Source organism: Triturus cristatus, chromosome 7, assembly GCF_964204655.1.
Source record: "Triturus cristatus chromosome 7, aTriCri1.1, whole genome shotgun sequence".
Lineage (NCBI taxonomy): Eukaryota > Metazoa > Chordata > Amphibia > Caudata > Salamandridae > Triturus > Triturus cristatus.
In genome coordinates, this window is record NC_140590.1 from 1,865,983,982 (window position 1) to 1,866,056,070 (window position 72,089).

Sequence of the window (72,089 nt, forward strand, 5' to 3'; positions counted from 1 at the left end):
CGCACCACATAGACCGCTTGCCGATGATGCTCATCGCCAAGAACATTCGTCTGTACCTCCGCAACAACACGCTTCGACACGCATTCAGACAAGCACATCTGTTTCTACAGCTTTTCCCGCAACGACGGTTGCTGTCTCACCCTCAACAAATCCTTTCACGTCCAGCACCCCAGACGGTGCTACAGGAGGTACGACAGACATTTTTTCTACGCCACCTAGAGGAAATAAATTTTCCCTTAGAGAATTAGCACACCAACGTACGCCCAAACTAGCCACTCCCGACATGCTTAAGGAACTTCTAGTAGATTGTAGATATGATCCTGTGCCCGGTAAACGGGACGAAATGCTGCTGTCATCATTACGTATTAGACGAGCTGCAATATATTTAACGAAGTTACCAGGAATGAATACACATTTAGAAAATATATATCACTTTGTCCAGTCAGGGCGAGGCCCTGAAAGTATTAGCAGAGCCATGGAGTACCAGAAAGCGGAGGTACAGGGACAACTGTTACGTTTCCTCATAAACTGTGTAATTAGAAATCAAGACCGGCCTGGGGTAAATCCGGAAGAAATGCAAACACTTGTCACTTGGGGCCGGAATATATCAGAAGGAAGACATGATAAACAGTTATGTATAGTAGCTATGTACCGAAAGATCCGCAAAGAGGTAGAACGAATACACGAAGAAAGATTAGAGGTAGACGCCGCTGATCTAAACAGAGAGGAGGAGGAGCAAGAATCAGAGCAAGTAGACACGATAGCTTATGTAGGTAAAGGAAGACCCCATAATAATACCAGAGGTTTTAACGACCCAATACGTCCAATACGTCCAGAATATAATAGACATTTTCCAAACCCTATGCTAAATACAAAATCCCCTGAACACCTATTCCAAACCGCTGATAAATTACTCCGAGATCGAAGGGGGTACCACGTGCTCGATTCCATGGACGAACAAGAATTAGTCAGGTCAGCAGTACAATGGGCTGACAGTCCCGGCGAATACAATGATGATGTACTTACACACACGTTTCTGAATCTAGACCCATATGAACAGCGTTTAGCTAGTATATACATGATTCAACACCTCCTTATATTATATAAAAGCCAACACTCTGATCCAGGACCCTTACCTGACATATTGACAGAACTACTCACCAACATATGGAGAGGGTCAGGTACTGATTTGATTAAAGAAATACTAGAATCCCGAAACCAATATTTAAATTTCGTATGCCCAGAACACGTTCCAGTTCCCATAATGGGAAGAAAAATGTATCACATAGATAGACAGAACCCGTTACGCGAAGTGCACCCGATCAGAGGTGCCGGCGATAATTTCACACGCGTGTTTGTGTACACGCCTATAACTAAACTGGAATTATTAGAAATGAAGAAAGTAGTACCCAGTCATGACAAAGATCCAGCAGGTTTCCACCGTGAGATAAAAGACATGTTACTCATGGGAGAGTATACCTACCCCGATATTATGAAAATATTAAAAGTCCTATTACCCGCAGGTGTTTATGAAAAACTCAAAGAAAAAGAATGGGAAGTAGGAGACCAAAAGATAGATTGGACAGCATTAGAAAACGAAGAAAAGGCCCGAGCTGCAGGAGCAGGGCTTGGGGAAAAGACTACAGCATTAGCAGGATTACTAATACAGGTACTGCCACGTTTATTAACTACGAAAAAGGAAGACTGGGGTGCAATCTCAGCCTGTAAACAAAAACCAGATGAAGACACTAGTGATTTCTATTCCCGATTTGAAAAATGTTTCAGTATAAATAGTGGTATAAAAGCTAGTAGTGAGTCATATCCATATCTGTTTGTGACAAAATTAGTTGAAAATTCTCTGCTACAAGTCAAGAATAGAGTATTGAAATTCGAAAGTACCTGGCAAGGTAATACCCCATCACAGATGCTACAGATGTTACAATATCATCACAATAGAATTAGAGAAGAACAAGAACACGAACAAAGACGTATGAAAAATACGAAAATGAAAATGCTTGTTGCACAGTCAGTTCCAGCTGATAGTCATCAAAAGGGTGATTCCATAGGTCCTGCAAAAGGGACATGCAACTATTGTAAACAACCAGGTCATTATATACACGATTGTCCAGTCCTGAAACATAATATAGCCACAGGTAGAACACATGAGAGACCACGTCCACCCAGACAGGATCAGAATCAACAACAGACGCCTCAGCAGGCACAATCTAGGTTAGCTCCGCAACAATTAGCTCCGCAACAGGCAGCTCCACAACAGATCGTAGTACCACCACAAGCGCAGCCTACTGCTGCAACTCAAGCAACAACACAACAAATGTATCAGTATGCACAAACAGATTATCCCGATTATCAGCGATACTCATGAGATAGCCTAGAGAGGGAAGTTGGCTTACCCCTTATTGAGGTTCCTGTAGACCAAGAGGGACCTTATGTACATAGCGAATTATTAGGGGAAGACAGAAAGTTTTTACTTGATACAGGGGCAAGCAGAACAACTATAAGACGTAGTGAAGTTCCAGGGGCACCCCTCTCAGGCTCACAGAATATTTCCCTTGGATTCTCAGGAAAACCTATAATTAATGACGTAACACAACCTCTTGCACTCACAGTAGGTCCATTAACACGTACAACAGATTTGTTGCTTACTAAATCATGTCCGGAAAACTTGTTAGGTATAAAAACATTGAAAGCTCTAGGAGCCATAATATGTTGTTCTCCGGAAGGAGTACGACTATTTTTACGTGACTTTAAAGGTCACTACGTGTCCAGAGACATGGATCACCGACTGCAGAATTTACCTACACATTTATGGGCACAAGGCCCCACTGATGTTGGTTGCATGAACATTACACCATATCGAGTTACATTGAAAACAGGAATAGTACTACCACGAATGCGACAATACAAGTTACCACCAGATGCTGTAGTGGCTTTACTGCAAATCATTGACGAGCTCATTGCACAAGGAGTGGTTGTCGAAACTGACTCCAATGTATGTAATTCTCCGATAATTCCGATTCTTAAAAGAACGGATCCAAAAGCTCCACCAGTATATCGATTAGTTATTGATCTGCGCGAATTAAATAAATGTATTGTGCCACAATACCCCGTGGTCCCAGATATCTCTTCATTACTCACAGCTATTGACTCAGAAGCAACGTTTTTCACTGTAATTGATCTCAAGAATGCTTTCTTTAGTGTCCCAATAGATCCGGAAAGTCAATATTTGTTCGGATTCAGTTTGAATGGACGAAGTTTTAAATTCACACGCGCACCTCAAGGATTTACAGAAAGCCCCAGCATCTATAGCCAAGCACTGAAACGAGAACTTGACAGTATCCACATGCCAGTTAACACTGCCTTGCTTCAATATGTCGATGATCTGCTGATCACCGCCCGAAGCGAACCTGAATGTGAAAAAGCGTCACTGACGGTTTTAAAATTTTTGTCTGACAAGGGGCACAAGGTGTCCCCTTCTAAGCTGCAATTCTGTGTCCAGCGAGTTGTTTACCTTGGGCACTCGCTGTCCAAGGAGGGAAGGCAGCTTACATCCGACCGCATCCAGTTAATCGCTAACATGCCACCACCAAAGACACAAAAGGAGGTGCGGGCTTTTATAGGCCTCACTTCATACTGTAGGCAGTGGATCCCTCAATATGCATTTCTAGCAAAACCACTCATCCAGTTGACAGCACAGGAGGCAGCCACATCGACTGTCCTCCCTTGGACTCCAGAACATACACACGCCTTTGAAAGCTTAAAGAAAGCTTTATGCCAAGCACCAGTCCTAGCAACACCATGTTACAGTAAACAGTTTACACTCTTCGTTACAGAACGCGAAGGTACTGCTTTGTCAGTACTCACTCAGGAACAAGCAGGATCACATAAACCATGTGCTTATTTCTCTAGTACATTAGATCCAGTAGCTCAGGCACTTCCAGCGTGCCTGAAATCAGTGGCAGCAACAGCTTTAGCAATCAGACAAAGCGATGCCATAGTGTTAGGACACCAACTGACAGTACAAGTACCACACGCAGTAGAGGTTCTCTTGAACCGCACACAAACACAACACTTGACTATAGCGAGACTCACCGGTTACGAATTAACACTGTTTCAGCCACATATAGAAATCAGACGTTGTAATACGTTAAATCCTGCCACACTGTTACCAGTGAGCGGAACAGATCCATTGGCACATGATTGTGTCGAAGTCATTACTATCACGACGAAACCCAGACAAGACTTGACAGACATCCCTTTGTCAGATCCAGACTTGACATTGTATGTAGATGGGTCATGTATGAGAACAAATACAGGAGAGCTAGTGGCCGCTTACGCAGTCACAACAGACACTGAAGTCATTGAAACAAATTGTATTAACACTTTGTCAGCTCAAGCAGCAGAGCTCACCGCTCTGACACAAGCCTGTATTCAAGCCACAAATAAAAAAGTCAACATATACACAGATTCACGTTATGCCTTTGGAGTTGTCCATGACTTCGGCGTACTGTGGCGAGAGAGAGGTTATTTAACTTGTCACGGTGCCCACATTCAACACGGACCCCTCATTCAAGCCCTATTAGACGCGATTCATCTACCTACTGCAATATCGATTATGAAATGCAAAGCCCACACAAAAGTTACCGATATCATTTCTCAGGGTAATGACCTAGCTGACAGAACAGCTAAACAGACTGCTCAGAATCAGACTCACACAACTGACATGACAAAGACAATAGTTCCGACACCAACACATTGCATGACAGTTAAGGATCCCGCCCTTGATGTAATTGATATACAGACACACGCTACACCAGAAGAAATAAAGAAATGGACTGAATTAGGAGGGATCCAAACAGATCAGGGATGGATGACGAAGGAAAAATCTATATGGTTTCTTCCCGACTCAATGGTCCAAGTCATCATTAACACTATACATAGTCCAGCGCACCTAGGAGAAAAAGCTATGCTAGACAGCATTCAACACATTTGGTTCAACAAACATTTACGAGCCGCAGCTAAACAAAAAGTTCGTACCTGTATGATATGTTGTCAGTTTAATCCAGGTAAAAGCATCCCCGTAGAACAGGGTGGATTCCAAACTCCCGATCATGCTTTTGAAGTCCTCCAGATGGATTATATCCAGATGGAACGATGTCGAGGATTCAAATATGTTCTCGTAGTTGTCTGTGCTCTTTCCCGTTGGACAGAAGCATACCCGGTTTCAGATTACACTGCCCCGACTACTGCCAAACAGTTAGTTCGAGAATTCTTCCCACGGTACGGTTTACCACGTGTTGTCTATTCAGATAACGGCCAGCCGTTCTCATCCGAACTAATGAAACACGTTTCCCTTCTATTAGGCTATCAATGGAAATTTCACTGTGTCCGACATCCCGAGGCAGCAGGTCTCGTAGAACGCCATAATCAAACTCTGAAAATTAGATTGTCCAAAATATGTAGAGAAAAAGGAGTTGATTGGATAGTAGCCTTACCAGTTGCGCTCTTTTACATGAGAATGGTAGCACATTCTCGAACAGGGCTATCCCCGTATGAGGTGATCTTCGGTAGACCACCAAATATGTGGGGGACGCCTATACCTCGTAAAATCACTGACGTTGACTGTAATATGCTGACAGATTACCTGGCTTCCTTGATGTCTGCACTACAATCTTGTCGTTCACAGGTATCCGCAGCTTTTCCCGATAATACTGAGGTGAAGCCCCATGACGTGGTTCCTGGTGATCTGGTGCTGGTCAGGAACTTTGACCGGAAGACCCAACTGGATCCTAGGTGGAAGTCACCGAAGTTGGTTTTACTTACCACAAGGACAGCCGTGAAAATCGAGGGAAGAAAAGGGTGGGTGCACTCGAGTCATATCAAGAAATTTTATGGACTACCATCCAATGTAGAGACTCAACCCTGTATTTCCTCACAGACAGACTCAAAGCTCCCTTTGGTTGAGCAATCGAACTCAGAACTATATAAACTAAAATTGAGGTCCAGTAAGTCAGACAATTTGATTGTTTAAGTCCTCTCCAAGGTGAATCGGTTGAATTTGTCTCTGACATGTATCCCCTGGACCGGAATAGAGAAAGAAATAATCAAATGCTGCTCAAGAAGCAAGCGTATTGTAAATCATTTCGTAGTCATTGTACAGTAACATTATTAATTTTGTTTTTTCTAAGTCTTTTGATCATCATTGTCAGCATCCTATTGCACATGTATTACCCTATTCCTAAGCATGCTTATAATATAACTGCAGAACATTCTTTTAGTGAATTACCTCCACATGAATTGTCTTATAGATTTGCGCTGCGCAATAACACTTTCATTAGTATGCTACATCATTCCCATCAAACCAGCAATGCCACAAATTGTTGGATATGTGGCCGACTCCCTCCCTATCAGAACTATAAGGGAGTCTTGCCCCTCTTTCCCTATCCGTTTACACACAATGGCTCCTGTGGAGCATGGTTTAGTTTGATTAATTCCCTGGATTCAAATTCCGCGGTTTATCAAGACAACTGGGTATGGGGCAACCTGAACTTAGTTTTGCTTAAAGTCTGCTACCCTAACAAGGAGGGACTTCCCAAAAGAACAGGAACTGATCTAGAAAATGAAGTATATGGATTAGGTAACTTTACACTTAACCTCATGATCCTGAACGTTGAATCTGAAGCTACACCAATCTTGCCCGCCATGTCAGTATTCCCAGTAAAGGGGGAATTATGTATAAAAAAGAATGGCTCCATACACATGGGCCATAGTAAATGCACCACTGTAATAAAATTCAGTGATCAAGGCAAGTCTACATTTAGAGCTTCTCGTCATTCCTACTTTATATGTGGCCAGACCGCATATATACGTCTACCTTTAGATTGGGATGGTACCTGTTACATAGCATTCCTTCTACCACCTGTTTTCTTAGCTCCTCCTGATTATCATAGAAATACCCATTTAGTACACAATAGACAGCAGAGAGATCTCCCAATTGTCGATTACACTGAAACAGCATGGGAGAAATACACAGATTTCAATAAAGGTTTCTTTCCCTATATAGGTACAGTCACTAATAGTAAGCTGATACGTAGATTAACCAGAACCCTTGAAGCCGTAGTGAACGAAACTATTTCCGCCTTAGGCAATTTAACAGAAGAGCAGTCTGCTATGAGGATTGTTGTGCTTCAAAACCGTCTTGTCCTTGACGTCATCCTGGCCGATAGGGGCGGAGCTTGTAAGGTCATCGGATCAAGTTGTTGCATTTTCATACCAGAAAATTCGCCGTCAGTATATAAAGCCATAACTCGCCTTCATAAGATTGTAAGCCAGATACATCAGAATCCAGGCACCTGGACTTGGTCCGGTTGGTTCTGGAGCGTGTTGTCAGCCTGGGGATGGAGAATCCTATCCTTCCTAGGTATTGGCTTTCTCATACTATTCAGTTGCTGCTTATGTCTACAATGTGGGCCAGCGATTTGTGGTCTGTGTGCCACCTCGTGTATCCCACATCCAAGTATTCGTTCGAGATCCCGGAAGAAGAAAGAAGAACAAATGATACTATATGAACAGATCGATGGATTGATGAAGATCGATATCTCCTAAGGGTCCGAAGGGGACAAGGAGGGAATGAGGAAATATGAATTTTGTGATCAGTTATGTCCCCTATCGTAGACCCCAACGGCTCCATGTGCATGCTATAAGTACATGTATGTTCCCTCCTGCTCCAGTTTTGAAGACGCAAATATATGTGTGTCCACCGTCAACATGTCCTCTTTCAGATTCGCCATGAATGGGTCAGATATTCCATTCCTAAGTATGAAAGGCCACCGACTTTATATGGTTCACTTTCCACATTTTACAGATTCAGGCGAGTAGGCCCGAATTCTGTCATCAAGCCTTTTCCTGCCTTCTGCCTCTGAAAGCTCCAGTCTGAGCCCGCATCTGTGACCATGAACTTTGTCTTACTCCCTGCGCGGCTAACGGTGCCTGATCCAGCCTGTCGCATGCCAAAAACTGTATTTCACCTTCGAGATTATCTCCTTCGCTCCTCATCCGATGCATTCCTGTCTAGTAGTTTAGGTAAACATTCTTCCAGCTCCCGTGCAAAGGGCCAGGCCTCGCTGCCCTCATGCAAATAACTCATAGCCCCGTTACCATGGAATATTCCTACCCCCTCGCATCTAGTGTAGACACTTAGACGCTTGTACACGCACTAACAGTCAGTATAGTCAGTATAGAATAAGATTCTATCCTAAGAGACCTTTCCTTTTGGATAACACAGTTCTTTAAACATAGGATATTAGATATGATTTGGAATTAGGTTGACATAACCCCAGACTTCTGTCTCCACATGTAGAGCTAAATGTCAAGTCCCCTTCACCCTCTAGTTGCACGTCAATCACACGTCATGCGGCTGCGTGCGCATCCTTGCCAAGCATTTCTGCTGACATTGCAGGATTCTTTTATGGATCCACCCACTTGTGATATCATGTTTAGTGACGTTTATTAAATTACGCCCTCTATTAGCTACGTATGCACCTTTTATCAGCTGTTACGCCTCTTGCATCTGCTTTACTGTAATGTATTTTCTATAAAACTGCCTATCTGTCAATAATATAGGCTCCCTTCCTTCCTGAACTTTCGTGGTGATGGAACAGAAGGCCCACAATTCGAATTGTCTTCCTTTGTATAGGAATAAAGCCTTTTAAAACCTCTAATACCACGGATTCTGCCTCTTATATTTACTGAGTTATTCTTGATAGATTTTACCGCATAAAAAATAGTACCGGTAACGAAATATTTACCACACAGTAACCCTGTTATCTACACTATTGCGACCATCTCCTCTGTCAGAACCACTCATCCACCTAAACCCTCCCGAGCGCCCTCGTATAAGTTCAATATCCCCATCACCCCTCATAGCCCAAGTGCCCCCATCACCAAAACAGTCGCGACAGAGCTGCGCTGTATGCTCCACAACTGCAGATCTGCAATAAAACACAAACTTGAAATCTCCGATACCATCAACTTACACAATATTGACATGCTCTTCCTCACAGAGACCTGGTTCAATGATACCTCTCACTCTATGTTTGATCTCCTTGTACCCACAGGCTATTCTATACTTAGAAATGACAGAATTGACTAAGTTGGGGGAGGTGTTGCAGTCATCTTTAGAAACTCCCTTCAACTTAAGGCTCTTCCTAACAGCTCCTTCCACACTTTTGAATGCCTATCTCTTGAGCTTCAATTGCACCACCGCTCACCTCTCAGATTCCATGTTATCTACCACCCGCCTGGTAGCAGCCCTTCGTTTATGGAGGAACTCACGGACTGCATCAGTGACCAATACTCGCAAAGTGACAATCAGATCTTCGTGGGTGACTTCAATGTCCACTGGGGCTCGCCTCAAGAAACCTATGCGAATTTGCTGGCCACCTTCCTCTCTGCAAACGATCTTATCCAACACTGCACTGAAACAACACACTCTAAGAGCTCAACCCTGGACCTTGTTATTTCTAAAGCAGGCTTGCTGACCATCGCTACCCCTATTCATGTGGACTGGTCTGACCACCTCCTCATCCCATTCTCTCTTCACCTATCACACTCTATAACTCTTGACCAGCCTACGAGGGCTACTTCTTGGTTCCGTGACACTAAAAATATTGACCTCAGTACCCTCTGTGATTCTGCCTTGCTATCACTTCCAAGGCTAGACCCGGACCTAGATGTTAACGAACTCACCTCCCAATGCCTTACAGTCCTTGCAGTCGAAATCAATAATGTCGCTCCTCTCCAAAGCAAAAAGAAAAGGCCCACTCCCTCAGCACCTTGGTTCAACAAATCCCTCTATGAAGAAAGGAAGTACCTAAGAGTCCTTGAGAAACAATGGAGACAAGCGCCCTCCACCGAAAATTTGGCCACGCTTCGTTCAGCAAGATCCAAGTACCACAAGCACATCTTCCTTGGAAAAGCGTCGCACTTCAAATCCCTCCTTGACTCAGCCAAAAATAGACCCAAAAAACTATTCGACCTCATCAAGAACCCAAACAGCTCTCCCCCAACCTCCAAATTGGAGGATTCCATAAAGAAAGCAGCGGAATTCGCTATATTCTTTGACGAAAAGGTGAAATCACTTGTAGATCAGGTCATTCATCCTACCCCTACAGAGGAGCGCAAATCCTTAACCATTTGGCAAAACTTTGACCCCATCTCTGATGATGCCCTCCTTAAATGCATCCTCGATACAAAGCCCTCTAACCATTCTCTTGACCCAATCCCTAGTGCCATTGCCATTGACTTCTATACCCATTCTCTTTCCTATTGGACCACTCTGGTGAACCTCTCCCTCAGTCAAGGCTCCCTTCCTGTTTCCTTCAAAACCGGGCAGCTCACCCCTCTGCTTAAAAAACCCACTGCTGATGCGAACGACCTCAACAACTACCATCCCATCACTAACCTACCCTTTCTTGCGAAAATCACAGAAAAATGTGTAGCGAAACAACTCTCTCGCCATATCAAGGACAATGATCTTCTTGACAATTTCCAGTCCGGCTTCATTCAAAACTGCAGCACTGAAACAGCCCTGCTGCTAGTGATTGATGACGCGCTGTGGATACTCGATTCAGGGGAGTCTTGTCTTCTAATTCTTCTTGACCTTTCTGCAGCCTTTGACACTGTCAATCACAACACTCTCCTTAACACTCTTCAGCAGAGAATGGGCATGGAGGGCACTGTGCTCAAATGGTTTGCCTCCTTCCTCTCTGATAGATCCCAAATGATCAAAATAGCGAACAGTCTTTCATCTCCTTTGGCGGTCGGTCAAGGTGTCCCTCAAGGCTCTGTACTTGCATCCACACTGTTCAATCTCTATTTAGAACCGTTGGGAAATCTCCTGAGTAAATCCGGGATCCACTATCATCTATATGCGGACGACACTCAAATCTACCTTAAGGTGGCCTCCACTCACGATCTCTCCTTCCTAAGCTCTACTCTCGACTCCATTCAAAACTGGATGTTATCTCATCAACTGATCCTGAATCCCTCCAAAACTGAATTCCTCCTCCTCTCCTCCTCACTTTCTCCTCCCCCAGTGCAATCATGGATGGATCAGATTAATCTACTAAACAATAAACCCATCATTGTCGAGAGCGCAAAATCCCTTGGTGTCATACTCAACAAAAAACTCAATCTACTCTCCCACATCGATTCCATTGCAAAGTCTGCTCGATACCAACTGCGCCTTCTTTGGGGGATTTGTCGCTTCTTCCCGGAGCACGACCTTAAAACCCTGGTCCAATCGCTGGTTCTCTCCAGATTGGACTACTGCAATTCTCTTCTTACTGGCCTCCCCAAAACCCACCTGTCCCCCCTGAAGTCTGTTCTCCATTCAGCAGCTCGTTTCATTTATGGGGCCAAAAGAAGCGACCACATCACACCCATTTTATCCACCCTCCGTTGGCTTCCCATAGAGGCAAGATCTATCTACAAGACTGCCTGTATCACCCACAAAGCCTTGCACTCCTCCTCCCCTCGCTATCTGGCGAATAAACTGAAACTCTCTGGAGGCTCCAGACCATCACGTAATGCTGAAAATGTATTGCTTGCACCTCCCACTTTCAAGAAGAAAAGATCGATGGCCCAATCCTTTTCAGGCAACGCGGTGAGAATCTGGAACTCACTTTCGCCTCAGCTCCGGACCACCACCTCTTCCCAGGCCTTCAAAACTGACCTCAAAGCTCTCCTCCTTCATAGACACTTCCAAATTTAATTCACGCCCTCTATCTTCTGAAGGAAGTCCTTCCATTGTAGGAAATTCAGTTCTCCATGCCTATAGAAGTACCTTCCCAGTGTGTTTTTGTGTTTTGAGTGTCTGCCATTTAGTGCAGTATTATACCTCTACTTGTACTTTGTACTCTTTTGTAACATGCACACGTCACCTTTCCTTTTGTAACGTATCGTTTGCTACCTCTTGTATTTTGTTTGCTTTTGATACATGCACAACGGCCACCACTGCCTCATGTAACGTAACTTTTGTTTTAGTGTTTTGAGTGTCTGCCATTTATTGCAACTTTTTACCTCTACGTGTACTTTGTATGCTCTTGTAACCTGCACACGTCACTTTTTCCTTTTGTAACGAATCGTTTGATACCTCTTGCACTTTGTTTGCTCCTGATACTTGCACAATTGTCACTATTGCCTCATGTAACGTAACGTTTGATCTTGTAACATGCTCACTTGTAATTTTTCTCCTTATGTATCATTACTGCTCCTATTGTGAAGCGCTCTGACACCTCCGGGTAAAGTCCACGCTATATAAAAACACATTAAATAAAAATAAATAAACACCACCCCGCCTTCTTTGCGTTCACTGTCTCCTTGAGGTTCATATCTTGCTTCTGGGCATCCTCGGATGTCATCATCAGGCCGGACTGTGTTCACCGGCAGAGCTGTGTTCGAGCGGCCCCACAGTGATTAGTATTACACGCTCTGAGCACGCGCAGTATCTCTCTTGGGTCCGGGCGATGGGATCTTACCCTTTGAGGATGCGCAGTACGCAGGTGGTGTTGATGGTTATTTCACCGTCTGAGCATGCGTGGAAGGAGGTCGGAAGGTGCCTAGTTTTATCAAGTCCCTTTGATTAGTAGCTTATTTTCTGAGCATGCGCAGCGCTTTCCTCAGGCGGCGGTGTGTTCGGTCAGGTACCCCACATGCTCATCCTCTGACCGCGTGTAGTACTTTTCTTAGGCCCCGAGTGATCCTATCTCACCATCTGAGCATGCGCAGACGGAGGTCGAGAGTTGCTCAGCGTGAACTTGGAGTAGGAACTTCCTTCTTTGCATATAATCAGTAGAGGATCCCTGTGAGATCCCATGTCACTGGGCGGACACAGCAATTCTGATGTCACTGAGGACACACAGCATGGGATCCCTGTGAGACATGACGTCACTGAGTACACACAGCAGAGGATCCCTGTGAGATCTGACGTCCCTGGGGACACACAGCAGAGGAGCCCTGTGAGATCCGACATCACTGGGGATGCACAACAGAGGATCCCTGTGAGATCCGCTGTCACTAGGGACACACAGCAGAGCATCCCTGTGAGATCCGACGTCACTGGGGACACACAGCAGAGGATCCCTGTGAGATCCGACGTCACTGGAGACACACAGCAGAGGATCCCTGTGAGATCCGACGTCACTGGGGACACACAGCAGAGGATCCCTGTGAGATCCGACGTCACTGGGGACACACAGCAGAGGATCCCTGTGAGATTCGACGTCACTGGGGACACACAGCAGAGGATCCCTGTGAGATTCGACGTCACTGGGGACACACAGCAGAGGATCCCTGTGAGATCCGACGACACTGGGGACACCCAGCAGAAGATCCCTGTGAGATACAACGTCATTGGTGACACACAACAGAGGATCCCTGTGCGATTTCTCATCACTAGGGACACACAGCATAGGATCCCTGTGAGATCCGACATCACTGTGGACACACAGCAGGGGATCCCTGTGAGATCCGACGTCACTGGGGACACACAGCAGAGGATCCCTGTGAGATTCAATGTCACTGGGGACACCCACCAGAGGATCCCTGTGAGATCCGACATCACTGTGGACACACAGCAGAGGATCCCTGTGAGATTCGATGTCACTGGGGACACAGAGCAGATTCGATGTCACTGGGAACACACAGCAGAGGATCCCTGTGAGATTCGACGTCACTGGGGACACCCACCAGAGGATCCCTGTGAGATTCGACGTCACTGGGACACACAGCAGAGGATCCCTGTGAGATCCGACGTCACTGGGGACACCCAGCAGGGGATCCCTGTGAGATCCGACGTCACTGGGGACACACAGCAGAGGATCCCTGTGAGATTCAATGTCACTGGGGACACCCACCAGAGGATCCCTGTGAGATCCGATGTCACTGGGGAAACCCAGCAGAGGATCCCTGTGAGATCCGACGTCACTGGGGACACACAGCAGAGGATCCCTGTGAGATTCAATGTCACTGGGGACACCCACCAGAGGATCCCTGTGAGATCCGACATCACTGGGGACGCCCACCAGAAGATCCCTGTGAGATCCGACGTCACTGGGGACACCCAGCAGAGGATTCCTGTGAGATCCGACATCACTGGGGACACCCAGCAGAGGATCCCTGTGAGATCCGACGTCACTGGGGACACAGAGCACAGGATCCCTATGAGATTCTACGTCACTGGGGACACACAGCAGAGGATCCCTGTGAGATTTGACGTCACTGGGGACACACAGCAGAGGATCCCTGTAAGATACGACGTCACTGGGGACACACAGCAGAGGATCCCTGTGAGATCCGACGTCACTGGTACATACAGCAGAGGATCCCTGTGAGATCTGACATCACTGGGGACACCCAGCACAGGATCCCTGTGAGATCCGACATCACTGGGGGCGCACAACAGAGGATCCCTGTGAGATCCGACATCACTAGGGACATACAGCAGAGGATCCCATTGAGATCTGACGTCACTGGGGACACAGCAGAGGATCCCATTGAGATCCATCGTCACTGGGGACACACAGCAGAGGATCCCTGTGAGATTTCACATCACTGGGGACACACAGCAGAGCATCCCTGTGAGATCCGACGTCACTGGGGACACACAGCAGAGGATCCCTGTGAGATTCAACGTCACTGGGAACACACAGCAGAGGATCCCTGTGAGATACGACGTCACTGGGGACACACAGAAGAGGATCCCTGTGAGATTCAACATCACTGGGGACACACAGCAGAGGATCCCTGTGAGATACGACGTCACTGGGGACACACAGCAGAGGATCCCTGTGAGATCTGACATCACTGGGGAGACACAACAGAGGATCCCTGTGAGATCTGACATCACTAGGGACACACAGCATAGAATCCCTGTGAGGATCTGACATCACTAGGGACACACATCATAGGATCCCTGTGAGATCCGATGTCACTGGGACATACAGCAGAGGATCCCTGTGAGATCTGACATCACTGGGGACACCCAGCAGAGGATCCCTGTAAGATACGACGTCACTGGGGACAAACAGAAGAGGATCCTTGTGAGATTCGATGTCACTGGGGACAGACAGCAGAGGATCCCTGTGAGATCTGACATCACTAGGGACACACAGCATAGGATCCCTGTGAGATCTGACATCACTAGGGACACACATCATAGGATCCCTGTGAGATCCGATGTCACTGGGACACACAGCAGAGGATCCCTGTAAGATACGACGTCACTGGCGACACATGGTCCAGCAGGAGTCAGACGAGGCGGTGAGTCCTGGCAGTTTGAGTGCTTTACATGAGCACCTGGCACATTACATAAGGTTACCTTCATATGCATTTCTTTGGCACGGGTAGTTGAAGTGGTTTGCCCAGAATCACAGGATCTTGAGCTGACGCCGAGACTCGAGCGTGATACCTCAGGTCCAAAGCTGGCAGCTCTGGCCATTACACCACATCCCCTCCGCACTTTCTACATTGTTGCCATGGTGCTGTTAATACAAACAGGGTCTAAAACAACTCCTGTGGACAATGGATGCTGGCCTGTTCACACCCAACCCAAGGAGTGAACATTTTAATTTACCTCTTCTTTTTGTGTAAATGGCTTTTGCCAACGACATAACATCTGTGCTTTTCTTTACATTGTGACCTATGTTATTGTCCTTATTTCAGTGATTTTTTTGTACTGCAGTGTTATATTGACTTATATATATTAAAGTGCTATCACACCGTATACCGGGATGGGAAGCGCTTTATAAGAAAGCACAAATAAATGTAAATCTCTGAGGAGTAATGGGTAAAGTAATGGGTAAAGTACACACTCACAGTGGGCATTTTAAAGCTGTACTCGGGTAACAGCGCTAGGGTTTAGACAGTGGCAGCTGGTAATTTTAGGAGGGAGGGGGAAGACAGGACACACGCGCACATACACACTCACTCACACACACATCCATCCACAGCACTCATTACCAAATATTTAAACATACAAGCCTCAAACGTTAATTAAAAAAAAGATTAAAGACCTGCAGCTCTGACTCAGAGGTCCCAGGAGGGTTGGGACTGCGCCTTTCCTCACAATGAGGGAAGGCACAGTCCCAACCTGTCACAGAGTGGGATGGTGTCGGTAATACTGCTCACTCCACCCCACTGGGATGAAGTGTCACTGATTGATACTTGATCCTGGGCACTTTAGGGCTTAAAACTGAAGCGCCCAGGTCCAAGACAATGAGTGACCCTAGCCCGCGTTACCGAGGGGAAGGGCCTCACAGACCTTTGCTGAGCTGAGGAGGTCACGCCCACAGGAGCCGTGACATCCTCAGCCCAGCAAAGTTCAGCTCAGGCAGCCAGGAGCCTGCGCATTTAGCGCATGTCTACCTCCTGGCTGCCTGACCTGAAAATGAAGAGTGACAATCAGGCCGACCTTTACTCAGCCTGGCAGATACTGTACTTGATTGGGAAAGGTGAAGGGTCGTGTCGTGGCCCTCAGCTCCAATGGACCCGCCGCGGCTGGGTTTGGAAGGTGAACGTAATGATAGGGATCCCTTTTTCCCAGGATTCTTCATTATTTTTGTTAATACCATGATGATAATGATGGCATACTTGACCAAATCTTGTGGATTGTTTCTGTGATACCAAATGTTTGGGGCAGAGAAGCTCATAACAGTATTCTAATTGCCTTGGTATTGAAGATAAAATGCATTTTCTGTTCACGTGCAAGATAAGAAATCGGTGACTTAGGCTAACATTGAGTATGGAATAGACACCAGGAAGGGAGCACTCTGGATTTGCACAAGTGCAGAAAATATAAAAATTTAATTTGTGGAACATATTTCGAAGGAGGGCACAGAGAATACGTGTAACACGTATCTGTGCGCAGATAGCACATTAGTCTGAGAGTGACCCTTGACATTAGCTGAGATGAATCTTCTTTAATTCAAAAGGAAGGTATATATTGTTAGTAGACTTTTTGTATTTAATCCTTTCCATCTTTGTAAAATACTTGTTTTTTTACCTATTTGTTTTTTACATTTCATGACTGGACCGTTGTATCTGTTGTTTTTAATATGCATGTTTTTTCAGAAATAAATATTGAAATTGAGCAGAGGCCTGGCTTGCAGTGGTTGCAGGGGCAGCCATATGTTGTGTCTGCTCCAAGCTTTGATGGGAGTCGATTCTTATTGAAATGTAAGTTGAGCCTTACTTTTCCATGGCTGTGCCTTTTTCAAAATGAGTATTTTATGAAGTGCAGAGCCAAACTTTTATGAGCTTTAAGCAATATGTGATAAGGATTGGGTAATCGCGGGTTCTTTGACTTCCTTAGACAGTGTTTGTTAACTGCTGTAGTACTGGGCTGCTGTACACTCTCCCAATCAATCAATCAATCAATCAATCAATCAATCAATCAATCAATCAATCAATCAATCATTCAAATAATTTGTAAAGCACACTACTTACCCGCAAGGATTTCAAGGCGTTGAGGGTGGGGAGTGGGGTGGGGGTGCTGTTGCTACTGGTCGAACAGCCAGGTCTTGAGTCGTCTCCTGAAGGTTAGAAGGTCTTCGGTTTGTCGTAGGTTGAGGGGGAGGGTGTTCCAGGTCTTGGCGGCGCGGTGGGAGAAGGATCTGCCTCCGGCTGTGGTTCTACGGATGCGTGGGACGGTAGCCAGGGAGAGGGGTATTGGTTCATTTTATAATGTAGAGGTGACAAGAGAGCTGTGCAGATCTGCTTTCCAAGGTTATTTGGCATTCAGCCTTAGGCCTTTGTGTGCAAAAATTGAAATTTAATAACATAATTAATAGGAAGGGCAGACCCTTCACTCCAGACGATTTCTGAGACTATAATGTGGATTTTCTGGAGTGTTGAAAGCAAGTGGGAAAAATAAGTTCATAAAAGACAATGAAGTCAATCGAACCAGCAGTGAACCAGTTTCTTGACGCCTTTGGTCAGAAGACGCTCACTGTAACTCCCCACTAGGCACACAGAGCTTGTGGATGATCAAACACAGTCAAGCATGAGCCGTCCCCAAACCTTTCCATATTTTGATCACAAATGAGGTCAGAGAGCGTTCTCACATCAGTGTTTTATGGCACTAGGTACACTTGCTTGAACCTGTACCGCCGATGTGCGGTACTCCACCTAGTGTGCTCTCCAGGCCAGCTCCACAGCAGCTCAAAATGTTGTTGTGTTCATGAATATCCTTCACGGTGTGCCCTTGGCTGCTCATGTTGCTAGTTGATGATTCTTGTGAACCATGAGTACCTGGAGCTTTTGTCCGATTAATTCTGCGGTCCCAAGTTGCAGTCACAGGTCCGCTTTGAGGCGGCTATTTGAAAAGTAGTTCTCAACGCCCTCGCCCCTCCAAATAGCCTTGCGATGCTTCCTTCTGTAATACCACATGGATCATAATAAGTAAGTACATTCCTATTGTCCTCCCAGTGCAAGAACCTTTTCAGGGGTCCTCTACATTAACTACTTAATCCTGAGGATAGTCTCACATATTCACAAAAACAGGAGGCCGAAACGTCAACACACATTCCGCTACTTTTATTTGGATCAATTAACATTGGGACATACCGTACACTACAGGGGTACGCTCTATAGGAATGTTCCTTGTATTAAGAGTGGATTAAACACTTCTGTCTCAGTGAATCGATGGATGGAAATATGTTCAAGTAGCATGCTGGGTAGATATGTGTTTCTTGTTGTTCAAAGACCCTCTTGTCACCTCTTGCTTTAATACAGAACAATTCATTTATTGTCCTCTTCTCTGCATTAAAATTCAACACCAGACATTGGCGTGATTCCTGTACATTTTGTTGGGGGAGTTATAAATCTCTAAATACAAAAATATTTAATTGTAGTATATCTTTGTATAAATGATCCCCTTGCTGGCTGTTTTCTTTAGTTGAACCTGGGGATGTTGGCATTGCCCACTGACTGTACCTATAGGGGTTTTCTGGGGTTCCCCTGCAGCAGTAACTTAGCTTACCCTATGAGAACTGCATGCTTCCTGTGTAGAGTTTGAACTCGACTAAGGTACAGTGGCAGCATACTCATAGGGTACTAGGATGGTGCCTGCGAGCTATCTCACGGTTATCAGCACTGTTTTAAGTGTGTACTTAACCATGCTTTATTTATTCAGGTTTCGCTCCCATTATATGTACAATGGTGTGTGTTGGGAGGTCACTGTAGTGCTTGAATTGAAAATCCAGGAGCAGGCATGTAGAGTCTTTTTATCTCATTGAACTATGGTCTGAGGGCTGTGTGCATGAGTGTGTGGAGAAGTGGAAGCTGTTGTTTGCCCCCAGCTGTTGTGAGCTCGTGTGCAGGCCTAACTCCCTCTGCTATTTGAACTCAAAGTAAGTTTCTTGTGACTGCAACAACAAAAGGCTGAGCTATTATCAAATCCTAACAAAAGCTTGTGATATTTTATTTTTGGGTTACAGCTGTCATTAGTTACTGTGAATTATGTATTAACTTGTGCTTTACATGAAGCTATGCAACAAACAATGTAAATCAGGCCTCAAAAAATCTTCTCGCCCACTCCCAATAGAGAGTCAGATTTTAAGATGGCGAGCTATTTTTACTGATCTGTCCTGGTGTGTGAGTGGTGTGTGAGCTTGAGCTGGCACATGACAGCTGTTCTATTCATTTAGAAGGTGCATGAGCAATAACTAAGGGCTGATTCACAAAAGTAATCTGAGACAAATCCCTAACTTTACGACTTTCGGTATTCACAAAGCACAATTAGGAGTAGTAACGTTAGGATTTTGTCTCAGTTAAGCTTAGGTTTTGGTCTTAAGTTTAACTGAAGACCAAAACTTAAGTTTAACTGAGACAAAATGCTAACTTTACTACTCCTAAATGCCCTTTGTGAATCCCGAAAGTCGTAAAGTTAGAATTTTGTCTCAGATTACTTTTGTGAATCAGGCCCAATGTCTTTGAATCTGTTTTAACTAGTCACGTTTACTGTGTTCAAATGTAGAGGTCAAATGACAGCTTATGTCTTTTTGCAAAATTCTGCTTATTTGGTCTTAGAGATTGGTGGTTACTTTTCTTTCTCTGACTGCAAAGTTAAAGAATTCTGTTTAGTGAACTATCTGACAATTGACGTGAAACGAAAGGCTGTAGGATGTCAGTTTTTTTAAACACACAACAATTGAATAACTAATAAATGAACCGTACAAATATTTCAAAATATATCGGCAATAAGGAAAGCACATTTTTATGTAACTCAGAAGTGTGAGGGAAAAAAAGATTTTAATGGGCACAAATTAGAAATCAGAACTCTTTACTTGGTGAGGTGCAGATGATAAATATATGCAGAACTCCGATTTTCAGACATTATTGCTTGTGCATTATATAGTTTTAGCACTAAAACTGTGTCTCATTGGTACATTTTGTGGCCATTTTGATGGAAAATATGCTGACTGTAAATGTGCTCTACCATATCATAGTTTAGTTATATATTTATTAAAAGTGAGAGTTTTAAGACATGAACTGAGAAACATTCCCGCCCCCGTTCTGATGACGATGCTGTTAGTGAACTAAGAGGCAAGTGAGGGGTCATTGGTATCCTATAAGTGGGCTTAATTTGTATTATATATGGAGCAAAAAATGTAAGTTTATTACATCAAACAAAAGAGTCTTTTTGTATAGCAGACATGCTGAACCCACATATTTGGAGGTGCAGTCGTATGTAATAATGCAGAAAAGGTGGCTTAGTAAAATATATTTTCCCAGTATCACATAATGCGAGACCAATTTTTTCTGTCAAGAACATTACAGTTAGGTCAAGTATATTATTCAAGTGACTTCACCTGCAGGTCAGGTAACATTTTAATGATTTTTTTAGGCTTATAAAAGAATGTTACTTCTCTAGATTTAATTTTGTAGAGTTGGTTTATCCCAGTTAAAAACGTTCTTGGAAGTAGTCATAATTCCGTCTTAATTCATATATCATACTGACATTTCTGCAGAATATATTAAAGTTGTTATCACAGGTGAAGCAGATTTGTAGTTTTTAAATGGTATTTATGATGGACATGTCTGGGACCTGCTCTGTGCTTTAAAAGTACCCCCACTTTTGGGTCTGCAGGAACCATGTTCTGTCTTTGTGTTGTAATGTATAATGATTTTATAATCAGTAGTAGTGATATAAATTATGAACTCTAATTAGACAATAGAGTTAATTTCATAGTCATGGGGACCAGTAGATATCCACTTTTCTTCAATTTTAAAGGAAGTGTTTCCATCAATTTAGTCATTTGAAGGAGGCATCGATTGTGCCAACAAAGAACCGTTTTTAGTCTCTATGCAAAAAATGGAGCCAATACATGTTAAACAATGTTTTTTGCTCTAGTTAAAAAAGAAGTGACCCGAGTTTCACTATTTGTACTTCTTACACAATGAAGAGCAAGTCAAATACATTTTGATGCACATTTCCAAAGGGAAACAAGTTTTAGGTAAAACAAATTGTATATGTTAGCTTAACACTAGAAATAGTTCAAACAAACGTAAATGACTCCCACCTTTGCAAAACATGTAGGTAGGTACCTAGTGACTACAACAAGTAGGAGCAATGTTTCCCACTGTGATTATTTTCAGTCACAAAGGTTTCAAGTTGTGGTTATCTTGTCTTCTGGCAAATAATTGCTTTGCCCTTCAGGGGCTGGAAAGTTTCTTGAAGTTTTCAGAAACGTGTACACTAGTTCCATGGTGTGAGCTTAAATAACAGTATGTTCTTGTCTACTTGGCTGCCAGTTAATTCAGAAATTAGAGTAGTAGATATGCTCCTGAACAAAAATGCTCTACAAGGGTTGGCACCTTCCTCAATAAAAAATGCTAGTCATTTGTTATAATTGCACTTTAAACCTATAGCTTCACCACCACTCTTTTTTGAGAATAAAAATGTGCTTGTAAAATGTTCCATCTTGCCTTTCACTTTTCAGAATTTTTACTGGGAAAACAACTCTCCAAACACCCATGGATCTTAATGGTTGGCTTTCTTGGTGTATATCAGAAACAATATTTAATCAACATCGCTTAGGAATGTTACAGCTGCCACTGCTCACAGATGTCTTAAATCTATTTTTGCGATTGCTCATTCTGCCTTATTTGAAAATGAATTTGATCCTTGAGCGATCGTGCAGCTTTTTTCTTACTGTTTTCATTTCATTGTTTTAATTCCAGTGCAGCCAAGAGAGAATCACCAGAATTCCTTGACAACCAGATGTACCAAATGTCAAACCATCTCCAACTCCCCTATAAATTTAAGAAAGGCAAGTTCTCTGCTGTTTGGATGGCATCCTTTCTGTCTATGGTGGTTCCAAATTGAGTGCATGGTTAATTTCCCCCTCTCTCTAAAACACACGTATGTATAAGGAATCACATTAGTTAGCCACCTCTCAGTAATCAAAACAATGTAACTAACAGAAGAGGGTTTTGCAGAAATTGTTGAATTTTATTCCTCCTATGGAAGAATATTCATTGTTATAGGTGCGAGAGACTTAGAGAATCGGAGCCTACATCAAGATTGGTATATCAAGGGCTCCATGTAAAGGTCGTTGTGCTGTGCTAGCAGTTCTCATCGACAATCCCTCTTTTGTTTGATTTTCTTTCTGGTATGCTAATTCCATTTCACCGTGTCAGCAGCTGAATTAGTTACTAGATCAACAAGCCAAAGTGGCTGGACTACGTCTTACACTAGAGTTTGGCCAAGCTCTGTCTTAAATCAAGAGTATACAAAAAAGTGGTAGATGAAATGCTTGAATTAATCTCAGCCACTGGCAATTACTCGGGGTGCATCCCAGTTTATCGTTGTTTTTCACACCCATCCACCTCAGTTTGGCCCCAGACAAATGCAACACAATCTTGTCCACTTCTCTAGAGGAACAGTCCAGCTTGAACTGACAGTCCAGGTCCTTTCTGAACCCAAACATCAGCAACCCAAGATTGGTTTCTCCCTCGTTGGGGCTCTTTATTCAGGTGTAGCGTGGTTCCAGTGGCACAGTGAGCACGGGGCCCAAACCTGGACATACTTGTCGCACTTAGAGCATCAAACTGCAATACACCATTGGCTGAATTAATCTCAGCCAATGGTAATTCCTTGCGGCTGTGTCCCAGTCCATTGTTATTTTGCTCACCATCCACCTCAGTTTGGACCCAGACATCTAGAAATCAGTCTTGACCCTGCCCCAATAATAACAGTCCATCCTGAACTGTCAGACCAAGTCCTCTCTTAATGGAAACACAAGCAAACCGAGACTGGTTTCACCCATCACTTTTTTAGTACACTTTGGTGTAACTGCCTAAGTGCATCGGTATGCCCAGACATTGGCTGTATGCTCACTGTGCCACTGGAACCAAACTGCAACTGACTGATGAGCCCCAGCTAAGGTGAAACCGGTCTTCGGTTGCTTGCGTCTGGTTCAGAAACTACCGCGCTTGGCAGTTCTGCCTTGACTGTTCCTACTGGAGCAGGATATGATTTGCATATGGCGGCATCTAGTCTGGGGTAGCATTATGGGCAAAAAAAATAATTGGCTGGGATGTGGCTCAAGTGTTTACCAGTGGGTGAGATATATTCAAGCGTCCTACCCATCACTTTTCTGGAAACTTCAGGTCAACTTCATTAGTGCGATGGGTTTGCACATATGTGGGTCCCATGTTCACTTTGCCACTGGAACAAAGCTGCACTCACTGACGCGCACCAGTTGGGGTGAAAACAATCCTGGCTTGCTTGTGTTCTAATTCAGATAGGACCTGGTTTGGCAGTTCAGGCTGGACTATTCCTGTTGGAGCCGGAGCAACACTGTATTGCATATGGCTGGGCCTAATCTGAGGTGGCATTGTAAACGGCCCATAGTAACTACCAGTGCCTCAGATTAATGCAAAGATCCCATTCATAACTTTCTAAAATATATCAGTGTGATGCCCTAAGTGTGATGGGTACCCCCAATTGTAGATCCTGTGCTCACTGTGCCACTGGAACCAAGCTGCACCTACTAACGAGCCCCAACTAGGGTGAAACTGGTTCTTGGTTGTTCGTGTTACGCTCCAGAGAGTATCTGTCTTGGCAGTTTGGGCTGGACTGTTCCTACTGGATCAGGGTCAAGACTGATTTGATTAGGCTGAGTCTAATGAGAGGTTGCATTGTTGCAAAAAATATAAATGGGCTGGGATGAGCACCCATGTCATTACTAGTGTCTGAGATTAATTCAAACACACCACCCATCACTTTTTTGTATACTTCCGTGTGACTCTGTAAGTGCGATGGGGATGTACATGAAAAGTGGAGGGGGGAGAACCCCACCCCCCGGTTCTGTGTGAAATTAGATAACAGCTTTCAAAATATGCAGAAGCAAAAGGAACAAATGATGGATCGAATGCTGAACAATGCAAACATTCACCCCCAGTCACAAAGATCTAGGTGTAATCCATTGTTCTTTTGCTCATCAATCCACCCCAGTTTGGACACTGCCATATGCAAATCAGTCTTGACCTTGTTCCTGTGAGACCGGCCTCGTGGCGTGGGCCCTCCCAACCAGCAAGCTACCCTGCAACCGCACCGATCCTCGATGTCACAGACTTCCGGCCCCCATGGCCCAACATCCCGAGGGTCGGCCAGATCCCCAACACGCATGCCCGGCCGAGGGAGGGCGAAACCCCCCAACCCAGACCGAGAGGCGCCGACCCTGTCACACCTCTGGTCTCTTCCCCGAGGGAAGTTTCGATCGACCACCAGGCCCCCGGTGAGCGGCCGCCTCGCCTGCTGGGCGTCTGGAGTCCCTCCCGGACCCACCTGAACAGATCAAAGGGCCGAGTGACAGGAAGCCCCGACACACCGCCCCAGGCACCCAGACCCCTCTCGTCGAGGACTTCGGACTTCAAAGACGAGGGGAAGTATAACAGGGGGTGCGGAAGGGACGGGAGGCAGAGAAGACCTGGACTGACGAGAGCCTGCCGACCTGGTCGCGGCTCGATCGCTCCCCGAACCGAAGAACTCTGAACCACCTGAGCCCTGCTGACGCTGTCGCGGCTCCCCGAACTCTGAACCATCTGACCCCTGCTGACGCTGTCGCGGCTCCCCGAACTCTGAACCATCTGAGCCCTGCTGACGCTGTCGCGGCTCCCCGAACTCCGAACCATCTGAGCCCTGCTGACGCTGTCGCGGCTCCCCGAACTCTGAACCATCTGAGCCCTGCTGACGCCGTCGCGGCTCCCCGAACTACGAACCTCCGGTGCCTGCTGAGTGACTCGCAGCCCGCTCCTCCAAGAGAATCGGCAGAGATTGCCGAGAGAAGCAACATCCCCTCAGCTCGAGGATTGAGAGCTGTGCGCCGGATACTCCGCAGAGACACTGATTCAAAGACTGTTCCGCTACCCCTTACCCCTCATCACGAGATCGCTGCCGCTTGTGGCACTACTTCTGCTCCTGCCTTCCGGATCATAAAGATCCCTGACAACTAACGATAAAGCCTATTAACTTGCAAAGAATTACTGTGTGGTGTCCCTCTATCCGAAGAGAGTAAGCGCAGCGTGTGCGATCCTAGGTACGAGACCCTTCCAGGAAGGGCCTCCCCGCTCTTGCTCGGCCTAACTCTGGGAAAGGTGGGCCTCCGGGTGGTCAGGAACGTATTCCGCAGCCTCCCCGGGGAACGCCTTCCAACAGTTCCTCATGGGAACAATCCACCCTGAACTGCCAAGCCAGGTCCTCCCTGGACCGGAAACAAGCATCCTGGGACCAGTTTCGGGGCATCAACCCTCATCAGCCAGGATAGCTTGAAATCAGTGGTGCAGTGAGCACGGAATCCACATCTGGGAATACCCTGCCCACTTAGGGACACAAAAGTAAAAGGAACATTTGATGGACGGAATGCTGAACAGTGCAAACATTCACCTCCAGTCAAAAAGATCTGGGTTTAATCCATCGTTCTTTTGCTCACCATGCCACCCCAGTTTGGTCCCACCCAAATGCAAATCAGTCTTGACCTTATTCCTCACTGGAATAGTCCAGCCCAAACTGCCATGCCAGGTCCTCCCTGGACCAGAAACAAGCATCCTGGGACCGGTTTTGGGGCATCAGCCTTCATCAGCCAGGCTAGCTTGGATCCAGTGGCACAGTGAGCAAGGGACCCACGTCTGGGCATACCCTGCCAACTTAGGCCGAACAAAGTAAAAGGAATAAGTGATTTGTGGAATACTAAACAATGCAAATATTCAGCCCCAGTTACAAAGATCTGGGTTTGATCCATTGTTCTTTTGCTCACCACGTCACCCCAGTTTGGACCCAGCCATGTGCAAATCAGTCTTGACCCTGTTCCTATTGGGAACAGTTTAGCCCGAACTGCCAAGTCAGGTCCTCCCTGCACCGGAAACAAGCATCCTGCGGCTGGTTTTGGAGCATCAACCTCATCAGCCAGGCTAGCGTGAATCCAGTGGCGCAGTGAGCATGGGAACCATGTCGGGGCATACCCTTCCCACTTAGGGCAACAAAAGCAAAAGGAACAAATGATGGACGGAATGCTAAACAATGCAAACATTCACCCCAGTCACAAAGATCTGGGTTTGATCCATCATTCTCTTGCTCACCACGCCACCCCAGTTCAAAATATGCCGCTCAAGCAGACAAATGGCAGAAGGAAGAGAGACCAGGAGATGAGATAAAACTTGGCAATATGAAGATTATGTGTAAGCATATCGCCAGAGGCCCAACATAGTGGATGATTTCTGCAGTCTGTGGCGTGACCTAGGCCAAGTCCCAGCTCCGGTGAGAATTTAATGTGGAATCAGAATTCGAGTCTGTGTTGGGACCACTGGATACCTTCCGCTCTTTTGACAAGTGATGCTCTGGCCTGGAGACTGTGAGTTTGGCAGCTGTCTCTGTGGCACTCTGACGGTCTTGACGCACCTGATAAGAAGAGGGAGCCCCACTCCTTCCCAGCCTGTTCTGGAGTCTGTTCTAAAGACGTTGGCTATGACCTCTCACCTTAGGGTGTAAGTCAAGCCAGTCTCACACTTCTTCTTGCTCTAAGAAGAACTTTGTGCTCTGATCAGTGATAACCCACAGCCTCGCGGAGTATAGCATAGAATACTGGATACTAATGTCCCTAAGTTTGCGTTTCGCTTCCAAAAATAAGGCCCTCTGCTTCTGGACGGTGACAGTAAAGTCAGGGAACAGGAACACCCGGCTGTTATCCAACATCTGTTCCCCAAGATTCCTGACGCACTTCAGGATGGGATCCCTATCATTGAAGTGAAGGAGACGTGCCACCATAGGCCAGAGCGGTCTGCCATGGGGCTGTGGGTGGGTGGGTACCCTGTGAGCTCTGTTAAGTGCGAAAAAGGGGGACAAGCTCTGCGGTGCTACTTTCTTAATAGCCAAGTCTTCAGGAAGGCCACTGCATCCTCAACCTCCATCTTCTTAGGTACACCCACCACTTATATATTGTTTCTATGGGCGCTGCTCTCAGAGCCTTTATCCCGGACCTCAAAGACATGCACACGCCCCAGCATGTCTTCCATTTGTGGGATATATCTGTGGTTTTGGGGATGAGTTCCTGCAAGGTAAGTTCAGTGTCAGCAATCCGCTTCACCAACTTACCATGGTCAGCCTCGAGGAGGTCCACAACCACTGTGTCGATTTTATGTTCAACGGTGTCCTTTGAGTCGTTGATGGCTCGGAAAATAGAATCTAACTTATCTTGTGAGACTATCACAGGGTAGTCGGTGAGCCAGTTTCTTCTTGGGAGACAGGATTTTTCAGAATCCGGTCCCTGAGTTTCCTTAACTTGAGTAGGGCGCGGCATGGTTGAGAAGGAAGACAAAAGAGGGGAGAGGAGAGAACCAGAAGAAAAAGCCAATTGTCAATGAAGGTCGAGGCAAGTGAGTTTCTAGCACATGCCCAATCCTGGACGTTACTTTGCCTTGGAGCAGAAGAGAGATATCATCCAGACTGTTTCTGAGGAAGCAGTCAGTTGCCGGAACCTCTCTGGCACGGCCCAGAACAGTCCTGTCTGCACAGGAGGGAGAAAGAATGTTGTACAGTTGGGCGGGTCCCCGCAATCAACATTGGGCTCCCCTACCAAGTTCCCCCATACTAACCTGCTCACAAGGCAGTATCCATTCGGTCAGCTCCTCAGCGTGCATGGAGAAGCAGCCGCTCACTGCCGCAGCCGGGTTGTGGAGATTGTCAGTGTGAAGGTAGGGCCACACGGCCAGAGGCAGGCAGCAACCGGGCCCGCAATCAACAATGGGCTCGCCTGCCAAGTCCTCCCACACTAACCTGCAGCCAGGTCATGGAGATTGTTTACGGGGAGGCTGGGCCACGCTGCTTAAGACAGGCATCAGCGCCCAATGACCTCTTGCTGCCGCTGTCAAATCTCCAGTTTGTTGAGGGGGTCCTGCACAGCCCCTCAGTGAATGGAAGAGCAGTAGCCTCTCCAGTGCCCCACAGCCGCTCCCTCTGCAGCCGGGAGGCAAATAGAGATCGGTGGTTTCAAAGGCGGGCAGCTGTCATTTGGAAAGCCGATCAATGTGGCCGATGTCGGCGGTTGCTTCCTGCAGCAGCAGGCCATTTTTTGGGAGAGTCACATGTTGCCGTGGGAGGGTACAACAATTTGCTACTAGTATTATGGGGTCAGTATCCTCCGGTGTCAATATCGCTGTCAGGATGGAGTCGGATGTGGGTCCCCGTTGGGAGCTCCGGCAGACTATGCCTCACTCTATCGGTTGCTGGCCATGTTTCTGATATGGGGAATTTCAGACATAGACTTAAAAATATGGGACATAACCTGTGTGCATCAATATGCTAGTCTTAGACACATTTATATAAACAAATAAGGTAAAAGCAAGTCAATTCAGACTACATTATTTATGTTAATATTATTATCTGACCTTGAAATAGAGATAAGAATGCACCTGATGTTGCATCAGGTGTCATATCAATGTCATTGGTAAAATAGCTTGAAACTTTCACAGGTTCTAGGAAAGATGAAGACAGATGGCATCTGCGTCAAAGGCAGACATGCCAATGATTAGTCAGAAACAGAAAAAACGGAGGCCTGGCCTGCTTAAGATGGTGTCTGGCCTTATTGACTTTATATTAGACTCCCATTGAATAGCAGTCAGTGGTAATACGATTTTACTAGTGAGTGTGAGACCGGCCTCGTGGCGTGGGCCCTCCCGACCAGCAAGCTACCCTGCAACCGCACCGATCCTCGATGTCACAGACTTCTGGCCCCCATGGCCCAACATCCCGAGGGCCGGCCAGATCCCCAACACGCATGCCCGGCCGAGGGAGAGCGAAACCCCCCAAACGAGACCGAGAGGCGCCGACCCTGTCACACCTCTGGCTTCTTCCCCGAGGGAGGTTTCGATCGACCACCAGGCCCCCGGTGAGCGGCCGCCTCGCCTGCTGGGTGGCTGGAGTCCCTCCCGGACCCCCCTGAACAAATCAAAGACCCGAGCGACAGGAAGCCCCGACACCCCGCCCCAGGCACCCAGACCCCTCTCGGCGAGGACTCCGGACTTCAAAGGGGAGGGGAAGTATAACAAGGGGTGCGGAAGGGACGGGAGGCAGAGAAGACCTGGACTGACGAAAGCCTGCCGACCTGGTCGCGGCTCGATCGCCCCACGAACCGAAGAACTCTGAACCATCTGAGCCCTGCTGAAGCTGTCGCGGCTCCCCGAACTCTGAACCATCTGAGCCCTGCTGACGCTGTCGCGGCTCCCAGAACTCTGAACCATCTGAGCTCTGCTGACGCCGTCGTGGCTCCCCGAACTACGAACCTCCGGTGCCTGCTGAGTGACTCGCGGCCCGCTCCTCCAAGAGAATCGGCAGAGATTGCCGAGAGAAGCAACATCCCCTCAGCTCGAGGATCGAGAGCTGTATGCCGGATACTCCGCAGAGACACTGACTCAAAGACTGTCCCGCTACCCCTTACCCCTCATCACGAGATCGCTGCCGCTTGTGGCACCAATTCTGCACCTGCCTTACGGATCATAAAGATCCCTGACAACTAACGATAAAATCTATTGCCTTACAAAGAATTACGGTGTGGTGTCCCTCTATCCGAAGAGAGTAAGCGCAGCGTGTGCGATCCTAGGTACGAGACCCTTCCAGGAAGGGCCTCCCCGCTCTTGCTCGGCCTAACTCTGGGAAGGGTGGGCCTCCGGGTGGTCAGGAACGCATTCCGCAGCCTCCCCGGGGAGCGCCTTCCAACAGTGAGGAAGCAAGAAGTATTGCTTCACAACCTTGTGATAGAGGGGTGTAAAATGTTAGAAAGTCTTGAATTTATCATAGGTAACCTAGAGGATGGCCCTAGAGATGTGCATGAAATGTTTGTGGCTGTGCTGGAAAAGCATTTTTCACAAGGGTACAGGCCAAAGGAGAAAAGGTGGTCAACTATGTGACTATTTAAAAGCCTGCACAAACCTGCGAATTTGGAGACCCTGAAAGATTCCTTCTTCAGGGATCAATTGTTGCGCTGTACAAACGACTTAAGAGTACAAATGAAAGTGTTAGCCCAAAACCCATCTCTAAAAGAAACTATCAACATGGTGGAAGGAGTTGAAAATATGTCTGTTTGGGTCAAGAAAATGTTTAATGTGCCATCTAACATGGTGGAAAGAGTAGTATGGGAGCAAACAGAGGGACATCTGATGTCAACAAAATTATGATACAAAAAGTGAATGCCATTAACCCTAAAATGATCTTAGTTCTTTGAAGGACTTTTAAGTTCAAGTGTCGTAAATGTAGTAGCCCATTTATCCTGAAATAACCCCCGTTGCTATGCTCGTAAATCGCCTTGCATGAATATGTGGTAAGATGGATCAAAATCTCAAGGAAAATAGTAGTATTGATTCCCCTGAGATGAACCAGAAGATTATACTCAATGTGACCTCATTGACGAGTGAAGTGAATGATTTGGATGGAGTAATAAATAGTGGTTTTTATTGTCATGACTGAATGTGAAATTCTGATTGGAGGAAAATGTTTGGTGGTTTTGGCTGACTCGGGTTCCCCCCTTCACACTCATTGCCAAGTAGAATTGGGAAAAGATTTTCGAAACTGAAAAAATTTAGTGCCTCCAGATATTAAACCGGAACATTATTAAGAATTGATTTGATTGACGATAGTGTAATGAGCATTAATTTCAACGGTAGAGAAACTGAAAGGAAAGTTTATGTAGCCAAATGGGTTTTAGAGTGGCTACACCAAAGAGAACTTGGTATCACCCTTAATCCTAATTCAGCTGACCAAGTTTTGTTAGTAGCTAATGGTGAACATATTGAGAAGAAAATGTATTAGGTTTTTAAAGAAAGAGCTTGGATTGTTTAAATATTTTAAACATAAGCTCATCTTGAAGAAAACTGTGAAGCCAGTGGTGCATATGGTAAGGATTGCCAAACCTTATGCTACAATCAGTAGAAGAAGAATTGGATATTTTGTTAGGTATGGGAGTCATTAATGAGATGGAGGCTTCAGAATGGTTGTCACCTAGAGCTTTGTGTTATGATCTAAAGAGGAATACAGATGTGGGCTCACAGGCTGTAATAAGAGGAAATTGAATCTTACTGCAAAACTACTTAACACACTTCCATTGCAGGCGATGGCGTTAACTGTGCACAAGGATGCCACAAAGTTAAAGTGAAACTAAAATAAAATCTCTGGATACATGGTAATGCCATCTTGCGAGAGTTCATGGTAACGGCCATCTTGAAAATGAAAGGGAAAGGTGAAGTGAATCAAATTGCTTCCCAAGTGTGCTGCTGGAGTTTTTGGGGCACCCTATGTTCTTCATGTTGTCTTTAATCTTTACTTCCCTTGCTACTACTACTGGTCTTGGGAGTCTGGTATGAGGGTGTACATTCACCTTTGACTGTATTTTCCTCAACTTTAACAATCTGTTGCAAGACTTTGCTTGTGACTCTATTTGCCCTTTGAAACTCACTTTGCTGAACTGGGAATCATTTTTATAAGAAGTCAAAGACTGGACTTTCTGCAAATGTTGTGAACTTTACTGGGATGTAAGTGCTGTTAAATCGCCCCCTATGATACTGTGACATTTCATTAGTTTTTCTAGAGAGTGTTATAAATAGTGTGAATTCTTTAACACGCCTTTATATTATTCTCGCTATAGAGGATGTCATCAGAAAAAGTTATCACCATGATATTTTTTGTTGATCTATACACTGATAAGAAATTTATGGAGAGTAGCTGAGAAAGAGGTGTTTGCAAACCAAGTATTAGTTTTTTTAAAAAAGCAAAGTGATATTTGAAGCTAGCTTATGATAGTAGTCAAAAGAAAACTGATGTTACACTTCATTCTGTAGACCAGAATACAGAAGTTGTGCTTACCTAAATCTGTCTGACATGAAGAAAGTCTTGCAAACGTTATTTTTCCTATCATTCCGTCTTATCCCATTGCTCTTTCCCCTTGGGTATTCATGATTCAAATTGAATTTGTGTGAGTCTGGAGTGCTTTTTGGGAGTTGGAGCAAGCCTTTGTGTATTCTTGGTACTTCAGCAGAACAGACTTCTGGTCTCCAGATTTCAGTACACTTTGGTGGTACAAAATTGAGAATATGTGTCGACGTCAAGGACCTTAACCAATTTATTGTGGATGGATTAGCAGCCACTACCCGGTGTTGCTAAGGCATTTGAGATATTAGGATATGCCAAAAACTTTGTGTAATGGACCTTTCAGCTGCATATCATCAGCTGCTCCTTCATGAAGATTCAAGAGCTCCCTTTGTCACACCATTGAGAGCTTTCTGGTGTATAAGAATGCCAGTTGCCCCAGCTTCGGCAGCTGCTTGTTTTCAAAAGATGATGAAAGAAGTGCTGCCAGGAACTGAATGTGTTATGTTAAAGACAAAGTGAGTCACAATTTAAACTTAAGGCATGTCCTGACCAGCTTGAATGATAGAGGATTCACACTTAAATGAGCAAATGTAAATTCAGAGTGGCTACTGTAAGAAACTGGCTCTATATATACTACACCAAAATTAGGTAAAGTGTGTATAGAGTCCAAGTGTCCCCAGAGGTAGGTAGAGGTTAAACATAGATAGAACCTTCTCTCTGTTTGAGGTAGCTTGGTTGAGCAGTAAGGCAGTATCAGAGGACAGTGTTAAGCATTTGTTGTACACACTCAGTCAGCAAATGAATTCACTCACTCAAAGACTGAACTTCAGACCACTTGTTGTATAAAAATAGTCTTGTAGGTATTTTATTTCTAGAACCAAGCAAGCCTGGCACAGGTAAGCAATAAATACTTTGCAGTAATAAATGCTGAATGTTATACAATATTGCCAACTCTAAAGTTCTGTATGCATGTTTTGTGGACATCAAGGCAGCCTTCAACAAGGTCCCCAGACGAATTCTGTTGGCAAAAATCCCCACAAACTTATTGAACGCAATAATCAACCTTTACTCAAAAACATGGGTTCAAATAAAAATGGGAGACGGTCGAACTTCAACAAACAAAATCACCACAACCAATGGTTTAAAACAGGGGTGCATCCTAGCCCCCTGTCTATTTAATATATATACAGCCGACCTAGATAATAACTTACGTTCAACATTAGGGGACCCACCAAAACTGGGGAATGTGAGAATAGTAAGCCTGCAATATGCCGACGACATTGTGCTGTTATCCCAAACGCCCCGCGGCCTCCAACGATTGATAAACCAATTAGCAGAATACACAGCTTTAAACCAATCAGACATAAACTTCAAAAAAACAAAGGTTATGTGCTTTTCGAGTCCACACAAAAAGATACCAAAATTCACTTGGATGATCAATAGCAATTGCCTGGACCAGGAGGGTACATATAAATATCTGGGAATAGTTTTGGACCGCCACCTCAATTACAAGAAATACCTAGAACAGCGGAAAATAAAAGCCAAACAGCTATTATTTGCATTTAAAACCATGCAAAAAAAAATTAGTGACTGTTCAACGCCCCATTTACTAAAGGTCGTGGCAGCAAAATTCATACCTTCAATCACGTACGGTTCAGAACTTCTAAACACAAAGGACGCAACAATTCTGAACATCGCCCGAACCAGTCTCTTCAAAAATCTATTTAAAATTCCGCGCCACATTTCTCAAGCCCGGTTCAGATTAGAATTTGGGTTTAAAAACCAGATCCCGTCGAGACAAGGAGCGCTGGTAAAATACTACTGGAGAATGCGGGCAGCAGAGGAAGAGTCTCTGGCACATTATTGCTGGCTGGAGGTTGAAAGGCAATCCAGATTGTGTAACTCGGTTTATCCATCTTTAAAGCAATCGATTGAAGCCTTAGAGTTAGAGGAAGCTTGGCTCACAATACCATCCTACCAGAGTTCAAACGAATAGTCAATAAAACTATCAATTGGATATCTCAAGAAAAGGATAAAGCCTCATTGACCATGAAAACCAATGCATGGATTGTGTTGCCAACATACAAAATGTTAAAGCCTCACCCATACCTGTCGGAACATTTTGCAAATCGCATGAAGCAGCAACTGATCTTAATGAGACTGGGAGTTTACTCACCTAAAGACCAAATCCCAAAATGGAAACGGACTTTGCCCTCAATGGACTGCCGCCTTTGTGGACAAGGAGATGAATCATTGCTCCACCTTCTTTGTATTTGTCCGGCATTATTATCCATAAGGAAAGAACTTTTGCGGCCAATAATGAAAAGAGAACAAATAAGGACTTGTAGATCCGCCTGTCAAGAATTCCTGTCATACAAGGGAAACACGCCCTTATGTAAACAGGAGAGCTGTTACATAACTCAAGGAAAACACGCCCTTATGTAAACAGGAGAGCTGTTACATAACTCAAGGGAAACACGCCCTTATGTAAACAGGAGAGCTGTTACATAACTCAAGGAAACACGCCCTTATGTAAACAGGAGAGCTGTTACATAACTCAAGGAAAACACGCCCTATAAAGGGAGGAACCGGGAGGTACAACGCTGTCGGATATTGTGTTCACACCGACGTACCTGCTTCGTGAAGAGCAGTGTTCCGGAGTGGTGCTCCAGTAAGGCAAGAACGGAGGTAGGTCGAGTCGTTACTCCCTGGGCCGTGTCTTGCCCCATCGTCACCTGTGAAGGACCCGGAAGCTCTACCGGTCAACCATTGAGCTTCGCTTTTTGACTCGGCTGAGTCCAAGCGCAGTGGCGCTTTTGCTGGTTGGAGTCGTAACTCCCAGCCCGACCAGAGACACAGGGACTGCCAGCTGTAACGCACACCAGGAGGTGTTTGCCGCGTTACAGACTCGGAAGTCCACAGGATCGATCGAGCGGCTGCTCTCGGTTCAGTCTTCTTGCTTGTGATTGGGGTATCGGTGACGCATCACCAGGAGGTGACTCCGCGTCCCGGTGCAGTCTGAGGAAGAGGTTGAGCGGCTGCTCCCTTCAGGTAGAGACCCCGGCTGGGTGTTTCCCTGACTCCTCGATTCTCCCCAACACTCTTCGTGCCCCTCACAGCCTACCGATTGGCATTGTCGGCCATTTCATTTCTGCCCTCTGTTGGCATACGCCGGGACCGGCGTATATGCAGAGGACGGTTAGGACCATCCGTGCTGTGGGCTGGTAACGTACTTAGCCTGGAGGATTCCAGTGACTATAACTTGTTTATTCTTTGTATTATATTTGCCTTCATTAAAACAACTAACCCTTCACTAGTGGTTGCGTCCTCATTGTCGTGTCTGTTAAACGATCCTGAGACGTTCAGGGCGTTACAAAATATCCGACCTTAATAACACTAACTGTCTCCCGGTCGATAACAGACATGGCAACACTTGATGATGTGCTGGCTGCTTTAGCGGCCATGCAAGTTGAAGTGGCTGCCTCTAGGCAAGAAACAGCCGATGTAAAAGCCAGACTGGATGCTATCCAATTGGACCCGCTCACGCCCAGCACCTCCCTCACGAATCAGACCCCTGCGGTAGTAGTGGAAATGCCGGTAGCCATCCCCTTGGCGACACCAGAGAGGTACAGTGGGGATCCTAACACAGTGCAGGTATTCCTCACACAAGTGGCGCTACATTTATCGTGCAAACCAAAGGCGTTCCCCACGAGTCAGGCTCGTGTGGCTTTCCTTATATCCTATTTGGCTGGAAACGCGGCACAATGGGCCGTACCTCTGGTGAGCAGGGACGACCCCCTCTTATGTGATTGGGGTGCTTTTCGCGAGGAATTCCTGAAGGTATTCGACAGAAGGGCTGACTCGTACACGGCGGACCGTGAAATGCTTGAGTTGAGACAGGGATCCAACGACCTGGTGCAGTATCTCAACGCGTTCCGAAGGCTGGTTGCAGAAACCAAGTGGCCTGTTGCTAAACAGACGGCGCTCTTCCATCAAGGGCTGTGCGATGAGCTCAAGGACGCCGTGGCTCATATTGACCCTCAACCCAAGACATGTGAGGGCCTTATCAACCTGGTATTACGGCTGGAACATAGGCTAAGTGAAAGAAAGGGGGATCATGGGAGAAAAGGAAAATCCCTTCCATCCTATGTGACGGTGGGAAGTCCTGAAACTTCCACCGCATCCAAGGGAGAACCCATGGACATCGGCGCAATACGAGCGAGCCTCACAGCCACGGAGAAAGAGTCACGCCGTAAACAAGGATTGTGCCTATATTGTGGCAAAAAAGGCCACTACGTACGTGAATGCCCTGCCAAACCGAAGACGTCACGTTATCGGGCCAACCGGTCGGTAACAGCCGTGGTGGACATACCGGCGGAAAACTAGAGGACTCCAAGACCAGAGAAGGGGCATCTCGGAGTCACTCATCCATCCCTTCACTTTCCAACTCGGTCACTAAGGGACAACGACACCTGTTTATCACGGTGCACGTGGGAGTGCATGACCAGTGGATACCCGTTGTGGCCATGGTGGATTCAGGGGCCACGGGCATGTTTATGGACCACAACGAGGCATGCAGGCTAGGGCTAGTGCTTCTTCCCAAAGCTGTACCCGAAGACGTCTATGCTGTAGACGGAAGGCGATTGGTGACGGGGCCCATCGGGCAGCACACGGGGGTCCTTCCGATGAGATATGGGTGGAACCATTTGGAACAAATCGATTTTAACATCATCCGAGCGCCCCAATATGGCGTCATATTGGGATTGCCGTGGCTACAGAAACACAACCCCTTTGTGGATTGGCCAACACATCGCATCGAAATGACGTCACCGTATTGCATCCTGCATTGTGGAATAAGAACGGAATCCCTTGACGCAGATGAGAGCGGGAGTCAGACGGTGGCTACAGCGGCAGAAAAAGATGTGGCTCTCCCCCAGGCTTATCACAGTTTTGAGGATGTATTTGATGAGGTGAAGGCGGAAGTGCTACCACCACATAGACAGTTTGACTGCCAGATCGACCTGGTGCCAGGGGCCAGCGTTCCCAGCGGCAGGCTGTATGCCCTGACGGAGCCTGAAAACGTGCATCTCCGGGGGTACCTGGATAAACTCCTCAAGCTAGGATTCATCCGCCCGTCCAAGTCTCCGGCCGCCTCGCCACTCTTCTTCATCCCGAAGGCTAATGGGGAGCTGAGAGCCTGTGTGGACTTTAGGGCATTGAATGCGATAACCATAAAAAATCGGTACCCCTTGCCTCTCATCAGTGTACTTCTGGAACAGGTCAAGAAAGCTCGTATCTACACCAAGTTGGATTTGAAAGGGGCATACCATCTGGTGCGCATGAGGGACGGAGACGAGTGGAAGACCGCCTTTAAGACCAGGTTCGGCCTTTTTGAGTACCTCGTCATGCCGTTCGGTCTGTGCAACGCCCCGGCAGCCTTTCAGTACTTTTTGAATGAGGTATTCAGAGAGGAGTTGGATATCTACGTGGTCGTATATATCGACGACATCCTCATCTATTCGTCCAGTGTGGAGGAGCACGTACACCACGTCAAAGCTGTGCTCCAAAAGCTGAGGGAAAACATGCTGTTTTGTAAACTCAGCAAGTGTGACTTCCACGTCACATCCGTGGAATTCCTCGGAGTGATGCTGAGTCCAGAGGGACAGGAGATGGCAGAACGAAAGATCAAGGCGGTGAAAGAATGGCCGGTGCCCCAAAGCGTGAAGGACGTCCAAAGTTTCATTGGCTTCGCCAACTTTTACAGGCGGTTCATAGATGGATTTTCAGGAGTGGTGGCCCCAATCACACAGCTACTGAGGAAGTCCAAGGAGTTTGTCTGGTCCCCTGAAGCGAACAAAGCCTTTGAGGCCCTGAAAAGCGCCTTTGGTAAGGCGCCGGTGTTGGCTCACCCCGATCCGGATCTCCCCTACGTGGTGGAAGCGGACGCGTCGGATGTGGCGCTGGGGGCTATCTTGTCCCAACGCAACCACGACACAGGGGTGCTTCATCCCGTTGCGTACATGTCCCGCAAACTCAACGACGCCGAACGCAACTACCATATTGCGGAGAAGGAGCTTCTCGCAATCAAGGACGCCTTCACCGAATGGAGGCATTGGTTGATGGGGGCAAGACATGTGGTATCGGTGTACACGGACCATCGGAACCTACAGTTCATGACTGCCACTAGACACCTTTCTCCCAGGCAGCTGCGGTGGATGATCTTCTTTGCGGGGTTCAACTTCCGCATCACATATCGGCCGGGGACGGAAAACCGAAAGGCGGACGCCCTGTCCCGTCAATCTGCAGTTAAGGAACCATTGCCTGCGACCGAGCGCTCCATCATTTCCCCGAGGATGGTATTGGGGGTTATCCAACCGGATACTTTCCTGAGGGGAATAAAGAGAGGGATCAGGTCATTCGCATGGCGGAGGTGGCTCCTCAGTCACAGAGAATGGCAGCTGAAGGACGGGATACCCCTGAAGGGCAGGTGCCTATTGATACCCACGCCTAGGCTAAGGAAACAAGCATTCATCTGGTGCCATGACTCCCCATGCGCAGGTCATTTGGGCTTTGAAAAAACGGTGGCTAGCATGGGACGGCATTTCTGGTGGCCAACCATGAGAGTGGATGTCAGGAGGTGGGGACAGGAGTGTCCTACGTGTGCTACCATGAAGGCCGACCATGGCCGAACCCAAGGGCTCTTACATCCACTTCCAACCCCGGATAGACCATGGGATAGCATATCACTGGACTTCGTGGTGGGCCTACCGGTAGACCAGGGGATGACGGCAATACTGGTGGTGGTGGATTACTTGACGAAAATGGGGCACTTCATCCCCTGCAAGAGAGTCCCTACGGCCGGGGAATTGGCGTCACTACTCCTAAAGAATGTGGTACGACTGCATGGATTACCTGGGGTGATCGTGTCGGACCGGGGGTCGCAGTTTACTGCGCAATTCTGGAAGACTTGGTGCACTGCGCTGCATGTTAAGACCGCCCTGTCCACCAGCTACCACCCTCAAACGGACGGCCAAACCGAGCGCCTGAACCAAACGCTCAAACAGTATCTGCGATGTTTTTTGGACCAGGGCAGGGAAGAATGGGTCGACTTGCTATGGGTTGCAGAGATAGCCTATAACAACGCCACTCACAGCTCCACACAGTCATCTCCGTTCTATAGCAACTATGGCCAACATCCCAGGTTCTTGCCATTTCTACATCCGTTCAGAGAGGACAGGATTCCCGCCACAGCGGACAGGGTGGCACACATAAAAGACACATTGATGCGCTCAAGGGCTGTCCTAATAGAGGCCAAGAGAAGATACAAGGCTGCGGCAGATAGGAAGAGAAGGCCCGGGCCACTGTACCGCACTGGAGACTACGTCTGGATATCCACAAGAAACATGAGGTTTCGAAAGAACAGTGTGTTCCATCCCAAGTACATGGGCCCCTATCGAATTACCAAGTGTATGGGTCCCGTGAACGTGAAGGTGTGCTTGCCCCAGTCATTGCGGATACACCCTGTCTTTCATGTATCATTGCTCAAACCAGCACCCTCCAAGCCGTCTGGGACACCTCGGCCGGTATGCGTGGAGTCGGAGGTGGAGTATGAAGTGTCGGGCATACGGGCGTCCAAATGGCGCAGGGGGAAGCTGTGGTACCTGGTTGCATGGAAAGGCTATGGCCCGGAGGAGCATTCATGGGAACCGGCTGAAGGGGTTCATGCTCCGCGCTTGGTCTCCTTGTTCCATCGGCGTTTTCCTGCCAGCGCTGGACCCGTGGGGAGCCGCTGAGAGGGAGGATGTACTGTCAAGAATTCCTGTCATACAAGGGAAACACGCCCTTATGTAAACAGGAGAGCTGTTGCATAACTCAAGGAAAACACGCCCTTATGTAAACAGGAGAGCTGTTACATAACTCAAGGGAAACACGCCCTTATGTAAACAGGAGAGCTGTTACATAACTCAAGGAAACACGCCCTTATGTAAACAGGAGAGCTGTTACATAACTCAAGGAAAACACGCCCTATAAAGGGAGGAACCGGGAGGTACAACGCTGTCGGATATTGTGTTCACACCGACGTACCTGCTTCGTGAAGAGCAGTGTTCCGGAGTGGTGCTCCAGTAAGGCAAGAACGGAGGTAGGTCGAGTCGTTACTCCCTGGGCCGTGTCTTGCCCCATCGTCACCTGTGAAGGACCCGGAAGCTCTACCGGTCAACCATTGAGCTTCGCTTTTTGACTCGGCTGAGTCCAAGCGCAGTGGCGCTTTTGCTGGTTGGAGTCGTAACTCCCAGCCCGACCAGAGACACAGGGACTGCCAGCTGTAACGCACACCAGGAGGTGTTTGCCGCGTTACAGACTCGGAAGTCCACAGGATCGATCGAGCGGCTGCTCTCGGTTCAGTCTTCTTGCTTGTGATTGGGGTATCGGTGACGCATCACCAGGAGGTGACTCCGCGTCCCGGTGCAGTCTGAGGAAGAGGTTGAGCGGCTGCTCCCTTCAGGTAGAGACCCCGGCTGGGTGTTTCCCTGACTCCTCGATTCTCCCCAACACTCTTCGTGCCCCTCACAGCCTACCGATTGGCATTGTCGGCCATTTCATTTCTGCCCTCTGTTGGCATACGCCGGGACCGGCGTATATGCAGAGGACGGTTAGGACCATCCGTGCTGTGGGCTGGTAACGTACTTAGCCTGGAGGATTCCAGTGACTATAACTTGTTTATTCTTTGTATTATATTTGCCTTCATTAAAACAACTAACCCTTCACTAGTGGTTGCGTCCTCATTGTCGTGTCTGTTAAACGATCCTGAGACGTTCAGGGCGTTACACCGCCGTAATAAAATGTTTAGGAGACTCGACAATACAATTGGCATGCAAAGCAATAACGTTTTTGAGTCTAGCTGCAAACGAACTAGAAAAGAGAGACAGAGAACTTGAACCGGCAAAGCGTGCAAAGTGATAAAGTGTAGTTAATCAATCCTCAGCCTACATAAGAGCAACGTATCTTATAGCTTGACTCACTATTCCAAGACTGAAGGAACCGATTGTATTATGTTTTTATAAAAAAGAGAATTTATCAATTAATCTGTATCTTGCTTAGGAATGTTATGTGTTTCAGCGGTTATGCTGCTCTTTTATGATTTAAATTAAATCAATAAAGTAATTTCTACTGCTGATTGTTATACAGTTGTATTGCAATTGTATATGTACTTTGGTTTGACTTACAGTATTGTTTCAGGGAAATGCAATCACTTGTAAATACAGTACGTAGACTTCAATGGGATTTTCAGTAAAAGAGCAGGTAAGTTACTTTTGGATTACACTGCAGCACTGGGATATTTCCTGTTACCAGGTGAGTAAAAGCGTTTTTGTTAAATCGTACAATTTTAAAGCATTTCTTTAATGTGTAAAACTCCACACTTAGAAACTTTTTCAGGAAAAATTGTCAATGTTATCCTATGGAGGAAAAACAGGTTATTGGTTCTTAGGTAAGTATTCGACTGTGGGAGTTAAGGTTCTGGGGTTAGACTCAGGGGTCTCCCAGGGTCAATGATGCACTGTTATTGCACCATCAGCGGCACTAGGGCGGCCGGGTACAGAGTGTTGAGGCCCAATGTTATCCTACGGTGGATAGGGGGTCTCCGGTTGGTGGCTGCTGGCAAGCAGGTCACGTAGTTGTGAGAGCAAAACTCCTGGACTTTAGCTCAGCGCAAATGGGGAAACAAGTAGGCACAAAAAGTGCACCCTCAGCGGCACTGGGGCGGCCGGGTGCAGAGTGCTGTTTCGACGTCGGGCGTCCTATTGTTTTCTATGGAGAACCTCCGGTTTGAAGTAACACTGCAGGCTTGGGGACGAGGATCGTCTGGGTGCAACCACCACTTCGAGGGGTAAGTTGGGTTGTCTTGGGTTGGTAAGGCACCGTTGGTTTTGGCACACAAGGCCGTGGGGCGTCGGGTGCAGGGGTGCCTTTTAGGGTCGGATTGTCTTACCCACTCTGGTCGCGGTAGTGGGGATCCTCTTGGATTGAGGCTGCAGGCGTCGTCGGGAGGCTTGAGGCAGGTCAGGAGTCGCCGAATCTCGGGTCAGGATTGCCGGGGTGACCTCCTCATGGTGTTTTTCCACTCGAGCTCGGGCCGGGTTCAACGGGTGCAGAGTGGGCTGGATTCGCAGTATCCGGCCAGAGCCAGAAGCTGCAGTTTGAACAAGTCCGGTGTTCACGGGAGATTCAGTCTTTGAAGTGAAGGCAGGCAGGTCCACCGGGGTTTTTGAGGTTGCTGGCTGCAGGACACACCGGGATTTTGCAGGAGTAGGTTCGAGGGGAGACAGGCCTGTAGGGCTGGGGCCACGCCAGTGGGCATTGTCCTCTTGTTAGCTCTGCACGGCTCTTCGGTCCTCCTTCTTATCTTCTTTTCTTGTCGTTTCTGGATCTGAGGAAGCAAGGTTCAGGGTGCCCCCTAAATACTAGATTTAGGGGTGTTACAGATAGGTAAAGGGCAGGGGCCAATGGGTTCCTTCCCTGGGGTGGGTACATACCCTATTCTGCCACTCTCCAGTGGGAGGGGGGCAGGAGCCTGTCCATGGTTGGCTGGGTCCCCCCATCCTCAAGATGTCGGGGACTCAAGGTTGTGCTTCACCTCGCCTTCTTTCACCTAAAGGGGTGGCGTTGGCAGAGGTGGGCACACCTCTCTTCTTCACTTGTTTTTTCCCGCCGGTTCTCCCGCCCAAAGTGGGGGGTAGAACCAGTGGGGACCAGTTGCAGAAAGCAGCAAATGGTCTGGAGAGGCTCACAAAGGCGGCATGCCTTTGAAGCTTCTCCTTCGTGAACCCTGCCCATCCTGAGGGAGGAGGCTTGGCACTTCGTCCCAGGATGTGCATTGTTTCTGGGCCCTGAGAGCAGCAGCTCTCGACCCAGGGGTCCAGAAACATGTCTGTTGGTGGCAGCTTAAGCAGCCACTCAGTCAGGTCACTAGAAGTTGGTCGAGTTTCAGAGGGCATCTCTAAAATGTCCTCTATTGTGCATTTTACATTAAATCCCACACTGGCATCAGTGTGGGTTTAATGTGCTGAGAAGTTTGATACCAAACTTCCCAGTCTTCAGTGTAGCCATTATGATGTTGTGGAGTTCGTAATGACAAACTCCCAGCACCATATACTCTTAATGGCAGCACTGCCCTTACAGTTCCCAGGAATGGACTTGGGCACTGTAGGGGTACAGGGCTCATGCACCTGTACCCTCACCACTGGCATGCATAGGGCACCCAGCTAGAGGGGTGGCTGATGTATGCCAGGGCAGTGTGTGTTGTGGGCAGGTCATACAGGGATGTGTGCCCTGTCGACTCTCTGTTTAGTTCTACACCCAGACACTCAGCCTGCAAAGGCAGTGTGTGAGTGTCAGGGTACAGGACCTCTAAGGGTAGCACAATAAGTGCTACAGCCCTTAGGGGCCTTCTCTGGTCACAGTGCCCTGGGAACCTGTGGTACCATTTACCAGGGGCTGACCTGTGGCCAGAGATGCCAATTGGGTTTAGGCTTCAATGCAGTTTTAGGGAAGGAACATAGGCCCTGGGTACCTGATTAGCAGGAGCCCAGGGCACACTCAGTCAAAGAACATCAGCAATTCAGCAAAAAGTGGGGGCATACCATGCAAGAAAGAGGGCACTTTCTCACAGGTACAGTGTAATTTTTAGTCCATACGCTTCTGGTGAAGGAATCAGCCCTAAATTAAACCTTGCTAATTCCATTGTGAAGGCACCATCTCCCAGTAACAAAGATCTGGTGAGATCCTTCTTAGGACTGGCGCAGTAGAACTCTAAATTTGTTCTGTTGCCCAAGAAGGTCACTAATTTCACAAGGGTCAAAGAAGTGTGAGGAGGCGTTCATGAAAGTCAAGCATGAGATTGAGAAATACCACCCCTGAGGCATTTTGTTGTTTCAAAACAAATATTCTGACTACTGTTGCCAGCTTCGGAGGTTTAGGAATGTTTTTATCCCATGTAGTGGATGGTAAAGAGAAGGCAGAGACTTTCACTTTGCGGTCACTCCTAGGTGCTGAAGAGGGATATTCAGTTATTGAACTGGAATCTCTGCCATGCATGTGGACAGTACATCATGTTAAATGTTTCTTGTAGGGTTATACTTTTGTAATGAGGTCAGACCACAGGCCTCGAGTTCCGATATTCACATGTAAGAGCATTGAGAGCACCAGACCTGCTCTCTTTCTGTAAAGCCTTAAAACCTGGCTTTTCAAGCAATAGTTCTTTGGGACTGAATTCCCCTTCTACTCTCTTTTCCCAGGTCTTTTCTTCTTCCAAGTTTCGGTGCCTAGACACATTTGGGTAGTAGAGCGCTTTACATTTCATTTCATACTTCAAAAGATGGATTAAGAGTGTAATGGAATTTAATTTTCTGGGTGAACTATCTCCCTGGTGTTACGAGCATACCAGCCAACTGTTTATTCAGATTGCCAATTTGGCAGCTCTATTTTAACTGATAACATCCTTCCTGTAATGTGGGTAAAGAGTCTGCTTTAGGCAAAGCAGAGTGGGAGTTGGAGACTGCTACGGATTCAGCTTGGAAGGCTGTGTTAGATGATGTAGTGGCAGGTTGTCCTAATTTTATGAGACTGTTGAAAGACTGAAGAATGTAAGGCTTTTTTAAATGCGAGGAATGAGTTGAAAATTGTGGGTGGCGATGAGCGGTTGGTTCTACCCTTGGGTCTGTGGAGTGAAATTATAAACTTTGCCCATGAGGGGCCATCTGGACTCACTAAGGTCAGAGTAAGGGAGCATTATTGCCGGCCTTTGTTAGACCAACAGACTGAGTTGGTTGTGAGAGACTGTTTACAAAGTGCAAGTTATGACAAATCCAAGTCAGTGAGGGCGACTCCCCCATCCCCAGTAGAAATACTGGAGGAACCTAGGAGCAAACCAGCCTTGGTCATTAAAGGTCTTTTTGATTTGCTGCTGCCTGCAGAGTAGGTAGTTGTAGTTAGGACCTTGTTTCTATAGGTAAAGCATTTTTTGTTTTCCAATAACTTTGGTGCTGTTTGATGAATCTTCTCAAAATGTTCAAAACTAATACCATGCTCACTTCAGCTGCTATCTTGAAAGTTTCAGGGTGATCCATCAAGCGGGGCTGAGAACAAGGATGTACTTAAAAGCGCGTTTTCTCCATAGGAAATTCCCGTAGGACCTTTAGACACAGCTACAGCCCGAACTGCTGAATGTAAATACACCAAATTTGGCAGTAAGGTAGATGTTGATGAACTGCTAATTTCTTTAAGCTTACCCACTCCAACAAACTCTAAACTACCCTCTTAGTTTTGACCAAGGTGATCATCATTTATCATTCAGTGAAATGTCTCTGCCATTTGTTAATGTTTGTATAATTTTGTAGTAAATAGTTTATTTATAATTGATAAAAACCTTGGTGACCACACAAAGGAGAACGTGATGTGTCTATAGTCCTTCCATAGTTATTAATATTATTGTCTTCAATGTTTTTTAATTTATAAGACAGAAGCATTTTACAGTGTATTAAATCATCACTTAGATCATGTCGTGACTATATTATATCACAAACTCAAATGTCGGCAAGGCGAACTCAGCCCGTCATCCTTCCATGTAACTTTGGGTAATATTAACACAGTAATTTTTAAGCACTAAATGTAGAAAAAACTGAATTATCAAACATTATGTAAAATACAAGCTATTATTAATAAATACATATTTGAAAACAAGGTCAAATGTGATAGAACTACAATGTGTGCATCTCCTAATTCAACAAAGCCATTATCTGGATATTTATATTGAAATGCTATTAATGCTCCCATGAGCTATACTGACATATCATCTCCATTTAGAATGTTATCCTGAAGAAAAGAGTAACAAATTTTACTGGTGTTCAATTATTTTTAAATGATGGTGCTCCGTAGGACCACAATTAGTGTATCACAAATTACTCTTTCCCAGGGATGCAGGCACCATGCTTAGATGAGAGTTTTAAGTCGTAACATTTGCAGTATGAAAGAACTGATCTCTCACTGCATTGACACAGAGATATAGCCTGCATTATTCATATAGTTGTGTGTTAACATGTAAAAACTAATAATGTGACTCTCTATTTAATTCAATAGGTGATCGACAACAACTGAAATTATGCTGAATTGCCTGAAAAATGACATTGCCAGCTCTCCGTGCCACCTAATCAAAATAACACAACATCTTACTCAAAGGAAATCTGGGGCAAACATTAAAGCGTTGGCCATTAACACCTGTGATCAAGCATGAGTGATATTAAATTAATGTATATCAAATCTTAAGACAAGTTTAACTGAAATGTTTTTTAACATTTTCATACAAAATGAGAAAAAACTACCTCATTGCACTGAATGTTGGAAAAGCAAAAATCACACCGGAAAATCAGTATATTCGGTCTAAACATAATATCAAAGAAAGTGAAAGTCTATTAGGGTGGCAACAAAAACAGACTGTTGAGAAATGTTGTCAATTTGCTGAATGTGGGAGTACTTTCAGTATAAAAGAAAGTCAGAAATATACAGAATGCTACGAATGCTTCAATGAACTTGGAAAACGAACTGAACACCAAGGAACACATAGTGGAGAGAAACCTTATCATTGCTCAGAATGTGGGAATAGGTTCCGTCAGAAAGCATTTCTTGCTATTCACCAAAGAGTACACACAGGTGAGAAACCTTATCTATGCATAGAATGTGGGAAAACGTTCAGTGCTAAATTTAGTCTTACTGTACACCAGAGGACACACACAGGTGAAAAACCTTATCAGTGTTCAGAATGTGGGAAAGGGTTCAGTCAGAGCTCAAATCTTAGTACTCACCAAAAAGGACACACAGGTAAGAAACCTTATCAGTGCTCAGAATGTGGGAAAAGGTTCAGTCTGAAAGAACATCTTACTCTACACTATAGAACACACACAAGCGAAAAACCCTATCAGTGCACAGAATGTGCAAAATGCTTCAAAGTACTTAGACATCTAACTGAGCACCAGAGAATACATACAGGTGAGAAACCTTATCAGTGCTCTGAATGCGGGAAAAGATTCAGCCAGAAAGGAATACTTAGTCGTCACCAGAGAACACATACAGGTGAAAAACCTTATCAATGCTCTGAATGCATGAAAAGTTTCAGTGAAAAAGGAAAATTGACTAAGCATCAGAGAACACATACAGGCGAGAAACCCTATCAATGCACTGAATGTGGGAAACGCTTCAGTAGAAAGGAATATATTCCTACACACCAGAGAACACATACAGGGGAGAAACCTTATGAATGTAGTGAATGTGGGGCAGGCTTCAGCAATGCACAAGCTGTGACTTCGCACTTTAGAACTCATACAGGTGAGAAACCTTATCAATGCTGTGAATGTGGGAAAAGATTTAGAGGAAAATCATATCTTGGTGTCCACCTGAGAATACATACTGGCGAGAAACCTTATCAATGCAGTGAGTGTGATAGAAGGTTTAGTGAGAAAGGAAGTCTTGTTGATCACCAGAGAATACATACAGGCGAGAAACCTTACCAATGTTCAGAATGTGGGAAAAGGTTCACCCAAAAGGGAAATCTTACTAATCACCAGAGGACACACAGAGGTGAGAAACTGTAACAATGCACCACATGTTGGAAAAGGTTTATTCAGAAAGTAAATCTCATTATACACCAGAGAATGCATAAGGCATTTAACTATATGAGTGCATTGAGTGAGGTAAGAACTTCAGTCATGAAGGAAATTGGGTTAAATACCAGAGGACACATACAAGAGAGAAAATATATAAATGTACAGAATGTAGGAAAATGTTCAGGGAGATGAGAAGTCTTACTCATCACTAATGGACACATTTCAACAGCCGTTGCTCCCAAGACTGGGATGAGTACATTGACTTAGTGGAAGTGGCTGTACATGATCTTTACCAGAGGTTTGCAGGGGAACAGCAGTGTTATGTCATCATCATGAGAAGGTTCCACCTAAAACTACTGGGCCTATACTTGGTTCAGGTGTTAACAAACCTTCAGACTCAATAACATGCCTACTGAGGTTAGTTCACAGTAAACCTGAACAGTAGCACCACTGCCTCGGGGGAGCAATGTTCAAAAATAAAAAGCAACACCGCTTTTGATCATGTGCCGAAAACGGGAAAATGACAAGGATCTGATGTTGGCCAGTTTATAATCCAGAAAATTATCCAGCCAAATTCTGATTAATTAAAGAAGTTATCCCAAATGTAATCAAAACCACAATAGAGTATGTAAAAGAATGTAAAATGATTACACAACCCGTACCCCAATTAAAGTCGGGATAGAGAGTAATACATGTAAAAGATACAAACGTTAAAAGAATGAATTCCTATCTGTGATCTGCTCAGGAGGTATTATCAGAAGTTGCAACTATGACTCGAATGGTGAATCAGGGCATAAGCAAGGTTGGGTTGGTTTCGTATTACCACTTGTCAATCATTTTATTATCAAAAGTGATTTCCTAAACTTTCTGTGGAATCCTCCTTTCTTAGTTTTCTCTGTGTCCTTAATAGAACTGAACATTCTTTATGTGGCAGCTAGAATTTTTTTTATTCCTGCACACGGTGTTTTCAAAATTGAAATACTTTATCGATAGCGAGAAAGTAAAGAGTGAACCATTGCACCTCTTATTGAAAGTCACAGAAATGCTTTATTGACAATGGCAAGTTTAACAGTGAATCCTTACATGCAATAATGAAGGTCATTGAAATGTTTTTTTGAAAAACACAAAGTATACAATGAGTCATTACTTGCCCTAATGAATGTCATTGTAAGAGGGTACCGTCTGTAGTGATTTTGATAGTTTAGGTTTATTGTAACATATTTCTGTTTTTAGTAATGTGGTGACACCCTGACAAAGCAAGTAGGCCTGCCTTTGGATAACTACACCTCATGGTCTTGTGCCTAGAAAATAAGGGGGTGATGTTGTGGTTGCAGGGTTCAGGGCTTGTCAGGGGTCGGAGTCACCATAGCTCTTTGCACTTTTTGGGGGAGGTAGGTTTTACATAGCGCGAACCCAACCCGAAGGTATCGAAGTGGTTTAAAATCGGCACCAGTTGTTTTACAGATAGACAGATTCATTTTTGTTAGGTACGTGGAGATTAAGTGATTTGCCCAGAATCACAGGATGTTGAGTGGCCCTGCTGAGACTCAAATCCGGTTCTCCAGCTTTAGGGTTGACTGCTCTACCCATTAGGCCACATCCTCTTCCCATCATCACTTGCCATCATGTAGTATTAGTATTGAGTATTATGTGCATAACAATGTACTTTACATTTTTACAAGTAAAAGCACTGACTGGGTAATGACTTATTGTGTTTTTGTTGCGTACCTTTGCACTGCGGGACTAGCTCACATCCCCGCCGAGGAGTAAGCGTAGCGCTACTATTCCTTACTACCCTGAGAACGTCAAGTGCTGCACTGGGATTCTTGGTTCCCAGTGGATGGATGGATTCGGACTTATTGAGAAATCTCAATATCTTTTTCCAAGTAATGATCCACTTTTTTACATGCTTGATTACTTATTTAATAATTCTTCAAGACAGTGATATATAAATGGAATAATTGGAAGACGTCATCTTGATAACCCCTCTGCACTCAAGCTCTTCTTTTTTGTGGTCTTCCATTGAGTACAAATGTGGAATGACACATGACAATCGCTTAGGGCTGGGGGTGTCAGTGTCAGACAGATGTATTAATGTATTGCAAAACACACAAGATGATGGACGGAATGTTGCACAATGGCAAAACACTCACCCCCAGTCACAGATCCTAGGATGCTTGATTCCGGTCCAGGGAAGACATGGCTTGGCAGTTCGGGCTGGACTGTTCCCATGAGGCACAGGGTCAAGACTGATTTGCATATGGCCATGTCTGAACTGGGGTGGCGTGGTGAGCAAAATAACGATGGATTAAACCCAGATCTGTGACTGGGGGTGAATGTTTTGCCATTGTGCAACATTCCGTCCATCATCTTGTGTGTTTTGCTGTTCACCCTATTTGGGAAGGGTATGCCCAGACGTGGGTCCCGTGCTCACTACGCCACTGGAGTCAAGCTATCCTGGCTGATGACGGCTGATAGCCAGAAACCGGTCCTAGGATGCTTGATTCCGGTCCAGGGAAGACATGGCTTGGCAGTTCGGGCTGGACTGTTCCCATGAGGCACAGGGTCAAGACTGATTTGCATATGGCCATGTCTGAACTGGGGTGGCGTGGTGAGCAAAATAACGATGGATTAAACCCAGATCTGTGACTGGGGGTGAATGTTTTGCCATTGTGCAACATTCCGTCCATCATCTTGTGTGTTTTGCTGTTCACCCTATTTGGGAAGGGTATGCCCAGACGTGGGTCCCGTGCTCACTACGCCACTGGAGTCAAGCTATCCTGGCTGATGACGGCTGATAGCCAGAAACCGGTCCTAGGATGCTTGATTCCGGTCCAGGGAAGACATGGCTTGGCAGTTCGGGCTGGACTGTTCCCATGAGGCACAGGGTCAAGACTGATTTGCATATGGCCATGTCTGAACTGGGGTGGCGTGGTGAGCAAAATAACGATGGATTAAACCCAGATCTGTGACTGGGGGTGAATGTTTTGCCATTGTGCAACATTCCGTCCATCATCTTGTGTGTTTTGTATTAATGTATTGGCCATGTATTATGGCTATCCAGGTTTCAGAACAACTCTTGTATTCATGGAGGACTTGTGCACAGTCATTGAGTGGATTACCTCCAGGGCTTCTCTGGTTTGGGCACTGATAAGTGTGCCGGTGCCACATCCTGTGACACAAAATTTGGTTGGCAAGGGTTCATGTTTCAACTCTGCTATTTATTCAAACATAATTGCCAAGATGCCCCTGTCAATGACAGTGACAATTTAAAGCCCATGTACTATTATTTTGTTATAGGGCTGGGATCATTTGGGCTGTGCTTTTTGTTTTTCAACCACCCTGTCTGTGGCTGGCTGTTTATTTGGTCTTTCAGCCCATTCCGTGGTGTCGAGGGTGACAGCAGTGACTCTTTGGGTGAGCGGGCCACCACTAGCAGAGACATTTGGAACCAGAGATGTGACGAACCCCTGGAGAATGGCTCCTCCTGATGCATGTCATCCTTCGCATGGGACGCTCATTTGGTCCAAATGCATCGTTGCCACACCATCCTCTGAGTCTTCCTGCTGCAGCAGCAATTTGCGCTTGAGAGTGTCTATGTTGGTTGGACGTTTTAATGCTGTCTACCTGTCAGAAGAGGGTGCCAATAATTTCCTTCTTCATTGCCATTTGATCTGGAATAGGGTCCTCTTTGGAAGCACAAGTATGCAAGAGTTCAATGAATCAGGACAGGGTCAGGATTGCTTTAAGACTCATTCTTGGTTTGTGGAGGATTAACCCCGGCCGTAGCTGGCAGAGTGCAACTATGCGAAGGTCCACGGAGGTGGAGAAAAACTCTATGGAACTCCGTTCTGCTCCACCACCCGCCTCCACCCCCCCAATAAAATAATACTTACAAAGTAATTTAAAAGAAATAAATTCACTTACCTGTATTGTGACGTCCCCGGGCTGCCTTCCTCCTCCTCGCCGTACACCTTGCGAGAACTGCGCATACACGCGCACGCAGTTCTCATAGAATGTACAGCGAGTTGGAGAGCAGCCCGGGGACGCCGCAATACAGATAAGTGAATTTATTTCTTTTAAATGACTTTGTAAGTAGGCAAATCCCCACACACTCCGCTGGTGGAGTGGAGTTCTCCACCCACACTTATGGAGGATCAGGCATCAGTTCTGGGTCTGATGTGTCTTGAAGCACATGTAGACGGTCTTAATCTAAGGAGTGAACACCTTGTCCTGGTGAAAAACATCAGTGGTTTGGGTCAGACTGAGTAAATGCTTGTAGCTGTCTACTTCCAGTCAATAGATGAGCACTGTCATCAGTTTTATCCGGTGGTGGCTTTGAAACATTAATTTGAGTAGCCAGTCCATATCTTCCAGTTGGGTGTGATGCTGCAACGGCCTCTAGTTCGTGAACTGGGTCCGTCCCTCTCTGGCTCCCGAGTCTCATCGCAGCTTCTTCTCCCACGGAGGCGCATCAGTGGCAATCACCAGAGTTGAAAGTGGTACCACGTGTTTGATGTCCACATTACTAGTATTCTGTCCTCAAAAAGTGACACATTGTTTGGTACAGCTTTCAAGTTTACAAGCAAAGTTTGTAAATGGAATAGCTATCTTATCTATCTGCAGCAAAAGAATCACATAATTCAAGGGATTTTAAGCTTCTAATCGAACTTACAAACCATTCTGAGCTGGTCAACACACTGTTCTTTAGCAAAAAAGGAAATATGGTCAGAAATTACCTTTAAGGCCTCTTTCCAAATTTACAAATCATTGACATAGAAGGCAGATTGACCCGTAACATTCCAATTAGGGATGGCCTATGCCAGGGGTGTGCCCTAGCTCCCTTGGGAAAATGTCTGGAAAGCTTGCTGTCGCTAACGAGGTCAGCAATGAACAAGGCAATTAGAATAGAAACAGGAATAACATCCTGGAGTTACTTAGCATATGCCGAGACACTAAGATTCTGGTTACACCAGAGAAAGAAGAAGGGCAAAAAATATTGTCGCTGTGCAAGAAATGAGATCCTTCCCAGTAGTTGAAGTGGGCCAAGAGTGCCAGAAGAAACCTGGGTGAAATATGCAGGGTCCTGGGTTTAGATTTTACAAACGAGACTCTCCAGATGGGGATCACAAAGGGTGGCGTCCACAATTTGGTAAAGAATAAAGCCAACAGGACATGCAGTATCTACAGGGGAAATCCTCCGTTCAGTTTATGTTCATGTCCTGGCAGAGCGAAGAGTGGTTTCTCTATGTTGACGCCCTATCAAATCCCAGTCCAAGAGTGGAGATTTTAAGACTAAGAATTGGTTTAAACCCGTGCCACATTAGCAGCCAAGTAAAGACAACAATGAGGGATGAGCAGGGAAAATGCACTTGTGGGTTACAGGTAAATGTGACTGCCTGCACATCCTTTTGGATTATTTAACGTTGCGGACAACTCAGAAGGCCACTCTTTTTTAAATATGTTACTTATTAACAGAGGCAAGCAGTAGCTCTATTAATTGAAATGCGCTTGTTGTTCTTGCCATGTGACTTAGGAAGATTTACGGTAGCCGTTAAAGCATTTTATCTGATTCTTAAAGGGCTTTTTAAAAAAGATTTTATGGAATGTATACATTTTATGTCTAGTTGTGTACAGTAATTAATTTTTTTCTATGTAAGAGGGTTTTTTATGTACTATGATTTTTATGATGTTTAAAGATTAAGGTCAAAATAAACATTCTTGACTGACTGACACTTTCCAAATGTATGTTGCATTATTTATTTACTTGCTTTCAATATAGATCAAAGCTGGACATTAACATTTTTCTTTAAAGCGAATGCTGAGCTTACCACGGTAAAAGCACAGCTCCTGCATGTTATGGTCTCCCACTGAAGCAGGAATTACAGGTATGAAGCGTTTTTACCTCCTGTTGCCACAATCAACATATCTCATTCTTCACATAGGTTAGTTATGAATATCCCCAGGTTGAGACAGCACCTCACATCCATCTGCTTCTTTACACACTGTTCTCATTGAGGCATCGCCAGGAGCAAGACCAGCTCTAGCAGCTGCATGTAAAGGAGTTCACTGCATTTAATGGCAATATTATGTGAGGGGTGGCTGACAGCGTGCTGCTGCTGTGCTGAAGGTTCATTGAAGGCATCAATGGTGCAAGAGCATCACTGGCTGATATGCACACGGTTCACTTAGACTTCAACCGGTCACGAGCATCACTGGCTGGTGTGAACCAGGTTCACTTACATTTCAACCGGTCACGAGCATCATCTGCTGCTGTTCACAAGATTCACAGAAGATATCAACAGGTCAAGAGCATCACCTGCTGCTGTGCACAAGGGTCATTGAAGACACCAACAGTGCAAAAGCATCACCTCCTGCTGTGCACAAGGGTCATTGAAGGAATCAACGGTGCAAGAGCATCACCTGCTGCTGTGCACAAGGGTCATTGAAAGTTTCAATGGTGCAAGATCATCTCTGGCTGCTGTGCACAAGGGTCACTGAAGGCATCAACGGTGCAAAAGCATGACCTCTTGCTGTACACAAGGGTAATTGAAGGCATCAATGGTGCAAGAGCATCACTGGCTGGTGTGCACAAGGTTTACTGAAGACATCAACAGGTCAAGAGCATCACCTGCTGCTGTGCACAAGGGTCATTGAAGGCATCAACGGTGCAAGAGCATCACCTGCTGCTGTGCACAAGGGTCATTGAAGGCATCAACGGTGCAAGAGAATCACCTGCTGCTGTGCACAAGGGTCATTGAAGGAATCAACGGTGCAAGAGCATCACCTGCTGCTGTGCACACGGGGCATTGAAAGTGTCAATTATGCAAGAGCATCACCTGCTGCTGTGCACAAGGGTCACTGAAGGCATCAACAGTGCAGGAGCACCACCTGCTTCTGTGCACAAGGGTCACTGAAGGCATCAACGGTGCAAGAGCATCACCTGCTTCTGTGCACAAGGGTCACTGCAGGCATCAACGGTGCAAGAGCATCACCTGCTACTGTGCACAAGGTTCACTGAAGACATCAACAGGCCAAGAGCATCACCTGCTGCTGTGCACAAGGGTCACTGAAGACATCAATGGTGCAAGAGCATCACTTGCTGCTGTGCACACGGGGCATTGAAAGTGTCAATTATGCAAGAGCATCACCTGCTGCTGTGCACAAGGGTCATTGAAGACATTAACAGTGCAAGAGCATCACCTGCTGCTGTGCACAAGGGTCATTGAAGACATCAACAGTGCAAGAGCATCACTTGCTGCTGTGCACACGGGGCATTGAAAGTGTCAATTATGCAAGAGCATCACCTGCTGCTGTGCACAAGGGTCATTGAAGACATTAACAGTGCAAGAGCATCACCTGCTGCTGTGCACAAGGGTCATTGAAGACATCAATGGTGCAAGAGCATCACCTGCTGCTGTGCACAAGGGTCACTGAAGACATCAACGGTGCAAGAGCATCACCTGCTGCTGTGCACAAGGGTCACTGAAGACATCAATGGTGCAAGAGCATCACTTGCTGCTGTGCACACGGGGCATTGAAAGTGTCAATTATGCAAGAGCATCACCTGCTGCTGTGCACAAGGGTCATTGAAGACATTAACAGTGCAAGAGCATCACCTGCTGCTGTGCACAAGGGTCATTGAAGACATCAACAGTGCAAGAGCATCACTTGCTGCTGTGCACACGGGGCATTGAAAGTGTCAATTATGCAAGAGCATCACCTGCTGCTGTGCACAAGGGTCATTGAAGACATTAACAGTGCAAGAGCATCACCTGCTGCTGTGCACAAGGGTCATTGAAGGCATCAATGGGGCAGGAGCATCACCCGCTGCTGTGCACAAGGGTCACTGAAGGCATCAACAGGCCAAGAGCACCACCTGCTGCTGTGCACAAGGGTCATTGAAGACATTAACAGTGCAAGAGCATCACCTGCTGCTGTGCACAAGGGTCACTGAAGACATCAACAGGCCAAGAGCATCACCTGCTGCTGTGCACAAAGGTCATTGAAGGCATCAATGGTGCAAGAGCATCGCCTGCTGCTGTGCACAAGGGTCACTGAAGGCATCAATGGTGCAAGAGCATCACCTGCTGCTGTGCACAAGGGTCACTGAAGACATCAACAGGCCAAGAGCATCACCTGCTGCTGTGCACAAAGGTCATTGAAGGCATCAATGGTGCAAGAGCATCGCCTGCTGCTGTGCACAAGGGTCACTGAAGGCATCAATGGTGCAAGAGCATCACCTGCTGCTGTGCACAAGGGTCACTGAAGACATCAACAGGCCAAGAGCATCACCTGCTGCTGTGCACAAAGGTCATTGAAGGCATCAATGGTGCAAGAGCATCGCCTGCTGCTGTGCACAAGGGTCATTGAAGACATCAACGGGTCAAGAGCATCACCTGCTGCTGTGCACACGGGGCATTGAAAGTGTCAATTATGCAAGAGCATCACCTGCTGCTGTGCACAAGGGTCATTGAAGGCATCAATGGGGCAGGAGCATCACCCGCTGCTGTGCACAAGGGTCATTGAAGGAATCAACGGTGCAAGAGCATCACCTGCTGCTGTGCACAAGGGTCATTGAAGGCATCAACAGTGCAAGAGCATCACCTGCTGCTGTGCACAAGGGTCACTGAAGGCATCAACAATGCAAGAGCATCACCTGCTGCTGTGCACAAGGGTCACTGAAGACATCAACAGGCCAAGAGCATCACCTGCTGCTGTGCACAAAGGTCATTGAAGGCATCAATGGTGCAAGAGCATCGCCTGCTGCTGTGCACAAGGGTCACTGAAGGCATCAATGGTGCAAGAGCATCACCCGCTGCTGTGCACAAGGGTCATTGAAGACATCAACGGGTCAAGAGCATCACCTGCTGCTGTGCACACGGGGCATTGAAAGTGTCAATTATGCAAGAGCATCACCTGCTGCTGTGCACAAGGGTCATTGAAGGCATCAATGGGGCAGGAGCATCGCCTGCTGCTGTGCACAAGGGTCATTGAAGGCATCAATGGGGCAGGAGCATCACCCGCTGCTGTGCACAAGGTTCACTGAAGAGATCAACAGTGCAGGAGCATCACCTGCTGCTGTGCACAAGGGTCATTGAAGGCATCAACAGTGCAAGAGCATCACCTGCTGCTGTGCACAAGGGTCACTGAAGGCATCAACAATGCAAGAGCATCACCTGCTGCTGTGCACAAGGGTCATTGAAGGCATCAATGGGGCAGGAGCATCACCCGCTGCTGTGCACAAGGTTCACTGAAGAGATCAACAGTGAGTCAGTCAGTCAAAAGGCTTTATTTCGATATAAATGTATCTTAAAAAGCAAACATACAATAATAAACATAAAATAATAAAAAGGAACCAGTACATAAAGAGATAGACAAACATTTCATGCTGCTACTGGTGCCAATAAATTAGCTAAAAACCATTATGTGATTTGTTAAAAAGACAAATTAAATAAGGTACGAAAGCCTAGTTGATTTTATACGCCATGCCCACCCTAGGAATTTGGCTAAGCCACATGCAAAGAGGGGCCGTGGGTCAACTTTCAGTATTCGTAGGGCCTCCAAATAGTGTCTGGTTCCAAGTTCTCTGCATAGTGGCTTTAACCATCTACTCCGAGGTGCTGCATAGGCCGGGCATTCGAACAGAAAATGGGGAACAGACTCAGACCTTGTTACACAAAAAGGGCAAGTAGAAATTGTCTGGGTCGGTGCCTTCCACCTGGAAGTCAATTCTCCAACAGGAAGTAAGCCTATTCTAAATTGGAAATAAAGAGCCCTATCCTTACGATTTGAGATGACATCCAGGTATGGTTCGCAGAAGTGCACTTCCTTAATCAAAAGAAAGTCCATAGTGGACCAACACAAGTTGGCGTTGCTACTTCTGGTATCGGCTACCCAGCTCCAATATATCTTTTTTTAGCTCAGACTTAGGGGGAGCAGATCTATTATTCCAGGCCTCACCGAGACCAAGGCTGACGAGAAGACGCTTGACTTCCCTCAACCACACAATCTTGGACCAGCCTGGTGACCCCAACACATCGGTTAGGCCATCCGCATAGCTGAACAATTCTGGTGTTCTCCAAATTCTTGCCCATAGGAGAAAAGGGCGGAGCTTAGCCTGGTCACCAATTGGCCGAGAACCCATATCTAAAAGCAGTGGGAGGGTTGGGGTGCTATGGGGGAGACCCATTAGATCTTTGTGAAATTTGCTTTCAGAGCGGGATAAGTGGTCCACCCTATAGACCCCCCAAAGTTCAGCCCCATAGAGGGCAGCGCTGACACCCCTTGCCCTGTAAATGTCTAGCACAGGAGCTATGGGTTTAAGGGATGAAGCACGATGTTCCTTAAGGAGGGCACCCACCACCCTCTTATGGGTCAGCAACATCTTTTGGTGATGGCATTTCCAGCTCATGGAGTCGCAGAGACGAATGCCAAGGTAGTCGAACTCTGATACCCTCTCAAGGGCAACGGAATCTAGGGTCGGTGGTTTAGCCAATTTTCTCGGGGGGTTAAGGACCAAGTACTTGGTCTTCGCTGTGTTAATAACTAACCCTCTGGCATCGCAAAAGGACTTAAAGTTAGCTAATAGACTCTGCAGACCTGCCGGGGTTTTAGAGATCAGGAGGGTATCATCTGCAAATAGAAGGGTAGGTATTCTTCTGCCAGCCAGGGTTGGTGCATCTGCAGGATGTTGTAGCAGGTGCTCCACCACACCATTGACATACAATGAGAATAGAGTGGGGGCAAGGACACAACCCTGGCGCACCCCTCTATTTACAGGTATACGTGCTGTTTTTTGCCCCTGGTTACCCCACCTGATCTGTGCAAAATTATCAGCATGGAGTTTTATCAACATGCTTAGCAAATAGGGTGGAATGCCCTGTTCGTCAAGCACACTCCATAATTGGCTACGGGGAACTAGGTCAAAGGCAGTCCGCAAGTCTATGAAAGCAAGGTACAGACTGCCTTTGGCCAGAACAACCACTTTCCAGTATAACATCATGAGTCGAAAGGATTGCTCTATAGTCCCCGTGCCTGATCTAAAACCAGCCTGAAAGTCTGAAAGAATGCCCTTTTCCTCTACCCACTGCAATATCCTAGCCAAAACCACTTTACCAGCCACCTTTTGTGAGGTGTCTAAGTGGCTTATTGGGCGGTAGTTGGCTGGGTCATTCCGACAACCTTTCTTAAAGATTGGGACGACCTCAGCCCCCTTCCATGAGGTCGGGAAAGTTGCCCCTCCAAGGCTGGAGTTCAATAAGGCGGAAATAAGTTTTCCCCATTCTTCCGGGTTAATGCGTAGCAAATCTCCTGGTATGCCGTCCGGACCTGCTGCTTTGTTGGGCACAAGACTATTAATCGCCCCCACCACTTCCTTAGATGTGAACAGAAGCTCGTCCTTAAGCTGGGAAGAAGCATAAGGGTATCGTACTGTCGAACTTTCCCCCTCATCCGGGACCATTGAATAAAGTTTGGCGAAGTGGTCAACCCACGCACACTCAGGTACGTTACATGTAATCATTGTGTCCACAGGTTTCTCCCTAGTTCTTAATAGGTCCCAAAAACCCTTCGCATTCTTCCTGCAGCTAGCGGCCTTCAGGTCACACCAGAACTGATCATCCCATTCTGCTTTAGCCTTTGTTAGGGCCCTCCTATAGTTTCCCCTTGCAGCACAAACCAGGACTCTATTCTTAGATTTTACTGCCTTTAGTAGTTCCCATTTAGCCGCTCTGCGTGCAGATGAGAACCACCCAGCAGAGCCCTTCCTACCGCCTCTCTTGTTGTCCCCTTTTCCCACGTTGTGGGTAACTGTCACGTTGGCCGGAAAATTCTCTCCTCAGGATGACGCTGAAGATAATGGGGTCCACCTCCCATCCGTCCCCAGTCCGGAGAACGTGTAACACACACGGACTATGGAGACAGGTGGGCGAGGGAAGGAAGGGAAGGAACAGCTGGGAGAGGGATCTGGAACGAAACAAGCACACCGTCAGACACCCGTCAATAGTGACCCACGTGTTGCCTCCCCCCTCCCGCTTTGCAGTGGTTTCTCACCTGTCACCTTCCCACCCGGGGTTTTGAGGGTTCTCTGGCCTGGCCTGCGTGTCGTTCAGTTGAGGTTCGCACTGACGAGTCTCCGCAGAGCCAGGGCGGATTCGTGGGATCGAATCCGGAAGGGCAGAGGGACGCTGCCCACTGGGAGCAAAAGCCAGCACTTGAAGGTCAGTGCTTGATGCCCCCCAGAGCGCGTCCTGGATCAGGGTCACTCCTAAAAGAACGAGGAAATCGCCTCCCTGAAGGCTAAAGGAAATAACAGGAACGGGCGCTGCTACTCTAAGCCCGGAACTCCAAGGGCCGAGGAGCGCCCCAGTTCGCGCTTCCACTCTGGCCCCGGTTCTCCGTGGGCAGAGGAGCGCACCAGTCCGCGCTACAACTCTGTACCCGGAACTCCGTGGGCAGAGGAGCGCGTGGAATGGATGAGGGAAGAAAACAGGAACGTGGAAGCGTCGGGGCCCACCGACGAGGTTTTCACCTTCGCGCTACCACTCTGGACCCGGTATCCTTGGGCAGAGGAGCGCTGATGTAGTGTTTCCCGGAGGCTGGATACAAGGACTAGGGCAAGGCCGAGGATGCAGGGCTGGAACGTTGTTTCTGGAACAAGAGTACGAACAGGACGGGCTGGAATCATCGGCACCGCTTGGTGTTTGTTGGCGGTTTTAACCGCTGTCGCGCTCGGCGCCGAACACGTGGGGCGTGTTCTGCCGGGCGTCCTGGGAAACGTAGTTCCCCCACATGGCGGGGATGCGAGCGGTGTACTACCGGTTCTCGCCACCTGACAGTACACCCCCCTCCCCACCGAGTCAAGCGCCGCGAGGAGCCCCAGGCTTCCCGGGGCAGCGGCGGTGGAAGGCAGCCACCAGGCGGGGGCGTGGATCGCCGACGCCGGCTCCCAGGAATGTTCCTCCGGCCCATACCCCTTCCACGCCAGGAGGTACCACACCCTGCCCCGCACCAGCTTGGAGTCCAGCACCTTCTCCACCACGTATTCCCGCTCATGCTGCACCCACACTGGAGGAGGGACACGTTTCACAGGACACAAAGAGGGCTTGAGCAACGAGACGTGGAACACGGGGTGTATGCGCATGTGAGGCGGGAGACGGAGCTGTACGGCCACGGGGTTGACGTGGCGAACCACCGCATAGGGGCCTATAAACTTGGGATTGAACACACTGGGTTTCTTGAAGGAAATGTGTTTTGTGGACAACCATACTTTATCCCCCTTACGGTACACGGGATTGGGCCTACGGTGCTTGTCGGCCTGCGCCTTGTACCTGTTCTTTGCTATGCGGAGGTTTTCGCGGGCCGTTGTGAGGGTCGAGCGTATCAGCGCGAGTCGGTGTTGGAGATCGGGCAGAGTGACGCCAGAACGTGGGAGCAAAAAAGGGGTGAAACGAGGGTGATACCCAGAGGAGAGGTAGAAGGGAGTGTGTTTTGTGGATGCATGAACGGTGCTATTATAAGCTATCTCCGCCACCCATAACCACTCCACCCAGGCTTCTGAGGCTTTGTCCACATAGCAACGGAGGTACTGCTTCAGGGTTTGGTTGAGGCGCTCGGTTTGACCATCGGATTGGGGATGGAAGCTGGTGGACAGGGATGATTGAATCCCCAGCTCGGTGCACCAGACCTTCCAGAATCGGGCTGTGAATTGGGATCCCCTATCAGACACGATCTCCAATGGAAGGCCGTGGAGCCGTACGATGTCCTTCAACATGAGTTTCGCCAAGGTCCCCGCCGTGGGTATCTGCCTGCACGGGATGAAATGCCCCATCTTGGTGAGGTAATCGATGACGACCACAATAGCCGTGCAGTTCTGATCTTTCGGCAGTCCCACTATGAAATCGACGGAGATCTTTTCCCACGGAGTCATAGGGGTCGGTAGTGGACGCAGGAGGCCTTGTTGCTTGCAGTGGTCTGTTTTCATCTGGGCGCAGACGGTGCATTGCTTGACCCATCGGAGGACATCCGGTCGAACCGACGGCCACCAGAATTGTCGCAGTACTTTTTCCAGGGTCTTGGAGCCACCCATGTGACCGGCGCAGGGGGCGTCGTGGCACCAGCTGAACACGAGCTTTCGGAGGCGGAGTGTAGGAACCAGAACTCGGGAGCCACACAAGGGGATGCCTTGCAACAAACGCCACTCCTTGTGGCTGCGCAACCAGGACGACCAGGCGAACGATTTGATACCCCGTTTCACTCCGTCGAGGAACGATCCGGTTTCCACTCTCCCCACCACGTTGTCAGGGGTAATGATGGCTCGTTCGGCATCTGCCAAGGGGAGACAGGTCATACCCCGGCGGGATAAGGTATCCGCCTTTTGGTTCTGGGTTCCTGGTCGGAACGTGACGAGGAAGTGGTACTCCGCGAAGAAGAGCATCCACCGTTGTTGTCTGGGGGTGAGATGCCTAGCAGACCGCAAAAACTGGAGGTTGCGATGGTCGGTATAGACCGTGACCTGGTGTTGTGCCCCCTTCAGCCAGTGTCTCCATTCCAGGAAGGCTTCCCGAATCGCTAGCAGCTCCTTCTCGGCGATCGTGTAGTTCTTTTCGGCGGGGTTGAGTTTCCTGGACAAGTAGGCCACTGGATGGAGGTGGCCGGTGTCTGGATGCCGCTGTGACAGAACCGCCCCAACTGCGATGTCCGAAGCGTCCGCCTCCACAATGAACGGGAGTTCAGGTTTGGCATGGCGTAGGACCGGAGCGGTGGTGAAAGCGGTCTTGAGCTGCTCGAACGCCCTCTGTGTTTCGGGTTGCCAGGAAAACGGAACGCCTTTGCGAGTTAGTTTCGTAAGAGGTGCCACCAGTTGGGAGAAATGATGGATAAAGCGCCGGTAGAAATTGGAGAAGCCGAGGAAGCTTTGCACTTCCTTGACAGTGGTAGGAGGCGGCCACTTCACCACGGCTTGCACCTTCCGATCCGACATGACTTGTCCGGCGGGAGTCAGGAGAACACCCAGGAATTCCACTGTCGTCACTTGGAATTCGCACTTCGTGAGCTTGCAGTATAAACGGTGCGCGCGGAGGGCTTGTAAGACCTGTCTCACGTGGACGACGTGCTCCTTCGCGTTGGCCGAATAAATAAGGATGTCGTCGATGTAGACTATAACGGATTTATCCAGGTAATCCCTTAAGGCCTCGTTGAGGAAGAACTGGAAGGCGGCAGGGGCGTTGCAGAGCCCAAATGGCATCACGAGGTACTCGAATAACCCATATCGCGTCTTGAACGCCGTCTTCCATTCGTCCCCTTCTCTCATTCGAACCAGGTGGTATGCCCCACGGAGGTCCAGCTTGGTGTACAGGGCTGCCTCCCTGACCTGCTCGAGCAGCACTGGGATCAATGGCAAGGGGTATTGGTTCTTTACTGTCACTGCGTTGAGCGCGCGATAGTCAATGCAGCAGCGCAACTCGCCGTTGGCCTTTGGGATGAAGAAGAGCGGGGAGGCTGCGGGCGATCGAGAGGGGCGAATGAAGCCCAACGCGAGGTATGTGTCCAGATACTCTCGGAGGTGACTCGTTTCGGGTCCTGTGAGAGCATAGACACGGCAACAGGGGATGACGGCTCCAGGTTCCAGGTCGATGCGGCAGTCATATGTCCGATGGGGTGGCAGCTCTTCGGCCTTCCGTTTGTCGAAGACGTCCGCATAGGCGCTATACCAAGCCGGAAGCACTACGTCTTTCTCCGCCGCCGTGGCGATATGTTGCTGAGAGACCAACGGAGGGGGTGGAGGTGAGTCAGGCACCGTACAGTGTTGACGACAAAAGGTGGAGCAAAAGGAAATGGTGTTCGCGGACCACTCTATGGTTGGTTCGTGTTTCCTTAACCAGGGTAGCCCCAGAATGAGTTTGCACCGGGGAGCTTTGATGATGTTTAAGGCCAACCATTCGCCGTGGGTTTTCCCGATGGTCATCCAGAGGGCTGGGGTGACATAACGGATGGGCCCCGAGTCCAACTCCTTCCCATCTACTGCATAGACGAGTTCAGGTGTATGTTTGGGGAGGAGAGTGACCCCCAGCTTCTGGGCTTCGGTCTCGTCCAGAAAGCATCCTGTGGCCCCAGAATCAATCATGGCCCGAATGGTCCGAGTGGTATGGTCTATCACGACTTGAAGCGTGAGGAAGAAGTGGTCCGGCTCTGCCTCAGCATCGGCTTCTACCGAAGGGATAGAGTGGTAGCTTGAAGGCTTCCCTTCGAGGTCCTTCAAGCCTGGGCGTTTCCCGCCTCCCCGTCTCCCGTCACTGCCGCGGCTTGGCCTGCGCGAGGCCTCCCGACCTTAGGACGGACGGGACATTCCCTGAGGTAATGGCCTTTCTTGCCGCAGTACAGACAGAGGCCCTGCTTCCGGCGGTAATCCTTCTCACTCGAGGTGAGGGACGCTCTCACGGCCCCTATCTCCATGGGTTCGGGCCGGGCCGTTCCGTGATCGGGTGCTCGTGCCAGATCCGAGGACGGAGGGGGTCTTTCCTTTTTTCTATGGTTCCCTTTCCTTTCTCGGAGGCGGTATTCCAACTGCGAGGCAAGTTCCATCATCGCGACACAGGAGCGTGGTTGGGGATCTATTTGTGCTATGACGTCTTTCAATTCTTCCGTCAGCCCCCGGTAAAATATGGCTGACTGCTTTGCTTCAGGCCAGTCAGTTTCCGCTACCAGCCTCCTGAAACTGTTGAGGTATCCGAGAAAATCGGAACTGCTCTGTTGGAGGTCGAGGAGATCACGATCCGCGGAGAAGGTATCGGCTCTTCGGTCGAAGGTTTTCTCGAACTCTTCGCGGAACGTATCCCAATCATAGAGCAGGGCGTCGTCTCTCCTGACGATAGGCACCGCCCATTGGGCCGCGTCTCCTGACAGGTACGAGATGAGGAAAGCTACCCTAGCCTGGTTAGTAGCGAACAACTTGGGTTTACAATGGAAGTTGAGGAGGACCTGAGTCATGAAGACCTGTACTTTCTGCATATCCCCATGGAATCGTTCAGGAGGGGCCAGGGGAACATGCGCGGGCATCTCTACCACTACCTGGGGCGTGGAGGCTGGGCCAATACTCCCGGCATCAAAGGGATTCCGTTGGATACGGTCCATCCGGGAGTGGAGGGCAGCGGTTTCTTGACGTGAGGCGGCTAGTTCCCCCTGGACAAGAGCCAGGGCTGCCACCACGTCCTCTAAGGAGGTCATCCCCTATGACAGCGTGATCGGGAGGAGCGATAATTCGTGGGCCGATGATTCTGTCACGTTGGCCGGAAAATTCTCTCCTCAGGATGACGCTGAAGATAATGTCCCCAGTCCGGAGAACGTGTAACACACACGGACTATGGAGACAGGTGGGCGAGGGAAGGAAGGGAAGGAACAGCTGGGAGAGGGATCTGGAACGAAACAAGCACACCGTCAGACACCCGTCAATAGTGACCCACGTGTTGCCTCCCCCCTCCCGCTTTGCAGTGGTTTCTCACCTGTCACCTTCCCACCCGGGGTTTTGAGGGTTCTCTGGCCTGGCCTGCGTGTCGTTCAGTTGAGGTTCGCACTGACGAGTCTCCGCAGAGCCAGGGCGGATTCGTGGGATCGAATCCGGAAGGGCAGAGGGACGCTGCCCACTGGGAGCAAAAGCCAGCACTTGAAGGTCAGTGCTTGATGCCCCCCAGAGCGCGTCCTGGATCAGGGTCACTCCTAAAAGAACGAGGAAATCGCCTCCCTGAAGGCTAAAGGAAATAACAGGAACGGGCGCTGCTACTCTAAGCCCGGAACTCCAAGGGCCGAGGAGCGCCCCAGTTCGCGCTTCCACTCTGGCCCCGGTTCTCCGTGGGCAGAGGAGCGCACCAGTCCGCGCTACAACTCTGTACCCGGAACTCCGTGGGCAGAGGAGCGCGTGGAATGGATGAGGGAAGAAAACAGGAACGTGGAAGCGTCGGGGCCCACCGACGAGGCTTTCACCTTCGCGCTACCACTCTGGACCCGGTATCCTTGGGCAGAGGAGCGCTGATGTAGTGTTTCCTGGAGGCTGGATACAAGGACTAGGGCAAGGCCGAGGATGCAGGGCTGGAACGTTGTTTCTGGAACAAGAGTACGAACAGGACGGGCTGGAATCATCGGCACCGCTTGGTGTTTGTTGGCGGTTTTAACCGCTGTCGCGCTCGGCGCCGAACACGTGGGGCGTGTTCTGCCGGGCGTCCTGGGAAACGTAGTTCCCCCACATGGCGGGGATGCGAGCGGTGTACTACCGGTTCTCGCCACCTGACAGTAACGAATAGCTCACCCAAAGCCTTCGTAGTTTGTGCAAAAAGTGCGGAGACCTCCTGCGCACTGGAAGATGGGGAATCGATGCGAGGAATGATATTGGCCATAATAGATTGTACCTCCAGCATCTTACCCTCGTTACCAATGATGTTCTTCCATTTCAAGCGCCTGCCACAGTTGGAGGGACACACTTCATGTGTTGATTTCCACACATGTGGGATTGGGGGAGGGGAGCTACCCTTCCACAAAGGGGACAAGGACAGGGATAAAGGGTTATGGTCGCTGTCAGTGGATGGGCGAACCTCCATATCCACCAGGAAAGGCCACAAGCAAAAATTCAGCATGATGTAGTCAATCCTAGTGGAATGGCCTATTCTATTGAACGTATGTGTCCCCATTAGATCTGATTTGGATCTGCCGTTGGTTGCTCTAAGACCATGCTCCAGACAGAGGACATTAAGGTCAATAGCATTTTGGGTCCATCTCCTAATTGGAGCAATGGACAACGGCGGGATGCCTCTCCTTACTTCGTCTTCACTGGTGCCCAGCACATCGTCCGCAGCAAGCGGTTCTAATGTGCAGTTAAAATCCCCAGCTAATAAGACGAGGGAATCAGGACCACAACTCTTGAGTTCCTCGTCAATACCGGTTGGGGAGAGAGTGGATAAGCCACCCTTAGTGCCTCTAACATATATATTAAATATTTCGAGTACTCCTCCTCCACACGGGCCTCGCATAGATAATCTCTGGAGGTCCGGTGAGTTAGTGGCTATACATTTGATGGAGTATCGCAGGGAGATGTTTACCCAAATTAACAAACCTCCGGAGGGACGCCCCTTGCCTCCGTTCGGGCGAACAGCTGGTACAAAGTAGGTGGTATAACCCAGCTTGTGCTGTGGTTCCAGGCACCAAGTTTCCTGGAACAAACAAATCCCAAAGGATTCGATGAACGTGTTCCAATCAGGGATACTTATGTTCCGAGCTAGACCGGCTATATTCCAGCTAGCTACCTTCAGAGGCATGCTGGGAACCCCTCCCTGCCCCAATGTTAAGGCCCTTTTAGAAGGGGTATTATTAATGACAGTGTCCATTTCGACGACAGGTGTTGTCGCAACATGAGGGGGTTGAAGGCCTCCATCAGGCAGGTCCCTACTAAGCTGGGGCAGCACCTGTGAGCATCCCCTAGAAGTGAGTAAAGAGGAGAGGGTAGTAATGGGAGAGCTCACCTGCTGCTCTCCGGGGGGTAAGCTGCCAGTTTGTGGCTCCCCGGAAGCTTCAGTAAACAACTTCCGTACAGGACAAATTTCCTGTCAACAACCTTGCCAAAAACAACCCTGCGGCTGACTCGGGATATTGTTAAATAAACTAAATTTAGAGATACAACCGCGAGTTCTGCTGTCCCATCCCTCCCCCATATCAATTCCGGCTTGCCTTGCGGGGGGAATTTGGGGGTTAAAATAACTAAGGTCACGAATACCAATTGAACCCCTGCTATCTATTAGACTATGATCATTCTTAGGTCCTCTACATATATAGCTAACAATCCTTGGGTCTTCAAAGTTCACTATAATACAATCCCCACTTATAGATGTTTTCCTGGTGCCAATCCATCCGACTCTACGTACGTGGATGATCCGGCCCTCCCAAAACTCAGGTAAAGGTCTATTCTTTTTGAGCCAAAATAGGGTCTTGTTAAACAATTCAGTATAAGGCTCACGCTTGCCTGGGCTAAGTACAGTCAACACAACTACATAGGGCTGACAATCAGGGGGGAGATTTATATTATGTTCCCTCCCACGAAAATGTCCCTCATCTGACTGCAATACTTGGGCCTTTGCAGTTTCAGCTAGTTTAGAAGCTGGGATCTCAAGTACACTATGGGCTACTGGAGGGACGGCTATAGAAGTAGGGTTTTCCTCACCTGTAGAGACCGGGGCAGGGGGGCATGCCTTTTTTTTGCTTAAAATATTAGTGGTGGTCTTGGGGGACTTTGGTTTCTCTGCAGACTTGGGAAAAGAGTGGGCAGGATTACTTATAGTACCCACCGCCAGCACGGAAGGGTACAAACTCCGATTAGTCGCTTCCAATGCAACCGGTGGGTTATCAGCTATAGTGGCTGGACTGTGCTGAACAGTAGGCGTTACCTTACTAACAAGTCCACTCCCTAGATCATCATCCCTCGTTTTTAACTGCACTTTTATGAATGATTTTAATGAGAAAAAATGATCTAGAGTTGTCTGCTCCATTTTGTCCACTCGCTCGGTTAGCCCTCTGATTTTATCTAATACTGGAAGGAGTAGAGATTTCATTAGTTCCTCCATTTTTGTAATTAGGTGAGAATCTGAGGAAAGAGACGCTACACTATCAGGAATCTGATTATTGGGAACAGAGGTCACAAGCCCCTCAGTAGTGCCCACTTCTTCCTCTTCCTGCACTAGGCTAGGGTCCTCCCCTACTACAGTAATTGGGTCACCCCTCTTGATACCCGCCCGCCTCTGGTATCTACAGTTTTTGGACAGTCTGCTTTTCCGTAAAATGGCAGATCTTCTCCTCTTTTGGGGGGCTGGATGGATTTCCGCCTGCAACGCAAAAGCAGCCGGGGAGGGCGGCATTGGGTGGATAATGGGGTCAGCCGGACGCGAAATAGAAATGGCTGGCATGGTTGCTGCTGGGACAAGGGCCACATGATTATGGGCATTTAATGCCGTAGCCGTCAAGTTCTCCAGCCCTTCTATGTTGGCTCTCAAGGCCGCCACACGAGGGTGATCCAAGGAGGAGGAAACAGGAAGGAGCGGGTCCAATACACGCTCCGGGGAGGGTATCAAGGCTATCGGGCCCATCGAAGATCGTCTATCACCAAATGGGCTTCGAGATAGCCGCCGCTCGGCCATGGTGATTTCTTTATTGATAACGTTGGCCACTCGGGTGATGAACTTGTCCATAGTGCCAGCCATACCCCCCTCACTCCCCCTCAGACTTTTGCCTGAGCGAGTTGACATCGCTAATACAGGACCAGGCTTTTAGTGAATTCAAACCAACCCTCTGACAGGAAGTAGGGCAGCAGGTTACGAAAAATACTTTAAAATAGGAATATGACATAAACAAATATCAAAAGGGGGTCCCAGCCACAGACGAGCGAAGGAGAATAGGGCGGCTACCGCAGACAATGTCCAGATAAAATACAATAAACGCAGCCACAGTCCAAGTCCACAACTATAAGCACTTATCAACATACGTCACCAACAGTACCTGGTATGGGGCAGGTGCACCAGCGCCAAATTTTTAGAGGGGGGGCCCAGCCCAGCCTCTGCCGGCCGCGGACGGCCACAGACGGCCCGCCCTCTGCCCGGGCTCAGCCCGGTGCGCGTCCCGCGACGCAGAGGGATTCTGTCCTTTTGTAGTGCCTCCGGGCGCGCTGGTGGGCGGAAGGCGGAAGTGTACAGGGTGCGCAAGGGCTCACGGGAGCTGTAGTCTCCCCCGACTGCGGCCGAAGCTGGAATGAGGGCGGCAGGGGAGACCGACAGCGTTGCCACCCCGTCTCTTCGTCACCGCTCTGCACCTAGGAATTGCCCGCAATGTCCGCTGTCCTGCTGCTGCTGCCTGGTAAGAGTTCTTCCCCCTGGTCTTAAGTTGGCAATAAGTTGGTTTTGCATTTTCCATCTGTGCTGCTTTGTGCAGCACACATGGAAAATGCAAAATGCCACGGTTTGTTTAAGTATAGGAAGGTGTCCCTTCTGTACATAAATAAACCTTTTAAAAAAATGCCATTTTGTAACTTACATGTGTGCTGCATGAAGCACCACAAATGTAGGTTACAAACTGGCATTTTAGGTTTGTTTATGTGCAGGAAGGGTCACCTTCCTGTACATAAACAAACCTCCCTGCTTGTAGACACCCTTGCACCCTGGTGCAAGGGTGCCTACGTTGGCACTAAGTTGTGAGACTTAGCGCCATCGCAGGGGGAAACACCAGGCTGCACCACATTCTTGTGAATATAGTTCAGCCTCGCGTTTCCGAAGTGGCGGACAGAGGCATTTAGCCAAGAAGGCTAACGCCTCTCTCCGCCACTCCCTTGTGAATATCCCCCCGTATTTTTTTTGTTTTTGTAGTCATGGGGAGATTGATGCACACAGAATGAGGGTAGAGGCCATAGACACCGCACTTGACAAATGAACAGTGTTTTCTTTCAATAAAGCTCTTACAGTGCAAAGAACCAAGGAACACTGCCCTCTATGTTCCTTATCAGGACAAAAAGCCCTGTTACAACATTTCATTCAAAAGGGTTCAGCACCGTTCTAAAATAGTCAATAAGTGTTCAAAGAAATGTTCAGGACGTCAGTCATTTTCTTGAGAAGATTCTCTTTTTTTATTATTTTGCAGTCACATGGAAATGAAGAGTCATATTCACATTTGACATGAAGGATCTTAGCCGACGCGTTTCGTCTCTTACAAGGAGACTTCTTCAGGGCTTTCTTATAACATTAGTCTGGTTCAGACTGCAAATTATTTGAGAATAGAGCCTGTAATCCAGATTTTTCATGCAATTCAAGGACAATCCAACAATTCAGTATCTTCGCTCCTGCCCGATATTCTTTTCCTGGTCTGGAGATTGCAAGACTTGTGTGAGGAATTCTTACGACGTAACTCCTCCGCTTCAGTGACTCATGAAAGGAGTTAACGCTGAATGTAGAGAAACTCTGCAAAAGAACCAAGCTGCAGCAGATCACACGGCGCGCTCACTTTCACGCAGCACTTCGGGATGAAAGTAACTCCCTGGCTGGCATCCAGGACCTGAATTGATGAATTGGTGAATTGAGAGATTTACATTCAGATGGGTGAGAGGAGTACACCTGGACTCTGAATAGGGCTGTGCTCTGCCACCACAATGCTGGCTCCACCTCCTGTGGAGCGTCTGATGTCTCTGCCCTGCACCCTGAATGGAAAGTCAGAGTCATGTCAACAAAGTGCTCAGGAACTGGTTCTGGCTGGGCAAAGGCCCCTCTACCCCAGAGGAACAAAGGAATTAGGGATATAAGTATTGGGACCCTGCTCCCAAGAAATTAGATCCTGCTTGACAAGAAGAACCTCTGCCTGAGGAGAAGGAACTGGGAAAGCTGTAAGGTGTAGTACTGTCCCTGACCTGGGGGATTGGCCTGCAGTGGTTGCCTTGCTGCTGAAGGAGAGGAGAAAGACTACAAAAGACTTTATTTCAACTTGTGGTTAAAAGATCTCCAAGGGCCTGAGTAGAGATGGCCTCCTGTTAAGAAGTCCCAGGAACAAAAGGACTTCACCCCCAGCTTCCCCCTGAACTCTGCTGTGTGAGTTCTGCCCCTCCTAGAGTGCTGGAACCAGTTGTGGGGCCTCTGGGAGCTGTGCCTGCTGTTGGGAAGCTGGCCAATAAGAAAGAAACCAAAGATCTCCACTTTTTCACGCACAGCCGGCTTAGCGAGAAAATTTCAGTCGCACCGCTCGTTGCGTGCAGAATTTTATCGCTGAGGAAATCGTCGCAGAGCCTGCTGCCGCTGAGCCCGATCAGCGCTGGGAAAATCGTTGCCCCGCTCGTTGGCGGGCCGAAATTTATTGCTACCAGCCCAGATCTCTGCTTCGCCTGTTAGCGGGCAAAATTCTATTGCTGCGAACATTGTCGCAGAGCCTGCTGCCGCTGAGCCCGATTAGCGCTGGGAAAATCATCGCCCCGCTCGTTAGCGGGACGAAAT

General features: G+C 47.6%; 1 protein-coding gene across 4 annotated transcripts; it reads left to right on the top strand.

Annotated features, from left to right (window-relative positions):
• Positions 1 to 12,764: 12,764 nt before the first annotated feature.
• Positions 12,765 to 49,510, top strand: LOC146813534 (uncharacterized). Of its 4 annotated transcripts, none has more exons than XR_014966993.1 (4): positions 12,765 to 15,339; positions 17,149 to 17,253; positions 22,261 to 22,349; positions 46,571 to 46,754. XR_014966993.1 is itself a non-coding variant. In XM_085620301.1 (4 exons), the coding sequence occupies exon 4, from the start codon at positions 46,798 to 46,800 to the stop codon at positions 48,076 to 48,078; it is 1,281 nt and encodes a 426-aa protein (XP_085476427.1). In that variant the 5' UTR covers positions 12,884 to 15,339; positions 17,149 to 17,253; positions 22,261 to 22,349; positions 46,571 to 46,797; the 3' UTR covers positions 48,079 to 49,510. The 4 variants fall into 4 exon arrangements, 1 of the variants encoding a protein (XP_085476427.1); XM_085620301.1 differs by having other exon boundaries at positions 12,884 to 15,339; positions 46,571 to 49,510; XR_014966991.1 differs by lacking the exon at positions 17,149 to 17,253.
• Positions 49,511 to 72,089: the final 22,579 nt, after the last annotated feature.

What these genes read in the sequence shown, in the direction of transcription:
- LOC146813534 (XM_085620301.1), top strand. Translation starts at nt 46,798, where the DNA reads ATGAGAAAAAACTACCTCATTGCACTGAATGTTGGAAAAGCAAAAATC.